The sequence below is a fragment of the Aedes albopictus genome, chromosome 1, assembly GCF_035046485.1.
Source record: "Aedes albopictus strain Foshan chromosome 1, AalbF5, whole genome shotgun sequence".
NCBI classification, from domain to species: Eukaryota; Metazoa; Arthropoda; class Insecta; order Diptera; family Culicidae; genus Aedes; species Aedes albopictus.
In genome coordinates, this window is record NC_085136.1 from 115,186,812 (window position 1) to 115,257,834 (window position 71,023).

Below are 71,023 nucleotides of genomic sequence, written 5' to 3' on the forward strand. Positions count from 1 at the left end.
GGTGGTAAAGTTCAAGGCGAGAGTTGTGGCGCAAGGACATACGCAACAGTTCGGGATCGATTATGATCAGGTGTTCGCACCGGTTACTCGTCAGACAACGCTGCGGACATTCTTGACAGTAGCTGCGAATCGTGGACTTGTTGTTCGCCATCTTGACGTTAAGACGGCGTACCTTAATGGGACCTTAGAAGAAGAGATTTTTATGCGCCAGCCGCCCGGATTTGCTGTACCAGGACAGGAGGAGCTTGTATGTCGACTTAAGCGGAGCATCTATGGGTTGCGCCAATCGGCGCGATGCTGGAATAGGAGGCTGAACGATGTACTGATCAAGTTGGGATTCAAGGCGTCGGCAGCGGACCAGTGCCTGTATGTGAAGAAAGATGGCGAAGTTACGGTGTTGCTGCTAGTGTATGTCGACGACATGCTGCTGGCATCGTCCGATGAAGCGGAAATGAAGCGGGTCTACCAAGGACTTGCCCGAGAGTTCGAATTAACCAGTCTTGGCGAGATTCGGCACTTCCTTGGACTGGAGGTGCGTCGCGAGGACGGAGCGTACTTCGTTCGGTTGAAGCAGTACATTGAGAAGCTGTTGGACAAGCACGGAATGGATCAAGCCAAGACAGCAAAGTCTCCCATGGACCCGGGATATTTGAAGTCGCAGGAAACAAGCAAGTTGCTCGAGGATTCAACGGTATACAGAAGCTTGGTTGGCGGATTGCTTTATCTGTCAGTCATTGCCCGACCGGACATAGCAGCTGCGACGGCGATTCTCGGCCGCAAGTTCGCCGCGCCGTCCGAAGCAGATTGGACCGCTGCTAAGCGCGTACTGCGCTATCTTAAAGCCACGAAGGACAGTTACCTACAGTTGGGCGGAAATAGTAATCAACCGTTGATCGGGTATTCAGACTCCGATTGGGCTGGAGATCCCCAGAGCCGGCGATCAACATCCGGTTCGGTATTCTACTTTGGAGGAGGAGCGATATCCTGGACGAGTCGGCGACAGTCGTGCGTAACACTCTCGTCAATGGAGGCGGAGTATGTCGCACTCTCCGAGGCCTGCCAAGAGACCATCTGGTTGCGGCAGCTTCTGCGGGATTTCGGGGAGATTCAGAACCAGCCAACGACCATGAACGAGGACAACCAGGGGTGCCTGGCGTTCGTGAAAACAGAGAAGTCGAACCGTCGATCAAAACATATCGACACCAAAGAGAAATTCATTCACGAACTAGCCGAGAAGAACGAGATCAAGTTGGTGTACTGTTCAACGGACGCTATGGTTGCAGACATCTTAACGAAGCCTCTGGGACCTCAGAAACACAAGCAGTTCTTCGAGATGCTCGGGATGGTGGACGACGGGTGAAGCGGATACCCGATGAGGAGGAGTGTCGAAATGTGCATCGTCTACCACTACACACATCCCAAGCGATAGTGCGCACCTACGTGTGCACCCCTACCTTGCGCCTACCGCAAGTGGAGAGAGAAGACAAAGACTTCATTTTTCAGTCCAAAACTAGCGCTTCACGCAATCACATGTATTTTTCCCTTTCGCTCGATTAAACGATTGTTGAACGTAGTTCTCGCGTGTAAATCATTTCTGCTGCTTCCACTCCGAATCCCATACGCTGTTTCCCTGACTTTGCCGTCAGTTTAAACATGAACCCAGCGCTTAACTCCTCCATGATCGGATCAATTACCCTAAATGACATTAAATACTGTCAAATGCAAAACAAGACTTGGCTGAAATGGACCGATAGGTCTGCGCCAAAGCGAGAAAGAAAGAAAGAAAGAGAAAGACGTAGCGGATACGAATTCGGCACTTAGGTCAAACGAATTCCTACATAAAAAACAGGTATTTTCATAGATTTTACAGCATGATTTCACTAATTAATGATTATTTACTTTTCCAGCAAGTGTTTCCAACGGCCCGGCCAATCAGGCAGACAGGCAAAACCCCTCAAACCACCTACCAGGCTAAACGAAATGCAGTTTTGTTTTGCATTAGGAATGTTTGCGTTTACCGTTCCGGCTGGACAGCACTCTGGTGAACACGGACATGCGCTTGGAATGAGGCGACATTTCGTTCATCTTCAGGGCCAAAAATCCTCCCAAAGACTGACTGACGGCGCTGGATAACTACCCAAGCAACCAAAAGTTCGGATTTCACTTGAAGATCGGACTCAGAAGTTCACATTTAGTTCAATTCTGGCTTCGTCGAACTTCATTCTCCAAAAAGTTACACATGTATTGTTTATGAACTTGGAAGTACTTGTACATGCTTTTGATTTCTCTTCAAAACGACATTAAAATTGAAAAGATGTTCAGAAAGAACTTACTTTGAACTTTAGAGCAGAGTTCAATTAATTTTTAATCGAACTCAGGTTGAATTTTTGCGTGCCCCTAAAGTTCAAATTTGGTTCAATTAGACATATAACACCAACTTGAAATGTTCCGTTTTGAACTTGTTTCGAACTTGTTTTGAACTTACTGCCTAAAGTTCGTATAAATATTAACAGTACCAAAAGTGAACTTCTCTTGAACTTCGGAGACAGCGAATCTCGGGAGATGTTCTCATTCAATCAAATCACTCGGAAATCGAGCTCATCGGCCACATCTCGCGTGAATTTTGCAAATACACTTTGTTTCACTATTATATTTCATCAGTACCTACCTGCAATTAACGAAAGGAATCCGTAATGTGTAGCTAAAAGACTGCTCCCGTCTCGGCTCCCTCAGGGTACAACAATTTCGCAGGAGTTTATTTCCCGGCTGCGAGAACACTTCCAGCTTTGCTTCTTGACGATCTCTTTCTCACTTCTAGCGTCCGCGCGATGATCATCAATGCAATCACGGTGATTGAAAACTGATAAACTGATGCCAATGACCGAACTTGGCACTAATTTATTGCTTTGCACTTTTACAATTGCCGACCAAAACAAACTGAAAATGTCAAACTGTGCAAGTTCACAAGAAGTTCCATGGAAACTTCTTTTGAACTTTGTCGTTAATTCGGGTTCAGAAAAGTTCACGCAGACAACTTCAAGTTCAGAAACAGTTCACATTCGAACCTGTTTGAGCTTTAATAAATGAAATCAGCACATTGACTAAAATCCATCAGTGCTCAACAACGCATACATGGAGCATTGGTAAGGCGTCGGCTTTCAACGAGGAAAACACGAGTTCGAGTCTCTTAGTAAGTAAAATACATAAAAATGTAACTCAAGAAATTGATCAATAAGGATTCCACAAGTACTAATATCTCTTTAATAATTAATTACTTTTGAGGGAAAATTTCATTTTTTTTAAATTTCATCGAAATTTATTTTTGAGCTGAATAGCATTCCGTACAGCGGCACAAGTATACTTTTTGTGAACTCAAGTTCGGTTAATTACTTAAAAAGTAGGCTGTATAGAATGCTATTCGTACTCCTTCGAATAGCTGATTAAGCTCGAACATACCGTTTTATCCGAACTTTTGGTTGCTTGGGTAATGCCGCTGTTATCAGCATGTCCGCCACAAGCAAACCGAGCTGGAAATCGAGGACGAAGTGGACATCCTGATGCGACATCGTCGCGGCACAGATAATGGAGGCACAATCAGGCTGGATCTCCCGCGAGGACAAGAAGGAAACCGTGGCTGGACAGTTCGACAGTGATCTCTACATCATCAATGGGCTGACACTGGAGCATCTCTCGCGGGACGGCTTGCAGAAAACCGAGCAGAAAACTAAGCCCTGATGGAATCGCTGACCAAGGGTGGTGATCCTTCTGAGGGACGCGCTGCAACCACCGCCTAGTAATAGCATTACGTGAGAGGAGCACATTTGACCGAGCAGGAATAGTATTTTAATTTTTGACGTGCCTTAGTTTATAAGGAATCGAGTAAGAATGTTAGTGCTACCGTTGGTAAATAATGAAATAGAAGTTAAAAAATGAAGATTGCTTAGTCTCTGACCTGTAATCCTATGATCACATAACACCATACTAATAGAACTAAGAATCTAACATATTAGGTACTTAGAACTAAAGGTACAATCGCGAATGCTACTACTGGTGATTAGACACCACATATGAGATTAAAATTTTCTTAATTTTTTGATGGATACATACATGGATACAGACATGGCTGGGTCAGGTTGGGTAGAAAATAACCAAGTATACGATTTGCAAGGATCTCTTATAAACTACTCAAGTAACCATGCTGCTCAAGTAGTAATGCATGCATAAACACGGTGCATATGAAGCAACCATTATGCCTGGAACAAATAGCGTCCGTTCCGTGGAGGTTTATACATACTATGGGAAATATGTCAAACAATTGTCACGCACATGCAAACGTATGCATTCAGGCTTACTCTGCGTGGCGTGTGAGGTGAGACGAGTCGAATGAGGTGACAAAAGTCGACTCGCCCCATTTGATTTACATTAGTCGTCTCACGTCACGTGAAACGAACCCGTCCGTCTCACCTCACACGCCGCGCAGAATAAGCCTGATTGTGTGGGGCACTTGACCCTGTAATACCGTAATACTACGACACTGACCCATCATGTTGCCAATATATTTTTCTGAATGGGAGCTCAAGGGACGTGGTGGACGTAGAAAGTAAACTCACAAGACCGTTTGGTTCCATCTATTTCTGGAAAATTTATTTCTACTAAGTAACAGTTTAATTAGCGATTCGTAGTTTGTTCGGCACTAAGCTCGGTTCTTAAGTCTGGTTCGTTTCGACGTAGGAAGGAAAAAAACTTGCATATGTATTCACTAGACAGATTCGTCTGATCTTGTCTCAGGATATACAGTACACAAAATACGATTTAAGTACATAATACATAGCTTCCCACCTCCAGGACGTACTCAAGATAGGCAGCTCCGATCAGAGCTGCTTCCGTTGTCTACAAGGTGTACATCAGCGTGTTTAATACGTCGGACACGACCCCTTAGATAGATTTATTGGTTGATACTCCACCGGTGGCGCAAAGCTGGAACCCATTTCGGTGGCGCAGGACTTTCGGGTCAACATCTAGTTCTTAATTAGCGCCCGAATCTCCGCTTGTGGAGAATAATTGTGCTTTACTCCCCTGATCGGCTCCGTCTCGTTTTCGTTTGAACTTGTCGGACCCAGATCACCAAATTCCGATGGCAATTTCCCGTGAAACGTTCGTAGAACTTGGATCCCGTAATCTCGAGCGTTTTTTGCCGAACACCGACCGCTTCCTCCCAAACTTCGCGTTGCATCCCGGTTGTGCTGTCTATCCAGATGGTTATTATCCGGTGCACGGTGAACGCCGAATCATTGACCTGAGTAATGCATAATCTTGTCGGCGTCAAGATTTGGCAAAATTTGTACGCCACTTCGTGATCAATAAAATTGCTAGGCCTGGCTAGGCTAGGCTGCTAGGCCGTTCCACTGACGGTCATCACCGTACTCAGGTCAAGTCCCTGCACCACCAACCGATCAAACCAGGTCCAAAAACATTGACCTACATCACTTGCTGGACGTAGAATATTTAGTAGAATCTGCTTTTGAGAAAAAGTACGTTGAAATTTCGTCTTAAAATTGCAGTCACGATCATCAACTCTCACCTTTTTTAGCAAGTTCAGACAACGCTGGTATTCGAACCACCGACGAACTGACGTGACTCTGGATCTCAGCACATGACCGAAGAAATAAAACGATCAATTCAAAAGCCAGTGATCGCAAATGTCAAACTGAAAGTGACATTTTACAAAATGACGACGCCTATGCAATGCAGGCGTCGTCTTGTCCGAATAATTTGTAAACAAGAACACGTGATAGCTGGTCATATGAGTATGCGGCTTGGTCGACACTCGCAGAATGTAACATTTTATGTTTTACTAATGCATTTGAGTATAAAAATAGAGAAAATTATGTGCAGTCGTAGTTAAATGATACCATTATTAGTAGCTGTTACCATCTGCATGCTATATTCTTCTCATCCACCAGATTCAACGGACGTCGGCACGACAACGTACGTTGCGAACGTTTCTGCTGCTCTTGTTGCCGCTTCGATATCGAGTGCTCGGCCGTCCACTATTTCATGTTTTGTACAGATAAATCCCACAAAATTGAGCCCTTATTCGTTCAAGGAATAGAAAATATTGCTTCAGGAATAATTACTTTGGATATTATCGGGGAGATTATGATGAAATGATAATGTTGGTATTGATATAAAATTAGCAGAATAGCAACAAAACGGCGAAGGCCAGCGCTCACGAGGGCGACGCCGACGACGCCACGGAATGTAAACATGCACTCTTAAACAAATCCAAAAAAAGAATCAAATTCTGTGTGATTATTTAGTGTTCAGCACTTACAAAAAAGCTACATTTAGATTAGAATTAATTGATTTTGCTTTTTTTCAACAAACATGAGGAGTTTTTGTAATTATAGTCATTTTAAAGAGTATCGTTCGGCGTAGGAAAATGTCCCCAATCCAACACACGTATGTGCAGTTTTATTTTAGAGTGCTCGATGTTGTTCAGTCAAAATACTTCTGAACGAAAATCAATAGATGGCGATAGTGTTTCAACGGTTTTTAATTTAAACTTTTGGACGCGCATTTCACGACACATTGCACTAGCCACCACGTCAGTTTGTCGGTGGTAAACACTTTTGAATCGTGTTTACATGATTTTGTTAGTTAGGACGTTTTGACAGCGTACTTACGTCAGTTGGGAGTTACGTGCGTTACATAAGTCATTGCATCGACAAAGCGACACATATGTAAAGTGCTCACTCTGTTACTTAGGTCAGTTTATTTTTTTCAATTTAAAAAAAATCTATCTACTATTGAATAGTGATTTTGCTACACAGCATAAAGCAGGTTATAAGGTATTAAAATATCCAAAAACCTCATTTTTGTTTATTTTGTTACTTAGGGCGTATTGAAAATTTGCTCTTGATTTAAGAACCCCCAAATTAAAAGGTTAATCAAAACCTACGTTCAGAAAGCACATCGTGGTAGCTTATCGTCGATTATTTTTACATGCTTTCCAAAATCAGCAGATTTCAAAATTTTGAACCACCTTAATATAGTAAAATCAAAATATATGATAAGTTCCATATCAGAAATAAATAGATTTAGGGAACTAAAATCATCATGACCTGTGAATTTTAGCAATTTCGGTTAACATTTGAGGTTTTGTCCGACTTTTGTAAGGAGGCCCGCCACTGTGAACTGAAGTGGAGCTGCGCGTAACTGCCCGGCGCGCAAATTGCGCAACGAAAGAAAAACTATACAAAAGATTCGCAATACCCAAACTATTATTTTGCATGGTTTAAATACTAGTTTGATCACACTGATTCCATGGTGTATTGGTGGAGCAGATGGAAAAAGCACATGGACTTTCCATCAGGAACCCGGAGGATAACAGCTGGAATCTGGGTCATACAGCAAAAAAGTAACTTCAGTTGAAGCAAAAGAAATGAGAAAAGAACAGGAGATAAACAAAATATTTTTTCTTTTTTCTTCGTCTCACTTTTGACAACTCCCACTCCAGAGACCTACCTAGTACGGAATTTTGATGTTGGCCGTATATCAGCCGAATAATGCGCCAAAAGTGGCTTTTGAGAGGATATAGAACCAATAAGCTCTGTTAGACAGGTTCTATATTCGACTATAGAACCGATTTAATGCCATTTTTACAGCTTAATGGTTACTTGGGAAGTTGCAATAGTGTAGCGCTGCAATTGGTTAAGGCTTTTTACGGCATCATCAGCATCGGCAGCCATGTTGGATAGGAGCCTCAAAATTTCAAAGTGATAATTCTCTGCCACCAAAGCGAATATTCGTATGAAAATATATCATCCTATATGCTCACTCGCAGTGATTGCAATGATACTTTTTCTGCTGCGTTGCTGCAGAATTGACAGTTTTTTATCACTTAAAAAATGCGAGGCAAACAATCATTGAAAAGCAAAAAGTCAATGATTCGTTTGAAAACTTAGTGATGCAGTAAGACACCTTAATTTCCCATACTAATTTAATTCAGCACTTGAACTGTTTCAATTCACCACTGACTGTGGCAATATGGTGTTTGGTGGCGTTAGTTTTGTCATCGTGTATTGGTTTGCAACCTTACTCAAGTAAGGAATCAAATCCTTACACAACTTTCCGAATGGATTTTGTTCTAGCCTGGATGTCTGTTCACTGTGGTTTAATCTTAGTATGCTGGGCAATGAGAGTATATTACAGGTGGGGAAGAAGAAGAGATGGCTATGTATTATTGCGAATATTTTGTATAGTTTTTCTTTCGTTGCGCAATTTGCGCACCGGTCAGTTACGCGCAGCTCCACTCCAGTTGCGCGCAGCCAATCAGGAGCAAGGAAGCAGACGATGTCGTTGCGCGCCAAAGCTACTCGCAGCACGTTTCTATTAAATAAATTAAATTAAATAGTCGAGTCAAGTACAAGACACTGAAGACGACCTTACAGTTGAGGTCGAAATACGTATCTGTCAAAGGATGCAAATTCTTAGTGGAATTCAAAGGAACCGTACTTAACCCGGTTTTCTTTTATTTACAGATATTCCCCTAACAAGCCCAGGTTAAGGGGGAAATCAATTTGGATTTTCTAACACATGCTTGCAAAATTTTCTCACATGTGTGAGTTTTCATTTGAAGATGAAGAAATATTCGGATTTTCACTACCACCTGATATCGAGTTATTCTAAAATTTGCTTCATCGCTGGCTCAGGACACTTACCTTTTCATTGAGACCAAAAAACACATCATTTTCACAATATTTCACTGCAAAACTGCTATTTTATAAATTGCGCGCTATCTTTCCGAATTCCCCCCCCGACGCACACCAGCTCGCACCATGTCACTAGCACTATCTTACCGGGAACAGTCTCATTTTTTTTATTGCTTCTCGAAGCGTATTTACTTCCATAACCGTAGTGTAAAATGTTTCACCGGCTTCACAAATGGAATAATATTCACTATATCACGAAAAAGTCCGCGGCGATAGCCACACAATCGCGAAAACTGCACAAAATCGTTTTTCACTTTCCAGCCGGCGCGGTATTTACTTCCATGTAGTGCACATACTTGGTGTGGCATATATTGATTTGCTGTTTCTTTTATTCTCCCATTGCCTATGCGCGCATATTTCTTGCGTCATATGCACAGCGTGATGAACAAGTTGAAGATGGGAAAAGAGACAAATGTAATGCACTAACGAACCTGCCTCATCTGCTCATCCGTGTGCAGAAGTGTTTGTTTACTCTCTGTAGAGCCAGTTGGTGCTTTCACCAATACATACAAATTGTGAGTTGAACCTTAATCATCATCACGTTTCTATTGTCTGCGACCAAAACAAACATCGACGCTCGCCCACCGGCTGATTGTTGTTGTTGATAACTTGCGTGGAAAGGTAACCCTGATAAAAAGTATCATAAAAATACGATAAATTTTATTGTTACAACACCATTTTTTCGACAATTATTCACCATTAAACATATTGTAATTGGCACAGCATATTCACCATCACCCCTATTGTACTATACCATTCGGCGAATGGTAAATGGCACTTTTACAATAAAAAATGGTGGTTGTTATGTATCTTAACCATAAAATTTTGAGAAAATTTTCATACATTTTTACGCGAAAAACAATAGAATGTATTGTGTTTTTATGAGACATTTTTAGGGCAATTTTCAAAAGAAAACAATATATCTTATTGTATTTTCATTGTTTTTACAATACAAATACAATTAATTGAATGGCGTCAAATGAATCGTTGTTACTATAAAAATACAATAATATTTGTGTAAGCAGTTTTCGCTTTTGAAAATCCATAGAATTTATATTTCCCGCTAACATTTATATCCAGCATTTTGAGCACTAACGGCCGCCAGAATGATATGCACATTTTATGATAAGAGTCAAACACTCTGATGCCTGTCTGATATGTGTTGCTTGGCAGCTGTTGATCTCTATCTATCATCAATCTTTTGAAATAACTGCCAAATATCACAAGTCAGACCTCAGGTCGTATGATCCATATCATAAATCGTTCACAATACATATGGCCATTAGTATATGTAAATGCTGAAGAAAAATGTTACCGAGAAATGTGAATTCTTTGATTTTTCAAAGGCGAAATATGTTTACATAACAACAAATATTATTGCATGTTTATTTTAACATCGGTTCAATTGACCCCATTAAAAAAATTGTATTTGTATTGTTATCAATGGTAGTTTACTATTTACTAGATTCCTTTAATTTATTGGAAAACATTAGTAAAATCATTATTCATCTTTTTCTTGTCGTAACGTCCTTACTTGGCTAAAACCTACTTTTCAGCTAGTTTTCTATAAGTACATGTAAAGTAATTATTGCTCTAAGTACACCGTATATCTGCATGCAATAAGGCTTCAGCATCGTGGTTACATTGGTAATTTCTCAGTTATTCATTGAGAGCTCCCTCTGCCAACACGGCTTGACGTCTGTCAGTCGTTGAAGTTTTAGCGAATAACATTCGATAACCGAAACATCTACTGTACTCAAATTTAAAACGAAAACTATAAAAAAAATATGTCAAGTGATTTTGTATTTGATTATACAAACATGATCCAAGCAACAATAATATTTATTGTTATTTGTTTGTTACGAATTGTTTTTAAGTGTAATTGAGAAATAAACTCTTTTTTAATAAAAAGTCCATGAGAACTTTGTAGGCACTTTTGCAACTATATGAAAATAACTTAAATTAATTTTTACTGATAGTAACTTTAAATTATTATAGAACTATTGAAAAACAATCGAATCAATTAGTCACTATTAAAGCTAATGTTCACTTATTGTACGAACCTTGGTACGAACTATATGGGCTTGATTTCTATTGTTGAAAGTAACAATATATCTACTATGTGTTTTATTGTGAACAATAAAACCAGTCATATGTTAATAATATTTACCATGTAATGAATGGTAACTTTTTATCCGGGAAGTTAACTCATTATGGTCCCTTTCGAGATTGTTTGAATGAAATGGAAATAAAACAATATTTTCTGGAATTGTTACTGATTCGATTGGTTGTGCCATTATTTGTTGCATTCAATCTTGTACTGATCGCACGCGGTTGATACCGGTTGGGTATGTTTGAAGTAATGCAAATATGGATACTGTCCATGATGTGAGATTCACCCTTGCGCACAACTGACTGACAGACCGCTAAAAGTGTGAAACTAATGTCGAATTCGTTTTTGAACCTGGGTTGGAACTGGATCGGCGGAAAATGTGTAAACAAACAACGTCAAACAAACTTTAGTACAAGCGAAACCGAAGTCGGGTTGGGGTTGAAACTGTGATCTGATCCAGTTCCAACCCAGGTTGGAACTGAATCAAAAACGAAAACGACATAAAATTTCTCTTGCTAAGCACGCTTAGATCAGTTTACCCATAAGTAGGTAATTTATTTACGAAAATTTGAGTTTTGTATGCATTACGCATATTATGGGTAAAATATACCAACAAAAATCGGTAAACTTTACTCATATTACAAGTAAAGTAACGTTACCCAAATATGGGTAATGCATTTTACCCATATTTGGATGAAAAAATAAAGCTTCAACATTCCTCGGTGATCAAAATCCCTGGCCAAGTTCGCAGGGGTTGACGGTATTAAAGTGAAGGAGTTTCATTTTGATTATTGTAATGTAGTGTTCTTTAGTGAAACATATCACCTTTTTAACACTTTAATGCGCCTCCAACGGTTCATCACGAACCGGCTGCTGCAGATGGAGTATAGCTGATCATATGTATCAGACATGCTCGATAAACACGGAGGAACCGCCGGGGCTCAGTAGAGTCTATTCCCAAGCAATAGTTCCAAGTCGGTTGGATTTTAGAAAGGTTTTGATGATCGTTACAAATCCTAATAAAAGTATTATAGGATTTGTGACAGGTTTTGGAACCTTTTACAGCCTTTGTTTACCTTTGTTTACCTTTGTTTGGGCTCTATTTCCCACGTTTCTCGGTTGACTTTGATTAGTAATTTATTAATGTCATAGTCGCTTTTCCGAATTTTTACAATGTTAGTTGGTCATATTTTCTTGAAATAGAGCAATTAAAATCGACCGAAGAAATTATAGTGGGAAGGAGATTTGCAGCACTTAATTGTGCTGATAGATTCAAAGCTAACGTGCGAACACTCAAACGCATTGTTGACGTCAATGCGTTCGACGTGACATTTTGGACAAAAACTGACTGCTTTTATTGACTGAACAACGTTACTTGTGTATGACTAGGTTGACATTTCAAGGCTACGCGTGAGAAAATGTTTATCTAGGTAGGACCGATTGAACGAATTTGAATATTTTTATAGTATTTGTAGAGGGATGAAAGTTGACATGAAATCTCTATTATTTTAAATTTTATGGCAATCAACTGACCAACTTGGCGTATTTTTGTTTATCTCTTAGATGGTATTATGACACCAACAGAAAAATATCGGAAGTTCAGTTACATGTTTCTGTGGGTTTTGGACACAAGACACAAGAGATGAACACAGAGAAGTAGAAAACGATTAGCGAAATCAATCAAACAATTTGACACAGGATCGACTATATTTTAACATACCGTGCCATGCCCTAATACCGTGACCTTAAGGACGCTCTTCACTTCAAAGAGCCTTGTAAAAATCAATAATCCACGTTTCTTGATTTTTCAAACGCTATATTATTGCTTATTGTGTGTATTATGTATAATAAATATGATTAATGGTATTCCCAATGTTTAATCCATTGTTAAAATCAAAATTGTAAAACATAGCATTGTTCCTAATACCGTGTATGCGACCCGCATACATTGCTGGTCCTTTGAATCATCACTATATCAATCATACTAAGTTCATACTTAAAAGAACCTGTGCATCAAACGTTGCCTAGAGGTTTGTGCAAATGATTCATAAAGTAAAAAGTATCAATAATATTTTCAGTTTGCAAGTTTTAGTCGAAACACGGTATTTGGAACACAAAAGGAACCATGCCCTAATATCGTGTATTGGTACTTTGCACTCACATTCTGTAAATATTTTTAATTGCTTATTTTTGTAAATATGTGCCAAATTTATCACGCCTAACTTAAGAAGGTTTAATATGCTAATGATTGAACTAGTTACTCAGTTAAAAAAATAATACACTTAGCAAAATATTTGAGTTTTTTGTCAAATACACGGTATTAGGAGGCACACGGTATTAGGGCATGGCACGGTACAGGGTTCGATTGATTCGATGAAAAAAAAAAACATACGACGACTGATTTAACGAGAAGTAAAACATATTGAACCATAGAGCTTGCTGACGTTTATTCACCTCTCTCTTTCAAGCTTGCAGGCGGGATAGGATTTGTTTTCATCGGGAAACCTTTCCTGATGACAACAAATCCTATTCCGCCTGCATGTTTGAAAGAGAAAGGTGAATAAACGTCAGCAAGCTCTATACCACAAAAACAAACAAGAAGACAAACACAAACCGTGTGACCATAACACTGCAAATCCTGACTGACTGACCAATTGAAAACTTTCCAATCTTCTACCGTAGCTTTCTGAGTCAGTTGCAACAGTGTCTTAATGGATATCATTTTCCGCGTACGGCTGGCAAACTGCTTCTGAAAGATTACGTACTCTTTCCTATCTTCGGGTCTAGTGTAGAGGTTTCAACTCTATTCAGAGTGCAGCTAGAAACCTAGCAAAAAAAAAAAAAAACATTCCTCGGTGATCAAAATGGCGAGCAGATGAAAACAAGATTAAGTCATAGTTGGAAATCCAAAAAAAAAAGGTTTTAAAGTAACAACAGTTGATCTAAAAGGTAAGATAAGCAAAATAATTAAACATTCGTTGATTAGATTAAACTAAATTGTTCATAATATTTTTTATTTTATTTGGTTGAAGGTCGATCCAGAAAATTTCAACTGAAGCTGCGTAATGCATAAATAAAAAACGAGGCGAACCGCCTGCAGGCCCGGATAACTACAAAGGGCATGGAATGGAAGCAAATGTTACTCTAAAGGTATCCGAGTTCCGGCCGAAACTCATTCTGCCAAGGAAAGTTCCGGATGTGACGGATCAAGGATCGGAGATACATATAACATTAGCATTATCAAGGTGAGTTTGAAAATATCGGTGAGTGATTCTTCTAACCATCATAAAAATATGCTGATTCCTTTGTAGGTAATTCGTCGAATGAGCGGAAGTTAGTCTATGGCGGAAGTCTGTTCCGACGGCTTCATCACTATCTGCTCCGAGGAAACGCAGTCGATCGCTTGGAACTTCAATGATATGCCTACCTATCCTTGCTCCGAATCGGGGAGTTATCAATCAGCAGGACTCCAGCTAAGAAGAATAGGATAATCTTGGAATGAAAGGGTATTTTGTCTAATAATACATTAGTAAAGACCCCGTAACGTGGGTAGATCATCTTAGAATGGTGCGTTGCGGTGTAAGATCTACCAAATCAAATTTTGATCTTGATATTTACCGTATTTTTAAATATTCCTAGATCAAAGTTTGATGCTCTTTTCCTTGTGTTTTGTAGTATTTGTGTTTCAATGTACTGCTAATTAACATTTTATTTCAGCAGGATTCAGGTAAATGTATCGTACGATATAAATAATATTTTTAAAATATGCAACTGTGGCGAGCGTATCACTAATATGTAGCTTGTTTGACGTACGACGTTAATATTATTTTATATTTCAGATTATCAACCGAAGAATCTAGTAATTCAACCAAATGCGAACAAGATGACGAGGATGAATTGGGCAAGACAACTGATTCGAAGCAGTCTAACAATGGTGTGCCTGAACGTTAACCAAGCGCATCCTTCGGAGTTTACCCTTCCACTTACAACACCCAAATTCCCGTGACACCTAGGCCTGAGAGATCGTAGAGTTGTCTACATTTTTCATAGGTGTCCAAAACTAATCATCCTTTCCCATTCCTCAGCAGTCGCAAGGACGTGGCCAGGACAGTGCTCGACCATTGGAGGATTGCGTCAGTCTTGTCTAAGAGTCAGAGATTAGTCCCAAATCTTTGTGCTTTGGTTCAGACGGGAAGGAGGCAACCCTCATAACAGCGGTCTAGGACTGTACCACCTACGAATTTGTGCGACTCGCTTAATGCTAATGCTAATGCTAATGCTAATGCTAATGCTAATACATTAGTAAAGTTAAATTGTACAATTTTTACACTAAGTGACTGTATCTATATATATATATAAATGAGTTTGATGTACTTTTGAGGCAACAAAACTCACGAACGGGTTAACCGATCAGCATGACTCTTGCACGGTTCGATTCGTATTCATGGTGGCTGTGTTTATATGTATAAAAAGTTATGAAAATAAACTAGAAAAGTAAGAAAATTGATAAAATACTGATTTTCGTGAGCTGGGAAGGAAATCAACCCAATCGAAATAAAACCAATCTAGAGTGCGGTGTTATTTTGAACTCAACAGTTGTCAAACCTCCACAAGACGGCAAGACAAAGTTTGCCGGGCCAGCTAGTGATTAATAAATTATTGTTTCATTGAGTTTTATTATGTTTGTATTTATTTTAATGAGCATTTTTGAATTTTCTTTTCTCTATAGCCGACCAAAAACAGCGTAAAATTACTCATTTTTGAGTAATTTCAATTACTCATAATTCCACAAAAACCTTTTACTCAAATATGGGTACAGCCCCGTTACTCATAAAATGAGGTTGTGCACTTTTCGGAGATTATGAGTAAACTTTACTCATATTTGGGTAAACTGACCTTAGCGTGAGCGCAATACTCCTCACCAATTTGATCAACGTAAAACGATATTGTACTTTGCAATCATAGATGGATTTTAGGGAATATCTGGTGTCGCACTTTATTGTACACTGAAATATTTTTATGAAGCATTGAGTTATGATGTACTTTAACGCGACTTAAAATAAATCCCTATTTTTTATTATTTTACTCAATTTCTCATTCTTCTAGGTCCAAGGGGTTGGTCACTCGGCACATTGTGCCCGGCACACATGCCGGCACATCTCGGCACACATGGGCACAACAATAAAATCCAATGTTGCTCTATAGAATCAACCTGTCAAAATACTCACGATTGAAAAACTCAGTTTATTTACATTTTTATCAAGTATGCTGGGTCGGATTTTGTTTGTAAACACCAATCAGATCAACAACATTCGCCAAAAATTGGCAGGGATGTTCATTAGCGGAAAAAACATTCAAAGAAAAAATCCCACTGGGCACGTGCGGCACACTTCGGCACACACTGAAAATTATCCGGCACAGTTTTGGCACACATTGGCACACGCTCAAAAATAATGGCACAAACGAAGTGTGCTGAATGGCCAACCCCTTGTCTAGGTCTATTATTAAACATACAACCTAGAAATAGTTTTGCGATCATTATTTTTTTTAAAGAATTCGAAGTTTATTCAGATTTTATTTTTTAATATATTTTTTTATTATATTTATTTACTCGTGTTTTGGGAGAATATCTTTAGAGTGTACAACCGCAACAACAACAGGTTGACCGCGGTTGACTCTGTTGTTTACCAACAAATGTTTGACTCGGTGATTATTATTTTGATTGCTGCGAATACGGATTCAGAGAAAGTTCAGCGCAAATAGTGAGGATTTTTGGAGTTCAATACTGTAAGTTGTATATATTAATTCGTTAGAAAGCTTTCCATTTATCGAAAACAACGAATCCCACTTGCAGGATACGGAATGGAGGCGGATGAGGAAGCAAGTGTGCATACGAGTGCGGCAGCATCCTTAGCAGGGAGCGATGAGGAAGATTTTTTGGTGGAGGCCCTCGATGAAGCTTTTGCTTGAAATTTTGCTATAACTAATTCTTATGGATGACATAAGAAAACCTTATAAAAATTGATCGTGCTTGCTATGACAAATTTCATAAGATAGACTTATGAAAAATACAAAAAAATCCTAAAATGATGCAGACTGGATTCGATCCATGAACGTCGGGATTGCCGAGCCCGTGTTTTATTCGCACGGCTACCGACGCTTGAGAATACCATGTTGCTAAACATGAATAAAAGCCAAACTGTGAGGCGATTTTACGTCATAGAGTGACCTTATGAAATTCATCCGAATCATTATGAATTATTTAAAGGCCGTTTCATAAGTTGGGCCTTATGGAAGACTTAAGGTTATTTGGCTGATTGTACGAAAAAGAAAACTTCACCCCCAACACGTCCAAGAGCCGCAAGAAACGGAAAATAGAAATCAGTCTAGGAGAGCCAAGTGACACCCAACTGCAACTCCAGGGATTATTTTTCAAGCGACGATTTGTTGGAGAGACTTCTTGAAGCCAATTTTCTTCCGCAACTATTACCGGTAACTCCGTGGACGAAATATTACGCGAGATGTGGAAGATAGTGCAGCCAGTATTGTGGATTTACCGGCTACTTGTATTCTACCGGTCGCTTCAGTTTGGCCTCCAAAGTAGCCGTTTTACAAAAAGAGTAACTTAAAAATGATTTTGAACATTTTTATTGTATGCGCTATTCCTCGTTGCCACTAGTTACTCAGCGACATTCATTTTTTGACAATTAAGTTGATTTTTATATGAAAACGGCTACTTTGTAACGGTTACTTAAGTAACCGGTAGAATACAAGTAGCCGGTAAATCCACAATATTGTGTCGTGAAATAGTGTTCGTTGACAACAATGGTTGTTGAAAATAGTGGAATGATTTTCTTCAGTGCTAAGTGAGTCCCGAGTTCTCCACTGCGTACATTGTAACATTTGACGTATTTACGCACTTTCATGAAGAAGATAACTGACAACTGGTTAGATAGTGGATGAGAAGAAATCATGATGTAGTGATTAGCTAAAACTATTGATTTGTATACTCGTTCGGTTTCCTGATATGTGTACTTCAGTGAGCCAGTTAATTATTACAATGTGTGCTTAGTAGAGTAATATTAACAGTAAGTGAAAATCCAAACTTATAAGCACATATCGATTCTTTATTCTTTTCTCAGAGTATTTCCTATGATGAATTGCATCAATTGAGGTTAGGAGAGTCACATCTTGAGAGTTTCTTAATGAGACTAAAATGTAAGATTTATATTTCTTTTGTTATATCTATAAATAAAACTTGAATTGATTGCAGTCTTGAAGCTGCCTAAACAAAGAGCTGCTGTCAAGAAGTTTCATTCATCTCGAGAATTTGTGCGCCTAACAAAGGTGTTCAGACACCAACATGGGCTGCCGAAAATGATCCAGGTTTTCACGACATGCACAAGTTCGTCATTTTGCAGGATCAAGCTCAAAAGCGACGTGTTACTATTGACAAAGTCGATAGTAAGCTGTTAGTTTCGTGGAAACATAAGGAGATAACGGTACTCAAGTGCAGTCACGAGCAAATCTCTTTGGGGCCTGGTAGACAAGCAGCTCATACGTTTCCACAACGCAGATCGTTCTGGTGCACCGAACAACCAAACTGTGGCAAATCTTGCGAAGGAGTTACAAGAAATACACGGAATCCATTTTTCCGGACATTCAAGTGCCTGGCGACTTTGGGCAAACTATGTTCAATCAACTGCATATCATGAACGGGAGCGACGAATGTCTGAAATGCCTCCGAACTTCCTGCTCAAATTTTTCCGTGTTCTGCACCAATTTCGGAAGCTGTTCGCATGGAAACAACGCGCAATGGACTATCCGTGGCAACTACCATCAACGATGGATATCAAATGGAGCTGGCTGAATTGGAGACTGAAGCAGAACAACTGATTGAACTCGGTCAACGACTGAAGCGTCGTATTCAAGGATTGAGGGATCGTTCAACAATAAATGCGAGTCTCGTATCTGCGATGTCCGAATCAGTACGACCAGAAGAAAACGAGTTGAGTCACACATTGGCGGATCGAATTGTTGATTTACAAGACGTTGATCATATGTAAGAAATAAATGAGCGATTTTTTATTGTATCAGGAAACGAAATAAAACATACATTTATTATCTCAATCGGGTCCACTCAATAAAGATTTAATTCAGGTTTTCGATCGTTTTTGATAGCCCCACCTCAGGATTAAATGTTCCTCCTGCAAGATACCCACAGTGCCGAAAAATTTTCGTGCAATCATAAGAAGAAAATGCTGAAAAAGTTGATATCGCTACATGAGAAAGATTTTCCTTATTATTTTCTTTATAGGCACGTTTCATGATTCGTTTAGTTATCCCGAACACCAACTCAATGGGGTTAAAAAAGGGACAATAAGGTGGAAGGAAAACGGGTAGTATTCCAATAGACCTTAAGTATAATACGATGTTTTGGTCACAGTGGATACGTGCACCATCTAGTATCCACACGGAATTTGCCCCTGGATATTGAAGCACTTGCTTGCTTTGAAGAGCAAAGGAACGACAGCATTCGAAAAATAATTTTCTGGTGAACGTCCCTTCCGTCTCGAAACTGTCTAACATTCCATTCTGCCCCAAAAAACAAAGAAACGATACTCTAGGTCGTTGAACAAACTCTCCTCGAAATACCAGTCGTTCCCCTTTCACTCCATAGCCTCGATTGCGCAACATGTCCCGGTTATCTATGGACACTTTATCTAAGAAAACCAAGTTGTATAAATCCCAGTCAACCGCATTTAGTTCTGAACAAAACCAGAATATTTCATCTTCCCTGATTTGAATAGCACGGCGCTCGAGGGTTTTCCATGTGAGTCCTTCTGCATGCAATATTCTGCATATACTTGCAGCACTTATGCTCATATGAAACTTTCGATAACAAAGCTCCACAATCCAACGAAGATGTTCTGATCGAAATTTTTTGTATATCTGCTGCCGCTGCCGCTCGGATACTAAGCCATCTCTCTCGTAAGATGTAATCCAGCACGAAATAGTCGTTTTGTTTTTTTGTAGATGATGGAGAGCTGTGTTTTTGTGATTTTCAGAAAGTAATAGCCATATAGGCAGTGGTATTTCGTATTTGACAGGCTCGACGTCGTCGTACGTTCTCCAGAATAATATTCGACATGATGAATTTGAACGACTGAAACAGTTACATTGTTGTAAATACGACGACAAAATGATAGGAATTGATGCAGGAACCGAAACTTACCTAAATGAGCATGGAATTGAAATAAGTAGTTGATTAAATCGACGGATTAGTATTTAAAACCTTAAAGATTTTCAACGATAGCTGAACCAAAACAAATTTTGTTAACTTTTGTTTTATGCTCAGGTTGCGAACTGTCATCTGGTTTTAACAAGTTCATCTGTCATTTTCAAGTTCCGCACTTCTGAAGTGCGGAGTCCACTAAGGTGGGAACTGCGCAATAAGAGCAACGTCATATGTTTACATCCAAAAATGATGTTTACATAGGTTACTAGCCTGCCTTGTGATATTTATGCCGTGCGGCTTCCTTTTGAGCAATGTTATCTTTCATACACTACTTGAGGGGATTAACCGAATTGGCCATTATTTCAAGTTATACAATAGCAAAAGTTTTCAATAAACCGATAATTGCCTCCATTATCAACTACAACCTGGTGCTTATCAGGTTTGATTGGGGGTTGATAAAGGGCCAGCCGTTTGCCTTAGAAAAATACCCGGTCAGCATCTCATCATTTTGGGAAACTTTAGAACCAAGGGAAGGGAAATTAAGGGAAGCCACTCAGCGTGGATGGTTCGGATTAACTGACATGCCAAAGCATTGCGGATTTACCGGCTACTTGTATTCTACCGGTTACTTAAGTAGCCGTTACAAAGTAGCCGTTTTCATATAAAAATCAACTTCATTGTCAAAAAATGAATGTCACTGAATAGCTAGTGCCAACGAAGAATAGCACATACAATAAAAATGTTTAAAAACATTTTTAAGCTACTCTTTTAAAAAAACGGCTACTTTGGAGGCCATACTGAAGCGAGCGGTAGAATACAAGTAGCCGGTAAATCCACAATATTAAATTCTACGGCCGCGCAAAGGTCGTCAGATGCTTTGGTCAATTTACGTTTAACGAAGTCGTCGTTCGATCGCGCTTCACTGAGATCGGGGATAAGAAAAGCTCGTCATTCCGGGTAGAGGGTAAGCACGGATTCAGCCATATCTCACTCGATCTCGGTCGTAATAAGTAGAATGGCCTGAGATCCAGGCACAAGTAAATGTCAGACACAGGCAAAAATTATCCATGTACAGCAAAAACTGAGACTGAGAAAAAGTTCGGCATCGTAATAACAAAAGCACTTCTGTGTAATCTCGATCCTTGTTACTCTCAACTGTGGATGGTACTGTAATTTATGCATCTTATAACACTAGTTTACAAAATAAAACGAAAGTCGTGAACTTCTGTCAACGACCAAAATTTTTGGTGCACAATTTAGTGCTGATTTGTGTTTCCAATGGTGATCGTTTTCGAAGTAGGTTCTAAATTCTGGAGTGCTAATTTTCGGAACGAGTTTCCCCCGATAGGGCATCCAATTTGGCTGCGATTGTGCGGGAAAATTCGAACCAAATCGACAATTACAGGTTCTATCGAACCACACTGGACGAGAACACTGTAACTATTGAGTCCCTGAAGAAGGTCCCAAACGGACCGAAACGTCGGACAAAATAACATAAATAGTGTTTTATTTTTGTCAAGACTGACAAGCCACCACGAAACAGTTTGAAACTGACTGCTAAAACCATAATTAGAAATTTTTATTTAATTTATTTTCGCAAGTTAACGAGTGAATCGCAACGAAAAAAAAAAACTTGATGAATTATTGAGTTTTGTATTGCTTCTACGACAGCTTTTGAGCCTATTTTGGCTCAAATTTCTCATATCTCCAATTTATCGAACAAGTACCTTTTCAAAAATTACACGATATTCCAGCAAAAAAAAAAACGTGCGTGGAATTCTGTCAGTTGACGCCGCTGCTGCGATCAGCTGTTCCGACACGTCTCGTAAAATGGCTTATAGGCTAATTGGTGAGATAAGGAGAAAAACGTTTGTTTACATAAAAAAGGTAATTTAATCTCATTTTACTCATTTTTAGTTCTAGACGTGTCTATTTTCCATTTGCAATGGTTTCCATTATCATCATTATTGATGCCCACGCCTACAGATACCGGATTGGCCAGCTAACAAAAAATCCGGAAGATCGCCCGCCGGAGGCATAGCAAGAGCTCCTTAAGGAGAAACATCAAGAAATCCCATTGCAATTTTTCATACAAACATTAGAGGCACAAATCTGACGAACAAAGCATCGAGCCAAGCCGCACTTATTTTTCCCGGCTTTGCTCACTTCCAAAAAGAGACAGCTTTTAGAAATCGAGAGCATATGTTTACGAATTTTCAAGATTGGTGCTCTAGAAAACGTGAGTAAGGGGCCAAGTCGGCCATTGTGGCAGCCATGTTTGTATTCTCTGAAGTTTCTCCTTAAATTTATCACATAAATTGTTCGTAAGTACCTACCGGATCTAAGCGCATCTGAAAGAGAATTAAATTTTCTTTCCAAAAAGTGCTCGTTTGTTTCTCTACGATGCGGAATTCGATATGAAAAAGTGAAAAAAGTGCACTTTGTCTATGCTGCGCCATGTGAAATTTTGGCGGAGTCACGTTTTTCATAGGGTTCCCATTCCTGCCACCAGATGCGGAGAGATCGTTAGCTTCCGTTGGATTTACCTATTTATTTCGAACTTCTTTTTTGGTTTACGCAAAATTGGGATTACTAACAACGCCTGGTAGTTTTTGGTACCAAAAAAATCCTAAACAACAATTTGGGAGCCATTTGTAGTCTCAAAATTGGCTAAATTTGATCGCGTGAAGAAAGTTAGCTCAAACTTATTGTAAAACTATAGATTTGATCAATATTTTAATAATCAAATTATGAGTTGATATGAGCTGAATTACACAGTTTATATGATGGGTTAAGCCCTAATCCACTCTAAAATCTCGTTTCCGGCTTTTTGTCGAAGTCAAAAGAAGAAAAGTACGCTAAACGGGCAGTGGCAGGAATATTGCCATCAGCGCTGGTAATAGAGCTAATAAACTATAGAGGAAGAATGTCGCTGGCGTCGCCGCCGCAACATCTCTTGCTGGCGGAGATAGGCAGGGATATAAGTGTCAAAGCGAAAAAGTATGCAGTTTGACAGATAGATACCCGACATGTTCCCGAGCGAGAACAAAGGGAACACCAGCGACATTCGTCCTCTATAGTTTATTAACTCTATTGCGCTGGTGGCCTGAACGGGCAGTGGCAACTATATTGCCACCTCAAAAAATCGTTTTTGGGCTTAACGGGCAGTGGCTACTATATTGCCACCTAGATTTTTGAGAGTTTCTTTCAAACAAAAAATGTTTTGTACATGTTATCATGTATATAATTATTTCCATAATAGTATGCGTTGACAACTCTTTTAGTTTTCTCGGCCTTATAAAGGGTTAATTGACCTGCATTCGGACGCGACCGGCACTGGTATTGCTTATTGAAATGTATTGGGATTCCAGCATTTACACAATGAGGAGAAAGCTAGTCCCAAGCATCATCTGTTGGTTCTTTGTGTAAATGCAGTTGTCCTTGCAATAACAGAGGAGCAACCGCGAGCGGTCAATCATGCTCATGCTCATGCTCGTAGGGTTTTCAGCAAAGTTGTAAAGTATTGTTCCAACTATTTTTAACGGTATTTTTGAAACATTTCGGAGCAATTTTCTGGATAGGGGAGACTGAGGAGACTTGATCCCTGGGGAGACTTGTTCCCCCCATATTTTCTCGGAATCAAAAACAATTTTCTTCTAGCATATTTTTCCCAAAACAACATCTGGACAGACGACAATGTTTTAGCTTCAATTGATTTTAATTGTGTATTGCATAATTTTTTAATGGCTGATGGTTTGTTTTCAGTCCTTCAGAAATCTTTTAGGGTATTCCGAAAAATCTCAATAACTTTGTGAAAATTGAACCAAATCGTGTCAAAATTTCACAACACATAGTATATATAGAATACTATCAAACGTATTTATCCAAATGAGGGTGTTATATAAATATTTCAATAAATGTAGCATATTGTATACAACAGTGGCATGGGGAGACTTAATCCCTCGAGGATTACACACACATTATACATGTGAAAAATAAAATTCGATTTGGAAGCCTCTATTTACTCGGAATTCTAGTATATTCAACGATAAAACGTGTCAGATAATTATTATTTTATTACACACCATTAAAAGGGGGATCAAGTCTCCCCATTTTCAAAATATAGCACATCCTTAAAAATTTAAGGAAATCTTATAATTTCCAATACACCGTTTTCATCAAAAATGCAAGAAAACTTGAATAGAAAATGAATAGCATGCTTCTGGAGTTATTTTCCTTTTAAATTAACCATGTGCTCAAAAGGGGATCAATTGTGACCCATTTTTGAAAAATACATCATAAGACATGCCTCCATAAAAACACAGCTTTGAAAACTTTAACAATAATTGAAAGTCCTTCCGTTGTGTATAATCTTGCAACAGATGTTTACCTGCCATTCTGTACGAAAAATGGATCTAGTTTTGTGTTTTTTCTTAAAGTTACAGGCAAATTAAGAAAAAGGGATCAAGTCTCCCCAGTCTCCCCTAATGGAATACATTTTATGAAAATGTTCGAAAAAACACAAAATCGATTTGATACACCTCCAAACCTTTATTAATTTAGCTCATTTTTGGAAAAGACTTAATTTTGCATATGGATTCAGAATTTGTTGTGACACGGATAGGTCAAAAAAAGTGAACAAGTCTATTCTACAGGAATCCTAAATAATCCTCGCGAAGAAACCCATGAAGAGCTTCTTCAGGCATCCTGGAAGAAATTGCTAGAGGAACCGAAAAAGCAACTTCTGGAAGAATCCCAGGGAGAATGTCTGAAGAGCCCCAGAAGATATTCCTAGAGGTAACCCCATCACAAGCAAATCATAACAAGGGAACCCCACTAGCAAATCATATACCTATTACTACACTTCTCAACGCACGCAAAAACCGACATTTTGAACTCAACCACGCTACGCACAATCACCTTGATTCAGTAGAATTTCTCTTACACGTAGTTACGAATCGCAATCTTATCGAGATTCCACAATATTTCTCACAATACAACTGGAAGTTTACCCATACCTCAATCGAAATATCTTCTCCCGGATTTCATTAATCAGGTTTACCCAGAAACCTACCCAAAAATTATGAGTTGGCACATTCACCACTAGTGCGCGAACCATGCATTTCAATTTCAATCACACTGCCCGAGAATTCTTCATTACACCAACAGCTAGCCATGCAAATAATTGACACTTTACAGATCATTTTGACAGGCCACACACCTGCACGAGAAATCAGTGGGATCATATATTCTACTTTATCGATAGTGTTGCCGTCCTGTTCATGTTCATGTTACATCTGTCAAAATGACCTGAGATTTGTCAGTCATTTTGAGGTTAGGTTCGTTGGTCTAATAAAGAATGCTAACGAAAAGTCCGAACCTGAGCAAGCGAACGAAATTTCACAAGTCCAAATCGCAAACAACAAGGCCACGAAACTTCATAGACTTAGAAAAAATATCATGAGAACCACCGTATACAGTGCCCTAATCAATCGCTCAACTGTTATCCGATTGAAAAATAGAGTTAATAAATAAAGATTATTAGCTCTATTGATTGAAACATCTTTTAATCTGTATCCTTGATGGCTTATCTGTCTTGTTGAGCATTTTTTATTCGATAAAGGGCCCTAGCTGTTGTTTTTTTTTGTCTAATCAATTCTAATCATTCATTTGTCTAATCAACAGGCTACACATGAGTCCCAATAATTTTACTTGTTATCAAATAAAAAATCGCAAAACAAGACAGATAAGCCATCACATAAAAATACGATACTCTTCTCGGAATAGACACGGTGAGCAATCTCACCACTTTCCTGATGATGATGAAGCAACATGCATCGGTTTCGACCAGTCTAAGTGACATTATTAAAAAAAAATATGTATCTTCAGCATACCTTTGCACAGGTCCCCGATCGAGCAAAGATTTTATCTGTCATCGAGTTCACCAAATGCATCCCAACAATCCATTAAAAATCACGGTGTACGATATTTAAAAGGTGATACATTCCGGAAATTTTTTTGATGACGTAATTCAAATCGTTCATAGAACACAATGATCTAGTACTCCACACCAGTTTGATCAACGTAAAACGATAAGAACGACGTCATATGTTTACATCCAAAATTGATATTTACATAGGTTACTAGCCTGCCTTGTGATCTTTAGTCGTGCTAAGAATATGAAAACTTTGCTATGTACCACAGACAAACAGACGTAACACTCTGATAATTCCCATCGTACACCGATTTATCGGTCTTTTTCAAAATATGATAGTTGGCCAACTGCCCACCCGTGGCGCTCGCATCGTTTTTGTTCGAGTTTGACATTTGCTCACTACCGCCACCCAGTTGATGGTCGGCCAAACTTAGTCCTTTTAGCATTGGGCGAATATGTTTTCGTGACTATGATTTGAATCGAAAAATGTTCGAAGTGTTACGTCTGTTTGTCTGTGTATGTACGTTTAGTCTATGTTAATCGTAGTGTGGCCAGCAAAAAAAGAACACCCGTAGAATGCCGGCAGGGTACCCGGGTACCCACGAAACTGAAATGATCATATCTCCGTCAATTGTCCAACGATTTTTTTTTGGCTCATTCAAATCACAAACTCATTATCTATCGATATAGTATTTGGTTAGACCGGTCCGCTCACCGTGGGTGCTGGGAAATCCGGATTTCCGGGCTTATGTTTTTATACAAAACAATGCTTGGAATATTCGGTAGGTTAGTGGCAATATCGGTATCAATGATCCTAAAATTGCTTCAGCATATTGTATCTGACCAGCCTGCGATCATAAAACGTGTTGAATTTATAGCTGCGATTTCGGATCAGGCTTCCCGTGGGGCTATGGCTGGCAATGGCCACTATACGGTATCCTAGGCTCAACAATGTGGGATTTAATGTGGTATAAAGCCATACTCCCGAAAATCCGGATTTCTCGAAAAATACAGTCATCAGATCGGCGCAACCACATATTTTCAGAATAGATAATGAGTTTCTGAGTTAAATGAGCCAAAAAAAATGAAATCGGTGAAAAATTGACGGAAATATGATCATTTCAGCTTCGTGGGTACCCGGGTACCCTGCCGGCATTCCACGTAATAAAAAAAATCAGCGTCCGCTCCCCCCGACCCTCCTCACTTGGAAATTCGGTCAATTCCGTTAATAGATATATATTCATGCGTTCTAAGATCTGGCAGAGTTTCAACTTCCTACTCTCAATAATCATAAAAATATCGAAAATTGAAATCGAAAAAGGTACCCGGGTACCCTGCTGGCCACATAAGGGTTAAAGACAAAAAAATCAACTTATGTGGAGCTTACCTGGTGTGATGGTTAGAACACTTGACTGTCACGCCGAGGACCTGGGATCGAATCCCACTCCCGACAAACTCGCCAGATAAAAAAAATCAAATAATGAGAAAAATGCGAAAAAGTACGTTTTTCCATCCCTAAATCCCATACAAATTTTAATTGCAATGCGTTTGCCCAGTTGTTTTGGATGCTATAAGGAATCGAAAAAGCTTTGTTCCAAAAAATCGACTTAGTTGACCCAGTCTAATGTACATACACCTTCAACCACCTATTGTAGGTATATAAGACACTGTATATGAAGTCATCATCAAACATCTTTGGAGCACTATAAAAACGGCACCCCTCGAGTGCTAATATTTACAGTCCATTTCGACCTGGCAACGGGTCAACCAGTGAATAAAAAATAGTGAATTTCTCGTTAGCTTGAAAGATCACCCCTTCCCATTATCTTTCCGAGGATAGACTAATCTCAACCAACCCCTGACTATTTCCCTTGAAATAACCCGGCGCCTCAACAATATCTTTATTCCATTATCACTAATATATGGTACGATTTATGGTTCAGAAGAATCTACATCGTTGGAGTGAACAGCCGTGTTCCGCATAACAACGCATAAACGGTACTTGGAGCTTGGATCTGACAATCTTGGTACGTATAATGGTGTGTAACGTCATACAAAAAAGTTATGTTATTCTTTGAAGTTATCTAAAACAGAAAAATGGAAACAAATGAATAACCCAGATGATGCCTTTGACTTTCATGTAGCAAACGTGCAGCTACATTAAGCTGAGAATGACTGGGTTCGATTTCCGATCGGTTTATTGTACTGTGAAATTTTAAACACTGAAGTGTTTGTAAAGCAGTTAAAAGTTTTACCTTCTATTCACGGCATTTCTGGAGGATTTGCAGAAATATTATTGCTTTGGCCGCATATTCAGCCAAATTACTTGGAACACTCCATTTATATTCAGAATCCTCTCAGGGCCGCCAATGATTAGACTAGATTACAACATTTTTGAACCCGATAAGCTGATGATCATTCAGTTTCTGAAGGGATGTACTACGGTGCATAAGCTAAAGGTGCTGGCAGCCAAATCGTACGTTAAACATGTGTGGGACATCTCCTTTCTACGAAAAAATTGTGGATTGTTACGATATTAAGGCCAGTGCAGTGGAATAATATGAAGTGCTAAGCAGTGGTGCTTTTTCAACTGAAAGATTTCGATTAAAGTTTTCCATCGCTCTTCGCTATTTTGGTGTGATCCCTTCAGTATTATCACCTGCATCTCTGGTGTTTACCATCTGCCGTCGCACCACTATGTCGCTAAACACGAAAGTTGTCACTCGATCGGGATCTACGTCGTCTCTGAATACTGTAGGATCGCAAACCAAACGCTCCCGTGAAGATGTGTCAAATCATGATGACGAGGAGATCGCCAGTTTAAGTGAGTTGTGGACGAAAATGCAAAGTATGCTATCCAGCACCAGTGAAAGGATCGAAGCGAAAATAGATAGCGGTAATGCTGCTCTGGAGATGCGTATATTGAAGGTTGAAAGTCATCTGTCTGCAGTTCGAGATGAGTTTTCTGGAAGAGTCATCAAACTTGAGGAGGAGGTGGCAGCTACACGTTATGAGATGGACTACATCGCCGAAGCTGTTCATCGGGCTGACAAAAATCGAGAACTGATTATTTCTGGGGTTCCCTACCTGAACCATGAGAACCTGGCTGATATTTTCTGCAAAATTGCTTTATGTATCGGGTACTCGGAGATAAACATTCCTCTCGTTCACCTTCAACGCTTATCTCGCCCCCCCCTCGCTCCTGGACTGACACCACTCATTCTCTGTGAATTTGCTCTTCGCAATCAACGGAACGAATTCTACCGTAAATACCTCTCGGAGCGCTCACTTTCCCTTCGTCACATTGGTTTGGAGAGTGAGAACCGTGTCTCTGTGAATGAAAACCTCACGGCCAACAACGCTAGGCGGATCAGGAGTGAAGCCATCAAGTTGAAGAAAGCGAGACGCTTGGAAACTGTAACAACACGTGATGGGATCGTGTACGTGAAGCCCAAAGGATCAGAGAAAGCCACGGCAATGCATTCGTTGCCGCAGGTCACGTTGTTCTGTAAAAAACCCTATCCAGTAAAGATTCTCAGTTTCCTTCCCATTATTTATCTCCATGTCTCCGATTCCTGGCCCCCTTGAATCCAGCCTCTCCTAAAAGTTATCTTCAAAATTAGTAAAAAACAAAACCTATCCTTGCAAACACCCGTATTCCTAGCCAAAAATACTCCTATGATTCCGTTTCCTCAAAATATCCGTGTTTTCTTGCTTTCTGAAAGTTAGCTGTTGGACTCCACGAAGCGTTTATACTGCTGCTGCTGCTGATGGTTGGATGCCGCTACTGGTTGGTTACTGCTGTTGTTGATGTTGCTGTTCATCCATGTTGTTGCTGCTGTTGCAGGGGATTCATTGTATTCATTGCGTTTTTGAAATATCAGTTGAAATATCATTTATAAAAATCACAATTCTAAGGAAAAAAATGATTAGGTGAGCAATTTTATATGGTCTTGAATTATGAAATACTGTACGTAACGGTTTGGCTGCGAGCCAAAAAGGAAATTAGTAGACACAGAAATACAGGGGATAGATAAAATGATCGGGACAGGCAAAATTATCACTTTTCAAAAAATGTAGCTAATTGGACATTTTTTGAAAAGTGAAAATTTTTCGAAAAGCGCATCAAATATTCTCAAATTTTCACTGTAAGTTGATCAACTATTTGTGTATCAGTGGACAAAATTTGGAAAAGATCGGGCTATTCTGCACGAAGTTATAAGCATTTTAGAAAAAAGGTGGAACTATCCGATAGCCAACTTTGAGCTGTTATATCTCCGGATTCAATGAACCGAATGCAATGAAATTTTGTCCATTTATGACTTATACAGGGTGTTAGGTTCCTGAGTGCAAACTTTTTAATGGGTGATAGAGGACCATAAATGGTGAAAAAAATTGTTCTACGTATATGGTCAAATCTCAACCGTTACGTAGTTATTGAACTTCCCATGTTTTTTACTCTTATTGCTTTAACTGGCTATAACTTGAAAATGGTCAAACTTATCGCAATTTGTTGGTTCTTATTCGAAAGCTTATTAAATTTTCAATCACATGGCATCTTTGAATCGGTTGGTTTAGTTAAATTACTAAGTTTTCTAGAGCAAATAGCTCAAAAGTTGTGTGTTTCAATTTGTTTTGGTCAATTATCTTTGAAAAATGCGTAATAAATTAAAATTTCTTCTTGGGCAAAGTTGTGGCGCCTGTTTCACTCTACAATTCGTTCTTTGACATCAAACTTCTATCTCTGATCGTTTTCTTGCAATTTCGATTTAAACATCGCATTTCAGATCATAAATTTGCAACTGTCAAGGTAAGCACTTTTTTGCGCACTGTGCCGCACATTTAAATCGAAATTGCAAGCAAGCAATAAGAGCTAGAAGTTTGGTGTCTAAGAATGAACTGTAGAGTGGAACAGGGGCCACAATTTTGCCGAAGAAAGAATTTTAGTTAATTACGCATGTTTCAAAGATAATTGACAAAGACAAATTCAAACACACTACTTTTGAGCTATTTGCTCTAAAAAACTTAGTTATTCAACTAAACCAATCGATTCAAAGAAGTCATTTGATAGAAAATTCAATAATCTTTCGAATGTGGGTAAAAGAATAGCGATAAGCTTGGCCGTTTTAAAGTTATAGCCAGTTAAGGCAATCATAATCAAAAACATGGAAAGTTCAATAACTACGTAACGGTTGAGATTGTTGGAATACACAGAGGCCAACACTGTCCTCAAAGGACCACTGAGCTACCCAGGGGCACCGACAAATCACCGGGGGAACTTTCGGTACGCGTAACGGCGGAGAACACGGGAGCACAAAGCAAGATACGTTTGCTTGTCGCGGCGGTCGGTTTATTTTTAACTAACAATATATGTACAAACAATAACAATCAACATACATACATTTAGCAGGGTCGGCGCAGGGCAATGATGATAAACATCGCACAACATATATTAGGCTGGCCCAAATATTCTAACACTCCTCCTCGATGTTGGTCATCACAATCACAAAGTCCGTTCACAAAAGTTACTATTTCACAAAGTCTTCACAAAGTTCACATTGGACACCACAGCCTACACAAAGTTCCTCCTCCTGCACCGAACACTTCTGCTTCGTCAAGTATTACCACAAAGACCTATCACAAAGCCACAAAGTTCCACTTAGTATCGGAGTCCCTCGTCAAAACAGTCATAAAAATCTTCTTCTTGGTCGAACTCCTCTTCAACGGGATGCCCAGCTGCATTTCTCCGGCGGTTGCCGATCTCCGCTCCTCCAGCTATCTTCAGGGCATACAGCTCACCACTAAGCTCCGCGACGGCTTCAATCTTCCCGCTGGAACTCACAATCTTGCACTTCGACTCCACAAAGTTCACTCTCAGTGCCTTCTGTGCCAGCTTACGGACCGAGAGCAATCCGCAGTCTAGTCCCGGGATGTACAGCACGTTCTCCACTTTCACGGTGTTAATTCTTCCGTCTCCATCGACGCACTCCAGGAAGCCTTCCCCGACACCGGCGGACCTGATCACTGAGCCGTCCGCCAAGTTCACTTCGACCTTCACTTTTTCATCGATCTTCTCGAAGAACTTCCGGTCACTGGTCATGTGGCTCGAGCAGCCACTGTCCACATACCAGCAGTTCCGCTTTCGCTGACCTCCCACGCCGAAACAAATTCCATGGTTCTTCTTCGCCACCGTCTTCTTCACTTCCGGATCTCTTCTTACTTCTTCACGAAGCATTGGGCACTCTCTCCGGAAGTGGCCCGGTTTCCGGCAGTTATAGCACACACGCTGTCGCACTCGTCCGTTTCGTCTGCTTCCGTTCACTTTCAGCGCCCGGTCGTGGCGCTCCTCGGACGTTCCTTGCCGCTTCTCCACCCGTCGGTGGTACTCGTCCATCAGCCGCTGCTTCACAAATTCTAGCGACTGGTCGGCGTCCGGACGGCTCTCCAAGGCCGTCACCAGTCCGTTGTAGGATTCCGGCAGACTCCGGTACACCATTGCCACTTGCAGCGAACTCTCGAGTTTCTGTCCCGCGCACGACAGTCGATCGAATAACTCTTCGATCTGGAACAGGTGCTTCTCCATGTCCGCACCATCTTCGTAGTTGAAACTACATAGTCTCTTCAGCAGGGACACTCGCGACGTCACCGTAGCCTTTTCGTGGTACTTCTTCAGCTTTTCCCACACTTCGACAGCTGATTTTCCGTCTTTCACCAGTGGCAACTGATTGTCTTCCACATTTAACACGATCAAGGCTTTTGCCTTCTGGTCATCTTTTGACCACGCCGCAGTCACCGGCACCGGTTTTGCTTCCGAAACCGCATGCCACAGATCGACACTAATTAACAGCATCTCCATTTTCACCTTCCACGTCTGGTAATTTTTATTATCCAGACGGGAAATAAAAACTTTTTCAGCCATCTCGAAATTTTTCGTTTTCTGTTGGCGCACACTGTACGCACGAAGGCACAACCAACACTCGAAAAACGTACCCGCCGTATCAACACACACGAAGGCGGTACACCGGCAGAGTCTCTTCGCTATCGAACACCACGGCTACGGCAACAGTTCGTTTGATTCGCGGGTCAAAATGGCACAATCTTCTTTCTTCTCGGCTGCGGGACATAAAATGGTGCACCACAAAGTCTAACCGGCACTGTCTTCTCCGTTCTGGGCGCCACTTACTCCAATCAAACGGGCGATATTCCTGCCGACCACTTTTTCCACACAAAGTCTGTCCCGGTCACTGTCAGCTGTTCTTCCACACAGCAGCTGATGGAACACAAGCCGAATCGAGTAGGTAATTAATTTTACTCCCCCACCGACCGGCACCACACAGAAGCAATTATCCGCGGGATGATTTTGCACTTCGCGACTGTCCAAGCACTATTTTCGGTTACACCGCCAGAACTGGGCCCATAGCCTGTTGGAATACACAGAGGCCAACACTGTCCTCAAAGGACCACTGAGCTACCCAGGGGCACCGACAAATCACCGGGGGAACTTTCGGTACGCGTAACGGCGGAGAACACGGGAGCACAAAGCAAGATACGTTTGCTTGTCGCGGCGGTCGGTTTATTTTTAACTAACAATATATGTACAAACAATAACAATCAACATACATACATTTAGCAGGGTCGGCGCAGGGCAATGATGATAAACATCGCACAACATATATTAGGCTGGCCCAAATATTCTAACAGAGATTTGATCATATGCGTAGAACAATTTTTTTCACCATTTATGGTCCTCTATCATCCTTCAAAAAGTTTGCACTCATGAACCTAACACCCTGTATAATGGGCTCTGAAAAATGTTTGACTTAACTTGAAATTATTAACGAGAGAAAAAGTTATTGCGGTTTCATTAACGTTACAATTTTTTAGTAAATTGGTCTATTTTTAATATGCATCCCATTACTTTTTCAATGAATTGCCGCCCATGCTGTTACTTTCTTTCGAAACATATCTGTATTCAAGACAATCAGAGGGTATTTGAATAAACTGTAATTAGTATCTTGAATTTTAAAACGATGTTGAAATTTAAGAAAATTTGGTGTTTTATTAGAAAAATGATCTAATCGTTATAATTTTCTTCCGTGCTAAAATTTTTAAGTTATGTCAAAAGTTTTTCAAAGCTTATTATATAAGTCATAAATGGACAAAATTCCATTGCATTCGGTTCATTGAAACCAGAGATATAACAGCTCAAAGTTGGCTATCGGATAATTATAGCTTTTTTAGAATCTTTATAACTTTGTGCAGAATAGTTCGATCTTTTTCAAAATTTGTCCACTGATACACAAATAGTTGATCAACTTACAGTGAGAATTTGAGAATATTTGATGCATTTTTCGAAAAGTTACAGCTATTTGAAATTTTTTTGAGTAGGGAAAATTTTGCCTGTCCCGATCATTTTGTCTATCCCCTGTATGTGGGTTCTATTTAGGTTTAGGTGTAGGTTCTCTTTAACTGCTGGGTTCTCGTTGCTTGCTCGTCTGTTAGGTAGGTTTCTTCTGAAGCCAATTCAATCGTTTGATAATGGATAATGGCCCTATGTCCAGGAACAATACCACTGACGGTTTATTTATTTCTAGAGCTGTGCTTAATTCAATTTTATTGAATGGAAAGCTGAACGTTTGCCATATCAATGAACAAAGTCGTTGTGCACGACAATTTGCAAAATTTGAAGAGTTGAAAATACTATATTCAAGAGTAAAATAGATATTGCTTGCTTTACTGAGACGTGGCTGGACGGTTCCATTTCCGATACAATGATAGAGGTCAACGGTTTCACCGCAGTTTCACTGCGTTTCACTCTAATAAGAAATGACCGAAATCGACATGGTGGTGGAATTTCTGTTTATATTAGAAAAGGATTACCGTTTCGCTTGCTTTGCAAACTTTGCAAATCGTCACATGAAGGTGGGTTAACCGAGTTTTTTGATATTCGAGCTTTTAGTGGGAGGTGATCGAATGCTTATGGCCGTATACTATAATCCCCCGAATATCGATTGGTCAGATCTCCTACGTGCTCATTTCAATGAATTTTCTTTAAATTATGCTTCTACGCACTTTAAAGGGCGAACACGATGAAATTGACACACAGAAAATATTGTATAACTTTTAATTGGGTTCGTCAAAATGGCTAATTTTTTGATCATGAATAGTATATTATGTGTAACTAATACCATAGAATTTTCATTAAAATCGGTTGAGCATTGGCGCATATATTGTCGATATCATAAAATGAGATTTTAGAAAATTTGTGCACCCATTCCAAAAAATTACTTAGGCTATAACTTTTTTGTTACCTCATCAAAACGTTTGAAAATTTCAGTCGATATTCTTAACATAGTATCAATTAAGTGGTAAAAATTTGATCGAAATCGGTTCAGCACTTTTTCTAGTAAATATCCAAAGCTCGAATCGCTTCAAGGTAAATTTTATGTACTTTTTGACCATTTTTAGTTCCGCGTGCACTATTTTGACTGTAGAACTGTCCCGATTTTTATAAAACTTTGACAGTGTAAAATTGTTGTGTTAAACTGTTTACAGTGAAAATTTCAGCCATTTTTGTTGAGTACTTTCAAAGTAAGAGCAGTTTGAATTTCACTATACCAAAAACCACATCTGCTTATTGTGACATAGTGCGACATACAGGGGGTGGCCAAAATGTTTGGGATAGGCAACTTTTTTTCTTTCACAAAAATGTTCAACATGGTGTAACTTTTTAAAGAGTGTATCGAATATTCTCAAATTTTGACTGTTTATTAACCTATTATATGTGCATCAGTGGTACAAAGTTGAGCTCGATTGGTTAATCTTTCGCGAAGTTATAACTGATCTGGTAAAACACTATTTTTAAGACTATCAATTTTTGAACTGTCATATCTCGGAGACTAGTGAACCAAATTGAATAAAATTTTGAGCGATTATCAACAATATAATAATGCTTGAAAATTCATCAGAACATAGTTACTTTTTAAACGTTGAAAAAAGTTATGATGGTTTGACATTTTCACCCATTTAGAGGAAAATGAGTCAAATTTACTATACTGCACAAAAATTACTAAATGTTTTCTTCTTTATATCCAAATATGCTCTTATATATCTTTTTATAGATATCTTATGAACAAAAGTAGAAAATCTTTGGATATCAACAACAAAATTTTATGACATTGATGTAAGAAAAGTCAATTTTTTCGAAAAAGATCCAAAAAGTGTCAATCCATCATAACTTTTTTCAACGTTCAAAAAGTACCCATGTTTTAAATGATTTTCAAGCATTAATATATTGTGGATAAAAGTTCAAAATTTCATTCAATTCGATTCACTGGTCTCCGAGATATGACAGCTCAAAAATCAGTAGTCTAAAAAATAGTGTTTTACCAGATCGGTTATAACTTCGCGAAAGATTAATCAATCGAGCTGAAATTTGTACCAATGGTGCACATATAATAGGTTGACAAACAGTCAGAATTTGAGAATATTTGAAGCACTCTATGAAAAGTTATAGCATGTTGAACTTTTTTGTGAGAGAAAAAAAGTTGCCTATCCCAAACATTTTGGCCATCCCCTGTATATGGCTATAACTTTTTAACGGTATGATCAAATTGAATGAAATTTTGACAAGCTACTTCTACATATAAACTTTACGTACATAAAAATTTTCATCGAAATCGGTTCAGTATTTTTGGCACCAGCGTTGAAACGGCAAAAAAGTGATATTTTCCAAAATGTTTGTTTGTACAAGATTCTCAAGTGGCAATTTCATTGTTTCAACGATATCTCCGCCAATACTCAACCGATTTTAATGAAAATTTTATGGTATTAGCTACACATAATATACTATTCATGGTAAAAAAATAGCTATTTTGGCGAACGCAATCAAAAGTTATACAATATTTTCTGTGTGGCAATTTCATCGTGTTCGCCCTTTATTGGCGATTTCAATACAGATCCTCTTAATAAAACTCGTAAATTAAAAATGGTTCAGAGATACTATATCAAGTATGTCTTACAGCATTATCAATTCAGAACCAACTTTCTTTTACAATACAGGCTCTTCTGTGCTTGATCTTCTAATTACGGACTCGGCGGAAAAAGTTTTAAAATTTAGTCAAATATCGATGTCTGGAATTTCTAAACATGATCTTATATTTGCATCACACGAAATTAAGGCAAACGGATATTGGTTTCGTGACTACAACAGTTTTGATGCCGCTGCTTTACAGGAGGAATTTTATAGAATCAATTGGAATGAATATTTTAGTGTAGGGGGCCGTCCATATACCACGTGGACAGAAAATTCATGGTTTTTGACCCCCTCCCCCCTCCCCGTGGACAAGCATGGTCTTTTCATTGACCCCTACCCCCCTCCACCATGTCCACGTGGACATCCGAAAAAAAGTTTTTTTTCATATGTCTAAAATGAATGGAAAAAGTAATTTTGAAAAGTTTTTTTTTAAACTACAAGTTTTCAACATTGTTTTTAATTCAGCTTAATGTTTGTGAGAGTGTGGGTTCGATTCCTGCTTCAGTAGGTGTATTTCGTATGATGTCCATCGCCTAATGTTAGTGATTGTTCAATGTTCAGTCTGGACAGCTTCTGGTTGAAGACGGTGTTTTTTAGAATGTTTGTTCAATCTATGTATTTTGAAACTTCGAAGTAGTTTAAGGACAAGGTATTTGGAGTACATAGACAAAATTTTCTCGAGCTAAAATCTAGAGAACCGTCAAACCTTTCTGGCTGAAAATGTAACTTGATGCTTGCTTCCGCACAGAAAACATTGAGTTACATTTTCAGTTAGATTCGTTTGACGGTTCTCTAGATTTGTGCTCGAGAAGATTTGAGCTCATTTCATTTATTTAGTTAACATCAAATTCATGATAATACTGAATCAACAATTTGCCGCCATAATACTCGATTTGTAGCTGCAGCTCTCCAACGTCGGTCACGCCCAACACTCGCCAGATCACGCTCCACCTGGTCCGCCCATCGTGCTCTCTGCGCTCCACGCCTTCTTGTACCAACCGGATGGTTAGCAAACACCAACTTTGCAGGGTTGTTGTCCGGCATTCTTGCAACATGTTCTGCCCATCGTATCCTTCCGGCTTTGGCCACTTTCTGGATGCTGGGTTCGCCGTAAAGTGCAGCGAGCTCGTGGTTCATCCTTCTCCGCCACACACCGTTCTCCTGTACGCCGCCGAAGATCGTCCTTAGCACCCGTCGCTCGAAAACTCCGAGTGCTTACAGGTCCTCCTCGAGCATCGTCCATGTCTCGTGTCCGTAGAGAACCACCGGTCTTATTAACGTCTTGTACATGGTACATTTGGTGCGGGGGTGAATCTTTTTTGACCGCAGTTTCTTCTGGAGCCCATAGTAGGCACGACTTCCACTGATGATGCGCCTTCGTATTTCACGGCTCACGTTATGTTCAGCCGTTAGCAAGGAACCGAGGTAGACGAATTCTTCTACCACCTCGAAAGTATCCCCGTCTATCGTAACATTGCTGCCAATAATGCTTGTCCTGTCTCGCTCAGTCCCACCTACCAGCATGTACTTTGTCTTAGCCGCATTCACCACCAGTCCGACCTTTGCTGCTTCACGTTTCAGGCGGGTGTACTGTTCTGCCACCGTTCCAAATTTTCTAGCAATAATATCCATGTCATCCGCAAAACAGACAAATTGGCTGGATTTCGTGAAGATCGTACCCCGGCTGTTGAGCCCGGCTCGTCGCATAACACCTTCCAGGGCGATGTTGAATAGTAGGCAGGAAAGTCCATCACCTTGTCGTAGTCCCCGTCGAGATTCAAATGAACTAGATAGTTCACCCGAAATCCTAACGCTGTTCTGCACACCGTCCATCGTTGCTCTTATCAGTCTAGTCAGCTTCCCGGGAAAGCTGTTCTCGTCCATAATTTTCCATAGCTCTGTGCGGTCGATACTGTCGTATGCCGCTTTGAAGTCGATGAACAGGTGATGCGTTGGGACCTGGTATTCACGGCATTTCTGGAGGATTTGCCGTACGGTGAAGATCTGGTCCGTTGTCGACCGGCCGTCAATGAAACCGGCTTGGTAACTTCCCACAAACTCATTTACTTTAGGGGAAAGACGACGGAAGATGATCTGGGATAGCACTTTGTAGGCGGCATTCAAAATGGTGATCGCTCGAAAGTTCTCACACATTAACTTGTCGCCTTTCTTGTGGATGGGACAGATTATCCCTTCCTTCCACTCCTCCGGTAGCTGTTCGGTTTCCCAGATCTTGACTACTAACTGGTGCAGACAGGTGGCCAACTTTTCCGGGCCCATCTTGATGAGTTCTGCTGCGATACCGTCCTTACCACCCGCTTTGTTGTTTTTTAGCTGGTGGATGGCCTCCTTAACTTCCCTCAGTGTGGGAGTTGGTTCGTTCCCGTCCTCTGCTGCACCAACATAGTCATTTCCTCCGCTGCCTTGGTCCTCCGTGCCTACATTCTCTTCGCCATTCAGGTGCTCGTCGAAGTGCTGCTTCCACCTTTCGATCACCTCACGTTTGTCCGTCAGAAGGCTCCCGTCCTTATCCCTGCAGATTTCGGCTTGCGACACGTAGCCTTTGCGGGATGCGTTGAGCTTCTGGTAGAACTTGCGTGTTTCCTGTGAACGGCACAGCAGTTCCATTTCCTCGCACTTCGCTTCTTCCAGGCGGCGCTTTTTCTCCCGGAAGAGACGGGTCTGCTGCTTCCGCTTCTGTCTGTATCGCTCCACATTCTGTCGGGTTCCATGCTGCAGCATTACCGCCCACGCTGCATCCTTCTCCTCCAGAACCGCTCTGCACTCCTCGTCGAACCAATCGTTTCGTCGACTCCGTTCTACGTACCCGATAGTGCTCTCGGCGGCGTTGTTGATGGCTGCTTTGATTGTACTCCAGCAGTCCTCTAGAGGGGCCTCATCGAGCACACCCTCGTCCGGCAACGCTGCCTCGAGATTCTGCGCGTATGCTGAGGCGACTTCGGTTGCTTCAGTCGCTCTAGATCGTACCGGGGCGGCCGCCGGTAATGTACGTTGTTAATAACGGAGAGTTTTGGGCGCAGTTTAACCATCACCAGGTAGTGATCAGAGCCGATATTAGCGCCACGATAGGTCCTGACGTCGATAATGTCGGAGAAGTGCCGTCCATCAATCAGAACGTGGTCGATTTGCGATTCCGTTTGTTGTGGTGATCTCCAGGTGTAACGATACGGGAGGCTGTGCTGGAAGAAAGTGCTACGAATGGCCATGTTCTTGGAGGCGGCGAAATCGATGAGGCGTAGGCCATTTTCGTTCGTCAGCTGGTGGGCGCTGAACTTTCCAATCGTCGGTCTGAATTCCTCCTCCTGGCCTACCTGAGCGTTTAGATCTCCTATGATGATCTTGACGTCGTGGTTTGGGCAGCGGTCGTACTCGCGTTCGAGCTGCGCGTAAAATGCGTCTTTGTCATCATCAGTGCTTCCGGAGTGAGGGCTGTGCACGTTTATTATGCTAATGTTGAAGAATCGGCCCTTGATCCTCAACCTGCACATTCTTTCGTCGATCGGCCACCAACCGATCACGTGCCTCTGCATATCACCCATCACTATAAAAGCTGTTCCCAGCTCACGTGTGTTGCCGCAACTCTGGTAGATGGTATGATTACCTCTAAACGTTCGCACCATGGATGCTGTCCAACACATCTCCTGCAGCGCTACGATGCCGAACCCGCGGTCCTTCAGTAGATCGGCGAGTATGCGGGTGCTCCCGATGAAGTTGAGAGATCTGCAGTTCCACGTACCGAGCTTCCAATCGCAAGTCCCTTTTCGTCGCCATTGGTATCGGTTCGCATTCTTCTTTTGTTGATTTTCCGGTGCTAGTCTTTTTTACGGCTGGCTCGCAGGGCCTGACACCAACCCACTAACCCAGGGAGCTGGGCTTACCTTCCCAGAAGCTACGGGTTCTGCATTGGCATTTCCTCCAACTACAGTGCTAAATAGCTAGGCTCGAGCGCCAGTCTTCGCCGGGGGTGATGTTTTTAATGGGCGCCCAGGAGATAATAGATTTGAGCTGTGTACTCCAAATACTTTGTCGTTAAAACTAGATATGAAACTTCGAGAAATCCATGCAGAACCTCAATGAAAATTTTCTGACTGAAACACCAACATTTGCATGGTCTACACTCCATTTTAAATCTCCAGAATATTCCTCGATGAAGAAAACTAAGTAATTAGAATTGCTGATAATTTAAAACAAATTAGTCTGTAAATCAATACCATGATTTTTTATTTCCTTGAAGAAGTAACGAAGTAACTTACAACTGAAAGACAATGTATAATAAAATAAAATGTATGAAAGAACTGTTTAAGAGAATTTCATCAATAACACTAGTTTACAGCATTTTTGAACTCGGTAAGCTGATGATTGTTTTTGGTGTAGAATCATGCCCTGAGTTCGAAAACGCAAAGGAAAAAAATTACAGTAGAGCGGAAATTTTTTCGACTTTCCATACAAGGTTGATGATTTGAAATCGATTTTTGTTCTATTTTCAAGCAACGTCGCTCACTTCACACATCTCATTCTCCGTAATCAATACTCCGATTGAGCTGAATTTTTTACTGTAACTCGCCTACATATAATATGTCAAATAAACGTTGAGAAAGAATTTTTAAATTATTTTTTTCTTATTGAAAAAAATACATTTCTTCATATAATTTTGAAAATTTTGCTAAAATTTAAGGAGATTGTCCCCAAAACTCGACAACATCTTGAATTTCATCAATCTGACGCAAAACCTGTATTCAGATGATCGAATGGTATTATATTCAGCTTTTAATTTATGGAAAAAGATTTAAACTTTGTTGAACAAAACGCAAGATATTTGAATTTTATTAAATTCCATATTTTAAAAAGTTGTAAAACTCGATTTTGAGCTAAAACTCAAAAACTGTTCTACTTTAAATTTTTTGAAGCACGGTTTCGAAATCAGCGCTAAATTATGCTTCAAAAATTTTGGTCGTTGACAGAAGTTCACGACTTTCGTTTTATTTTGTAAACTAGTGTAATGCGACATAGCTTGTTTCGTTTATAGATTCTTGTTTCCTAATTTATATGTCAATGTTGTCCACGTGGACATTTGACGAACCCCCACCCCCTCTCCGTGGACAAGCGTGGACTTTTCGCTTACCCCCTCCCCCCTCCAAGCTGTCCACGTGGTATATGGACGGCCCCTAGATGATCCTGATGTTATAACAAGCATACTGAATCTCAACCTGTGCATGCTTCATGAATATTTTTTCCATTGAAGTTCCGGCGCTTTCGAAAGAATCCGTGGTTCAACAGCAGTATAGAATAGGCAATTCTGAATTATTGTTCGGTTCATCTGTTTGCGGATGATGTCCAAATATATATTTGTATCGATGATAATACGGATTTGACAACCATAGCGAGCATGATGAATCATGATCTCTGCTAGAGTGACTGGAAGGGAGAGTGGCGTCATGTTCCCATTTTGACAGGTCTCCTGCTCGTTTGGAACAGGAATTTGTATGGATTTGACAGATGACCGCTGTTCCAATTTTGACATTGACGCCACTCTAAGTTAAAGCCACTCTTGCATGCTTGTAAATTGGTCGAAAGATAATTTGTTGCCCATTAACCCTAACAAAACAAAAGCCATAATAATTTCCAAAAGAAAACAAACGATTACACCACCTAGAATTTTAATCGATGGAATTGAAGTTATGTTTGTACAACGGGTAAACAATTTGGGTGTTATATTTACAAATAACTTAGAATGGGATGATCACATAAATCATCAGTGCTCAAAAGTGTATGGTTCATTAAAACGTTTGAACTTGACCACTAGAAGTTGTAGTACCGAAACAAAATTACAACTTTTCAAAACACTATTGGGGAGCGTCCATAAATTACGTCACGCAAAAATTGCCCATTTTCAACCCCCCCTCCCCCCTAAGTCACACTTTTTGTATGAGACCTCTGAAATTTTTGTATAGGTTGTCACACCTTACGGAACCCCCCCTCCCCCCTAAAAGCGTGACGTAATTTATGGACGTTCCCTTGTGTCGTATACACGCGTCCGTTATTCGGAAACTTCAACAGAATGAGGAAAGCTGTCTTCCGAACGCTTTTCCAAAACTTCTCACCGTCTTGCTCTCACATACACTAATCATATTCTAACCGGCACCCGAACTCCCAATCTTCAATGAGAGTATAATGGAGGTGTGGAAGAGATGCTTGGTGTGCGTGAGATCCGTGTTTGGTGCAAAACATGTCACTACTACAAGCAAAGCGAGCTCCCATAAGAACGCGTGTCAAATAGTGACGTCACTATTTGTGTTTACATTTTTCTTTGCTTACTAATACATAGCCATCTCTTCTTCTTCCTCACCTGTAATATACTCTCATTGCCCAATCTTTGCTTCTTTACTCACTCTCTCTCTCTCATTCAAGAGCCGCACGCACACTTTTCCCATCATTCAGCTTGAGCCTCGCAGTCAGCCAACCGTTAGCTCTGTCTCCCTTTGGCATCTATATTTTTCTCCCCTTTCATTTATCTAACTCAGAAAGAATGAAGAGCCCAACTTCCAGGGCAATAGGGCACTGCACTGTTTTGATTTTGTATGGGGCTTTGACGTTTCTTGGCCTTGTTGTTTACAAAATTTCTATAAGAGTGAAAGAGAAGGAAAGAATTTCGTGCAGTGCCCTATAGCGAGCGCACGTTGCAACTCGCAACGTTTCATCATCATCATCAATGCATCTCGCAGCCAGTCTAGTACTGCTCGAAAGCACGCTCAACAAAATTCAATCAATCACATGGCACATTCACTACATATTGCTTCCCCACTTTATTTATGGCGATTTTGTCTACACAAACGCCTTATGTGGTACAATTCACAAGCTTAAAATTGCACTTAACGCCTGTGTAAGATATGTGTATAACCTTTCTAGGTACTCTCATGTATCCCATCTACAAAAGAACCTTATAGGCTGCCCCTTCGCTAATTTCTACAAGTATAGATCGTGCTTCAATGTTTTCAGAATAAGAATTACCTCCAGTCCAGGCTTCCTTTTCGAAAAACTGGTTCCATTGAGAGGCACACGTACAGCAAATTACAGAGTTCCACAACATAATTCTATGTATTACAGCCAATCCTTCTTCGTCAGAGGTATTGTTAACTGGAATAGTTTACCAATTTCTGTTAAAACAATCACTTCTAAATCAGGTTCTAGAAGAAATCTCCTACAGCACTTGCAATAGACGGGTAATTTAGTGAGTTGAAGAGAACAATCTTTCATTATGCACATTAGATATCTGTTTATCAATTTATAATCTAAACTGTAACAATAAAAAAGATGTATGTCTTACGTTACAAGGTATTCAATAAATAAATAAATAAAAAATAAATAATGTAGCATCATGCCCTGAGCTCGAAAACCTGAAAGAAAATAATACAGTAGAGCGAAGATTTTTTTTTAAATTTTTTTTATAGACTACGATTGCGATATGAATTTGAATTTTTGTTTTTAATTTTTTGCAAGCAATTTCTTTATACATTTATTTCTCCGTAATTAATCATTCGATTGAGCTGTAATATTTATTGCAACTCGCTAACATATGAGGGGTATTCACTAAACAGATTAAAGAACTAAAATGTTTCATGAAATTGTAAAATTCTTTTGTCTAATATCATGTAACTTATGAGGTTAAAGTATAGCCTAGGATATGCCGAAAAACTTTGCCGAAGATCGCAATATATGTATGTATATATATATATATATATATATATATATATATATATATATATATATATATATATATATATATATATATATATATATATATATATATATATATATATATATATATATATATATATATATATATATATATATATATATATATATATATATATAGATAACACTAACAAATTTGTTTTTTACCGAGATTGGCACCGCCGAGCGCTCAGCAAACTTGTTTTTCAACGAGATCTCAGCAGTCGTGTTGCTTGTTTGCTTAGACTCAGGAAATGTTTAGCCGAAATTCAGCTAACAAACGTTATTTTTACCGAGATTCAGTATATGTAAATATTTGCTGAACTACGGCGGTGCCGGCGTTTGCCGAGCTTATCTTAGTGTACATGTTTTATGACAACTTTTTTCATACAAATTTGTTGTAACAAAATAACACAGCCTGTTATAATTTTGTAATGTCAATCTAGTCGGGTCTATTAACGGCATTTTTGGAGAATCTGCCAAACCGTGAAGATCTATTATTTCTTTGGCCACAAGACATTCGGCCAACTGATTTGGAACCATGCATTTAGTCTAGGTCAGCCCTCCCAGGCCTTATTTCGAGGTACATCAATGATTATTAACTGCGTTCTTTCTTTTCGCAGATCATAAAAAGCATCTTCTCCGTGAATTGTATTCACCATGGCCTTCTTTAACCGGCTATCGTGGAGAAAACTAGATGTTGAAAAGGAGTACAACATAATTCTGTTTGGCGAAACCGGCGCAGGCAAATCAACTCTGATAAACTATCTGACGAATTATTTCCATAACGGTACACTCGAGAATTTGAAAGTTTCCATCCCTTCTAAGTATTATGAGGCAACCGAGGGTCAGACGCACAACGAATACAATGTTCAGGATGCTTCAAAAAGTCAAACTAGAGCCTGTACTGTATACACTTTCAGAAAACAGAACACGGTATACAATTTCATAGACACGCCAGGACTCAGTGATACCGAAGGAGTGGCTCAGGATGAATCCAACATTCAGCAAAGTATGGGTGCTGCTGAGCAGAGCGGAGTGTTGACGGCAATCATCCTCGTTATAAATGGAACGCAGACCCGAGCTACCGTAACACTGTGCCGCACGTTGTGCCTGTTGAGAAGCTCAATACCGGACGTCCTTTTGCAGAACCTCGTCGTAGTTCTAACAAACTGCTCTTCTGCAACTGTCAACTTCGACCTGGCCCGTTTAGAACCATGGACTGTTCCTGAGGCGAACGTTTTCCACATGAACAACTGTGCCTTCAGTAGACCAGTATCACAATGGACAAAAAATGCAGCGATGCAGCAAATTCTGAAAATAGAATGGAAATGCTCAATGGAAGCTATCGAAAAAATGATCCAGAATCTGAAGCAGCTTGGCGGCAAAGCGACCGAGGCTTTCAAACAAATGCGTATTAACAGAGAGAGAATAAAATCGCAGCTACAAAACATATTGCTAGATGTAACGAAATGTCAGGATCTTCAAAACGAACTTGATATGATGAAAACCACACAGCAAAATATAGCCACCGACATTAAAAATTATTCCGACTACAAACGATCAAAGCTAGTGGAATATACGGAATTGGTACCATGTGAAACCGGCACCAGATTCTGCACTAAGTGCTCGACGCCATGCCAAGAAAAATTTCTTGAAAAGGGAGCGACATCTGTGTACAGAGTTGCCACATCAATACCGATTTGTAGAGACGTAGTGTCCCTTTTCGAATATATGCTACTGGACACTTGTCACTGCGGTCATTCAGCGTTCAATCATTACGTTAGCAACGTTAGGCCAGTCAAGAAAACGAAAACCGTCGAGGAAATTCTCGAAGATGTGAAAAACGCCTTTGATCTTAGCACGAAAAAAAATGAGGAAATTCAGTCTGAAATCGGTAACCTGAACACCGACATGGCTGCACTGGAACATGCTCTCGATGCAATGCAAGAGGAAATTCTGAATTGCTGCTATCAACTCAAGAAGCTCTGCTCACAGTTTAACTTCGTGGACGAGCTCCATGGCATCATAGGCATCATGGAGAGAGATACTTGTAGGCTTACTTCCACCATGGTAAGGGCAGAGGCTGAGACAAGAATTAGGAACATCAAACACGTGGTCGATACGCTGTCAAGTGCTGGGAAGAGTGGCTAGAACACAACACAAAATTATAGGTAGCGAAACAATCGTATCAACGCAGAGAACAGACATCCAGGCTAGAATAAATTTCATTCAGAAAGTTGTGTAAGGATTAGAATCTTCACTTGAGTAAGGTTGCAAACCAATACACGATGAAAACACTAACGCCGCCAAACACCATATTGCCACAGTCAGTGGTGAATTGACACATTTCAAGTGGTGAATTAAATTAGTATGGGAAATTAACTGATTGCAGCGCCACGATGTTGCCACTTATGTTGCCGATTTCAAATGACCGTTAAATTCCTTACACAGTTTCGGAACTGGACTTGGATGTCTGTTCTCTGTGGCATGAACATCTAATTCAAGCCTAACTTTACCAAACACCGTATCTAACAAAATCCACGAACGGAGAAAATCGAAGGGGAAGTTCGCTGTTCCCATAGCAACTCATACATTGAGCATTTGAGAAACGTAAAAAATCTGGGTATTTTTCACAAATTATCCCCAGAGGTGAGTGATACAAGTATGTAGCTCTTAACGAAATTCAACGCCACATGTGAAAATCTCTTTTTTGTTTACATATGTTACATACGGTGTTTGGTAAAGTTAGGCTTAAATTATTCCAAAGAGTGTAATCAGTAGGCCGTCCATTATTTTGCAAAAAATGGAAATGTTATAAGTTCGTAAATGGAAAATGATCGTTTCAGCTAAGAAATGATCGTGTCAAAATTTGAAGTCCATATCACAAGGCAGTTAATAATCAGTGTCCCTCAAGGGGCCTAAAGTTGTCAAAAATAGTATGGGATCAAAAAAAAAAAAAAACATGAAATTTTTTTCGACGAAAAAATATGCTATTCTACTTAAACCGCCCAAGTAACCATTAAGCCGTAAAAATGGCATTAAGTCGGCTCTATAGTCGAATGTAGAACCTGGCTAACAGAGCTAATTGGTTCTATATCCTCTTATAGAGCTGCTCAAAAGCCACTTTTGGCGAATTATTCGGCTGATATACGGCCAACTTTAAAATATCGTACCAAGTCTCTGGAGCGAAAGTTGTCAAAAGTGAGACAAAGAAAAAAGAAAAAAAATATTTTGTTTATCTCCTGTTCTTTTCTAACTTCCTTCGCTTCCATTGAAGTTGCTTTTTTGCTACTTCATCCAGATTCTAGCTGTTGTCCTCCGGGTTCCTGATCAAGTCCAAGTCTGTTGCCTTTCTCATCTGCTCCACCAATGCACCATGGGAATGGTGTGATCAAACTAGTATTTAAACCATGAAAAACAAAACAGTTTGGGCATTTCGAGGGTTGAAAATGATATGGGATGAGGATGATTCAGTGGTAAGCTTGGTGGTGACGAACGCAGGAAATGAAGCAGGAGAAGCAATGTTTATATAAATTTTCGGGAAACGTTTCAGAAGAATAGGGAAACGAGCTGGAGTTTGTCTTGATTGAAAAAAATTGAATAATTAACATAACCAGATTCCATTATCTATTTAACAACACCATTCCGATAAACATTCCAACAACAAAAATAATCCCGTTCCGCCAATCCCGTCCGACATGGATTTTTAAAATGTATTGATCATGACCGACTCGAGTCTGTTTTGGTCGAAATCTATTTTGATTGATATAAACGTCATGTGCTCCAAGCCCTGTGACAGCACTGACAAACTTCTTTACAGCTTGTAGGCTTTATATAAGCTTACAGCACAGAGAACAGACATCCAGGCTAGAACAAATTTCATTCGGAAAGTTGTGTAAGGATTTGAATCTTTACTTGAGTAAGGTCGCAAACCAATGCACGATGATAACACTAACTATATTGCCACAGTCAGTGGTGAATTGAAACATTTCAAGTGGTGAATTAAATTAGTATGGGAAATTAACCGACTGCAGCGCCACGCTATTGCCACTTGAGTTGCCGATTTCAAATGGCCGTTAAATTCCTTACACAGATTCGGAACTGGACTTGGATGTCTGTTCTCTGTGCTTACAGGGCTTAATTTAGTTCTTACTGGTTATAGTGCCCATAAGCATTAGGAATGCTTATATAGAGCTATTTAGCACTGAAAAGCTGTTTAATGGCTGTTATAATGCTCAGAACAGTGCTTAGTGGTTACCTGCGGTGATTTTAGGACCCTAAAGGCCCGAAAATGTGCTTAGAGTTTCGATATCTCTTCTCGTTTTTGAGTTATTGAAGAAATTAGGGTAGGTTTCATTCGGGATCTAAAAAAAATGGTCAAAAATGCTGACTTTTCGGTTGTTTTTTGTCAATAACTCAGAAATGGGTAGAGATATCGCAAATCTAAGTACATTTTCGGCCCTTTAGGTTCCTAAAATCTCTGGTTTTAGTAGGAAAGCGTATTTTTTCGTCGAAAAAAATTTAATGTTTTTTTGGTCCCATACTATTTTTGACAACTTTAGGCCCCTTGAGGGACTACTTAGCCTTGTGATACGGACTTCAATTTTTGACACGATCATTTCTTAGATAAAACGATCATTTTCCACTAACGAACTTATATCATTTCTAATTTTTGCAAAATAAGGGACGGCCTAATAATCATTTTTGTACCTATTTTGCTTATCCTTTGACAGATACGCGTATTTCGACTACCACTTGTAATCTTCCTCAGTGTCAGTTATTGCTTATATCGAAGAGCATTATTACTATATTATAATATTTTGCGTAATCCTAAAAGGGATACCTGGGGTCCATTGTGTAGGAGTTCTTCACCTAAAATAAAATAAAATGACAAACTTTTTTTTTCAATTTCCGTTTTCTTTTCTTTTTTTTTTATTGAAACCTTAACTCTACCCACAACTGTACTCGATAAAATCGCTTACAAAACTGACTCCTCCAACGCCATCACACACATGCTCAGCAACCTATCTTTCGTCTTTCTCCCGTTCGTTCGTTTATGCGCTCGGATGACACGCACACAAACGTACCACGCGGATGCTCGTCTCTCTCGTTTTCGGATTCGATGGAAACGTCTTTGCGGCGCGGCTTGCTGTTACCTATGTACCTAATTCCGCTCTCTAGTAAAACACTGATATAAATTCTAACTTTTATTTTTCGTTACAACTGAATCGTTTCAAACAAACTACAAAACCGTTATAATTTATATAATTTATTAAGATTGCTTCCTGCACATTGGACCCCAGGCGCCTTTCAGAGCTCGTCTTTGATGGAACACACTCAGCGATGTGACGAAACTGAGGCCATGAAGGTATCCTTTTTATTTTTTAAACAGGGTTTGAGTTTTTTTTTAATATCACCAAAGCAAAACATAATATCGCATAATTAAATAAAACAAATTTGAACTTCTAGTAACCCTGTTGGCATCAAAAAACACACTACTGATAACTTTATTTGCTGTTTTGTTTTGGTTCTGCGTTCCGTTTCACCTCGTTCCATGGGCAGAATAACATTTAAACCATTTTTAGTTTGAACGATGTGCAGATTAGAGGGGGTCAAATTAAAAAGTGTTCAGATTAGATGCGGTCAAACCAACGGGGGTAGACGGTATAAATTCTAAATTTTATTTTTCGTTACAACTGAATCGTTTCAAACAATTTACAAAATCGTTATATAATCTGATATCGAACAATTTAATTTATTAAGACTGCTTCCTATACATTGGACCCCAGGCGCCTTTCAGAGCTCGTCTTTGATGGAACACAACACACTCAGCGATGTGACGAAACTGAGGCCATGAAGGTATCCCTTTTAGGGTTAAAACAGGGTTTGAGTTTTTTTAATATCACCAAAGCAAAACATAATATCGCATAATTAAATAAAACAGAAGTATGTAACAAAATACTGGTTTTCGTTTATTTTTTTATTTAATATTACATCAAATTCAAAATAAAACTGAAAACATATCTATAATACCACGGATCGTGGCTGCCGTTCTCCATCCTCGGTGACGCCCGATGCTCGCCAAGTCACGCTCCACCAGATCCACCCATCGTGCTCTCTGTGCTCCACGCCTTCTTGTGTCAACCGGATATGCCACGAACACTAATTTTACAGGGTTATTGTCCAGCATCCTTGCAACATGCCCTGCCCATCGCATCCTTCCGACTTTGGCCACCTTCTGGAAACTGGGTTCGCCGTTAATTGCAACGAGCTTGTGGTTCATCCTTCTCCGCCACACACCATTCTCCTGAAATGGGTTTTCGGATGGACATGGAGAAACCGGAAGTAATAAAACGATTACTTGTTTAGAGACAAACAACAAACACAACTTGTATTGACTGAATACGTTTTGGTTATGATAAAATGGAGGGAAACATTTGACAGCTACCACAGTGCCGCCCGTTCGATGGGGCACACCACAGTAGCGGCGGTTGCCTGATGATACATCCGTGCTGCCAGAGGTTGTTCTTCAACATCCCTGCTCAACCGCTGCAACTCGACAGACCAATAGCAGCTCGATGTCTCTGAAAAGCTGGCCCTGGTAGACCCTTGGTCATCATATCGGCTGGCTGATCCGACGAAGGTAGGAACTAAAGTCAAATTCGCCCCTGCTTCACCCGATTCCGCAAGAAGTGGAATTTCACATCCACGTGCTTCAGACGACCGAAAACCTTGGAATTCTCGGTGATCCGCATCGCTGACTGGTTGTCCTCGTAGAACGTAGTTGCCTCCTTCGGTTTCCACCACAGATCTTCCAGCAATCGAATTAACCACATTTCGTGACTAGCCGCTGTGCACAATGCGGTAAGTTCTGCTTCCGTCGATGAAAGGGAGACTGTCTGCTGCTTTCTGGTTATCCAACCAACCGTTGCCCCGAACACTTGTAAAATACAGCCACTGACCGAGCGCCTATCGAACTGATCATTGGCCCAATCAGCATCGGAGTATACTTCCACTGCTGCAGCATCACTTCCTCTGCGTTACATTAATCCCACGGTAACGGTTCCCTTGAGGTATCGTAGGACCCTTCTCAAGTGCACCCAGTGAATCTCATTCGGACAACTCTGGAACTGGCTTAGAAAATTCACTGCCGCTGCCAAATCCGGTCTCGTTGTCGTTGTCGCGTAGGTCAAACAACCCACGAGCTCTCGATACGGCTTGGTGATCCTTTTCTCCTCTACTCCTTTCAGCAACTTCAGACAATGCTCCAGCGGAGTTGAAATCGGCTTGCAATCGCTTATCTCGAATCTTCGCAAAACATCCTCGTGATATTGCTGCTGGCTGATCCGCATGACTCCGCCTTCCAAATCATAGTCGATTCTCATGATGAGAATCTCATCCCCAAGAAACTTTTGATGTCACCCATGTCGGTCATTTCAAATTCTCTAGACGACAAACCTGTTGGAGTAGGCAGTGACCGCCCCCAGTAGTCGAGTAAGTAGTAAACGTTGTAGAATAAGCAGCTGATCGGCGCAGTTGAGTTGTCAACATTGCGATGTTTAATAAGAGAGAGGAAGAAAACACACATCGTTTGCTTGTTGTAACCTGTTCAGTGTTAAGCTGAGCGTCGAAAGTGAGGCATTGAATACACGTGATTGTTATTGTTTTTCTGGTGTTTTATTTCGATTCCAATTCCCGGTGATAGTTCCAACAGGTTATAGGCACCAGTTGCGTAGCGCGAGTGTAAGGAATTGTATTGTTCGTGCAGTTGAAAATCGGAATTTTTGACACGCGAAAATCGAGTTTTCTCCTAAACCGTGTGTCGGACGTACGTCGGGCACAGTGCGCTGGATGGAGGGCCAGGTCCGCTATCCAGCGTACTACGTCCGACGTTAGGTTGCACGTATTGATTTTGAGAAAATTCGATTGTCGGGTGTGGGGAAACTTCGGGTTTCAACCGCGACGACAATAGTAAATCGAAAGGAAACTAGAGAACGTTTGTGTGGAAGAAAATTTTTCGGTAGAATGACCAGTGGTGCCATGTTATGGGTGCCACCACGGCACACGAAATGTGGGAAGCGTTAAAGGGCTATCACGAGCGTGGGTCTTTGACCAATAAAGTGTATGTGTTCCGTAAGTTGTGTTCCTTGAAACTGGCAGAAGGTGGTAACATGGCTCAACATCTGATGAAAGTGGCAGAGTTGGTGCATCGTCTGATTGCTCTGGGGGAAGGACTGCAGGAGCATTGGATTGTGGCCATCATTTTGTCGAGCCTGCCAAGCAGTTACGATGCACTCATAACAGCACTGGAAAGTCATCCGGTGGAAGAGCTTAAGCAGAATTACGTCAAGGGGAAGGTGCTTGATGAGTGGAAGCGGAAGTGTGAAAGTGAGGAACCTGACAAAGCAATGAAAGTGGGCACTCGCGAACATTTCCGTGGATCCCGTGTGAAGAGCGACAACAGCGACCGTAATGACAGTAAGAAGAAGAAATGTTATTTCTGCAAGAAGATGGGACATTTTTGGCGAGATTGCCCAAAATTGACCGTAAGTGACGACAGTGAAGATGATGATGATGAAGAAGAAGCGAAGGTTTCGACGATAATGCCGAAGGCACGGTGGCAGATGCGAGAGGAGAGAAATGTGTGTTTTGTTGCCACTGGAGGACAAAAGCGCAGCCAAGTAGCGGATGGATCCAAGGAAGAGGAATGGTTACTTGACTCCGGCTGCACAATGCATTTGACTGGGAAAGCAGAGCTGTTGGAAGGAATCAAGGCGTGTAAAGAAGACGTTATTTTGGCAAGAGCGATCGGTACCGCAATAGTGAATGTAACTGGGGTGAAAGATGCATGTAAGGCAATTAGGATTGAGAAAGTATTGTAAAAAAAATGTATGACTTAGCTGAGAATCCAGCTATGGAACTTCGTATCATTTGATATGTAACTATCCAGTTTACTCGGTAAAACACTTGATTGAGTGTAACTGACCCTAGAAGCCTGAATGTTCTGTTATTCTGAATCGGCTGTGAAAAGTAGCCATAGGCTTGCTTTACGCCTTATGCTTTTTTACTGTGTTGTTTCAGGGCGCTTTTAGAACCCATTGTGGTACATTTTTGCGTTATAACCCTTATTTTCTTTCTTTTCCCACAGGTAGATGAGGCTATAGGCTTTTATTGCTGCGATGACACAAATGTCCCAAATGGAGGATAACGTGCCTCTGGAGCCGATTTTCTGATACCTGATACCTGAATACCGAAATGTAGAGGTTTTGAACGGGGCGGAAAAATGTGATATTAACGGTTCAAAAGCTGAAACCCTTGAGCCTAAAAAAGCAGTGATAAAGCTTCTTAGAGATTCTAATTTATTCACTCAAATTTAACATATTTTGTACAATTTAAAGTAGAAAAATGATTATGATTTTTCTGTCTCTATTTACCAATGTCTCAAATCTTTTTATCCATGAAGAATCATTCTATTATAATAATAATCGTATAATAATAACATTCAGTTGGACACGGACGCCAACTCATCTGGCAAAGTATCTTTAATAAAATACAATAATAATTAAAAATGGAACAAAAGAAGAAACTTTATTCTTTGCATTCTACTTACTCTTCTCGGGCTTTGACAGCGTATCGACCAAGCGTTTGATGCTTCTAATTCTGTTCTCAGCATCGGTCCTTGCCACGATGGAAGTAACCGTACGGGCATCTCTCTCCATGACGTCCATGATGTTCTGGAGCTCGTGCACAAAGTTGAACTGCGAGCAGAGTTTCTTGAGCTCATGACAACATCCCAGTATTTCGGCTTCTTTTTTATCGAGAGCATGTCTCAGTGCAGCGATGTCGTTGTCCAGGCTACCAATTTTTGACTGTATTTCCTTGTTTTTCCTCACGCTATCATCATAGGCGTTTTTGATATCTTCAAAAATTTCTTCGACAGTTTTTATTTTTGTTACTAACTTAACTTTGCTATCGTAATGATAGAACGGTGTATGGTTGCAGGGACATTTGGGTTTGAAGATATATTGTGCAAGGTTAACTACGTCCCTATAAAACGGTACTGATTTGTACGATGAGGGCGCTGAGGGTATAGCGTTGCATGGCGTCATGCATACCATGCAGAATTTCCTGACAAAAATACTTGGTTCCAATTCCGTATATTCCACTTGCTTTGTTCGCTTGTAGTCGGAATATTTGACGATGTCGTTAGTTACATTTTGCTGTGTCTTTTTCATAATATCTAGTTCGTTTTGAAGATCCTGGAAATTCTTCACCTCCAACAAAATGTTATGTAGCTGCGATTTTATTCTGTTCCTGTTAATACGCATTTGTTTGAAAGCCTCAGTCGCTTTTCCACCAAGCTTCGTCAAGTTCTGTTTCAATTCTTCGATAGTTTCCATTGAGCATTGCCATTCCTGTTCCACAGCTTTCCTCTTACGCTCGTTGTTTATCCATTGTGATACTGGTCTACTGAGGGCAGAGTTATTCATGTGGAAAACATTTGCCTCAGCAATAGTCCAAGGTTCCAAATGCACCAGATCGAAATTGACGGAAGTAGCAGAACAATTTGTTAGAACAACAACGAGATTTTTCTGAAGGACGTCTGGTATTGAGCTTCTCAACAGACAAAACGTATTGCGTAAGTTAACTGTGGCTCGGGCCTGTGTTCCATTTATAACGAGGATGATTGCAGTCAACTCTCCACTCTGCTCCGCAGCTCCCATAATTTGCTGAATATTTAAGTCATCCTGAGCCGCCCCTTTGGTATCACTGAGCCCTGGGGTGTCTATGAAATTGAATGTCGTGTCCTCTTTTCTGAAATTATATACAGTACAGGCTCTAGTTTGACTATGTGAAGAATCCTGAACGTTGTCTTCGTGGTGGTTTAGACCCTCGGTTGCCTTATAATGCTTCGTGGGAATGGCAATTTTCAAATTGTCAAGTGTACCGTTATGGAAATAATTCGTCAGATAGTTTATCAGAGTTGATTTGCCTGAGCCGGTTTCGCCCAACAGAATAATGTTGTTTTTCTTGTGACGAACTTGTTTCCACGACTGCGGAATGGATTCCATGACGAATACGATTTACGGTGAAGATTTTTTTTTAAGATCTGAGAAAAGAGAGAACGCAGTTAATAATCATTGGCAAACTTTAAAAGCAGGATTGGCCCATGCCTTAATCAGACCCAGCTCCCTGGATTGTTTTATGAATTCTGGATATAAATGCATGGTTCTATGTCAATTGGCCAAATAACGTGTTGCCAATGAAAAAACAGATGAGCATGGTTAATAATATTTGGTGTACACGGAGAAATCAAACTACCTAATTTTTGGGTCGATTTTACTCAAAGCTGAGTATATCGAATAAACTAGTTACCCAAAATTAGGTTGTTTTCCCTCTTTACCTCACCGATGTTGTCAAAACCAAACAGAGATGCATCTACCCAACGGGGGTCCTTGAGCCCAATAAGCCAATTTTGGGTAAATGCAGGTTTACTCAAATTTGGGTTGAATGAGGGGGGGTCTTGGGTTGAATTTACCTACTCTTAAGTAAATGTTTTTGCTGGAGGTGAAGGCAATTCACCTAGTGTGAGTTTAATCGATTTACTCAAATTTGGCTTATTGGGCCGAACTATGGGATTGCGTCAAAAGAACTCAATTTTGGGTAGTTTGGCGGTTCCGTGTATAATGGTATCCTTTTTTTGCATTCGTTCAGCGCGTGGTAGGCACGAAAATTCTCTTTGTTCTAAGAAGGCCACAAAACTTCTGTCAATTTCGGTATGGTCTTGCTGAATAACTTTGCTACAGTGACATCTTGGGCATCATCTGGGTTATCCATTTTTTTCCACATTTTAAATAGAAAAACCACACCCAAAATTTACATATATTTTCTTCTATGATGTTACACTATTTAAGGTATCAAAATTTCATTACCGTTTAATTGCTGATAACCAGGCACCAAAATTATCTCTATCAATTATCATTATCAGTCCTATCTTTTGATAGTATCAACTGATACTATCAGTAGGGGCACTGATAGAGATAGTATCAATTTTTTTAAACTGATGGATAGAAGATAAAATAATTATCTCTATCAGCTGATAGAAGGTTACTGATACTATCAGCATTTTTACTATCAAGGATAGACGTGGTCTATCTCTATCATCTATCTTTAGAAAAAAGATACTATCAGAAAAATTCTATCATTATCTCTATCTATCCTATCATTGATAGCAAATCCGGAACATAAATCTTCCGCATAGTGGGAAAAAATTGAATAAAAAAATATTAACTTTAAATGAAATATTGGTTTAAATCAACAATTTTTATCTTCCGGATACCAAAAAACGAGTTCCGCCGCCATTTTGAAATCCAAGATGGCGGCCATCGGATTTCAAAAATGGTTGTAAACCCATGCAATATGGATATTTTTGGAACGGGCTCGAAGAGTAGATGTCAAAAATCGGTATCCGCCGCCATTTTGAAATCCAAGATGGCGGCCATTGGATTTCACAAACTGTTGTAAACCCATGCAATATGGGTATTTTCGGAACGGACTCGAAGAGTAGAAGCCAAAAATCGATGTCCGCCGCCATTTTGAAATCCAAGATGGCGGCCATCGGATTTCAAAAATGGTTGAAAACCCATGCAATATGGGTATTTTCGGAACGGGCTCGAAGAGTAGAAGCCAAAAATCGATGTCCGCCGCCATTTTGAAATCCAAGATGGCGGCCATCGGATTTCAAAAATGGTTGAAAACCCATGCAATATGGGTATTTTCGGAACGGGCTCGAAGAGTAGAAGTCAAAAATCGATGTCCGCCGCCATTTTGAAATCCAAGATGGCGGCCATCGGATTTCAAAAATGATTGTAAACCCATGCAATATGGGTATTTTCGGAACGGGCTCGAAGAGTAGAAGCCAAAAATCGATGTCCGCCGCCATTTTGAAATCCAAGATGGCGGCCATCGGATTTCAAAAATGGTTGTAAACCCATGCAATATGGGTATTTTTGGAACGGGCTCGAAAAGTAGAAGCCAAAAATCGATGTCCGCCGCCATTTTGAAATCCAAGATGGCGGCCATCGGATTTCAAAAATGGTTGTAAACCCATGCAATACAGGTCGGACTCGATTATCCGGGGGTTCTATTAACCGGGGGCCTGATTATCCGGGGCTCGATTATCCGGAAAAAATGGCTCGATTATCCGGGGACCAAATAATTTTTCGTTTTGTTTGCACAATTTTAGATGGAAATATGTCAAAAGGTGTAGCAAATGTCAAATACAACACCAATAAATCAGATTCAGCCTATTTGAGAATTATTTTAATTATGTAGATTTTTCGGCTAAAATTTCATTTTCAACAAACATGATTATAATCATTCCAGCCGTTGAGATTAAGGACTATTACACCATACTAGCTTGCTTCTATGTTCATCGAACTGTTTTTGATTGATAAATCTTAAAAATAAAATAAAAAAGTATGGCTCGATTATCCGGAAATTCGATTATCCGTGGAGAATTTTTTTCGGAGTTACCCGGATAATCGAGTCCGACCTGTATGGGTATTTTCGGAACGGGCTCGAAGAGTAGAAGCCAAAAATCGATGTCCGCCGCCATTTTGAAATCCAAGATGGCGGCCATTGGATTTCGAAAACAATTGTAAACCCATGCAATATGGGTATTTTCGGAACGGGCTCGAAAAGTAGAAGCCAAAAATCGATGTCCGCCGCCATTTTGAAATCCAAGATGGCGGCCATCGGATTTCAAAAATGGTTGTAAACCCATGCAATATGGGTATTTTCGGAACGGGCTCGAAGAGTAGAAGCCAAAAATCGATGTCCGCCGCCATTTTGAAATCCAAGATGGCGGCCATTGGATTTCGAAAACTATTGTAAACCCATGCAATATGGGTATTTTCGGAACGGGCTCGAAGAGTAGAAGCCAAAAATCGATGTCCGCCGCCATTTTGAAATCCAAGATGGCGACCATCGGATTTCAAAAACGGTTGAAAACCCATGCAATATGGGTATTTTCGGAACGGGCTCGAAGAGTAGAAGCCAAAAATCGATGTCCGCCGCCATTTTGAAATCCAAGATGGCGGCCATCGGATTTCAAAAACTGTTGTAAACCCATGCAATATGGGTATTTTTGGAACGGGCTCGAAGAGTAGATGTCGAAAATCGATGTCCGCCGCCATTTTGAAATCCAAGATGGCGGCCATTGGATTTCAAAAACTGTTGTAAACCCAAGCAATATGGGCATTTTTGGAACGGGCTCGAAAAGTAGAAGCCAAAAATCGATGTCCGCCGCCATTTTGAAATCCAAGATGGCGGCCATCGGATTTCAAAAATGGTTGTAAACCCATGCAATATGGGTATTTTCGGAACGGGCTCGAAGAGTAGAAGCCAAAAATCGATGTCCGCCGCCATTTTGAAATCCAAGATGGCGGCCATTGGATTTCGAAAACTATTGTAAACCCATGCAATATGGGTATTTTCGGAACGGGCTCGAAGAGTAGAAGCCAAAAATCGATGTCCGCCGCCATTTTGAAATCCAAGATGGCGGCCATCGGATTTCAAAAACGGTTGAAAACCCATGCAATATGGGTATTTTCGGAACGGGCTCGAAGAGTAGAAGCCAAAAATCGATGTCCGCCGCCATTTTGAAATCCAAGATGGCGGCCATCGGATTTCAAAAACGGTTGAAAACCCATGCAATATGGGTATTTTCGGAACGGGCTCGAAGAGTAGAAGCCAAAAATCGATGTTCGCCGCCATTTTGAAATCCAAGATGGCGGCCATCGGATTTCAAAAACTGTTGTAAACCCATGCAATATGGGTATTTTCGGAACGGGCTCGAAGAGTAGAAGCCAAAAATCGATGTCCGCCGCCATTTTGAAATCCAAGATGGCGGCCATCGGATTTCAAAAACTGTTGTAAACCCAAGCAATATGGGTATTTTCGGAACGGGCCCGAAGAGTAGATGTCGTAAATCGATGTCCGCCGCCATTTTGAAATTCAAGATGGCGGCCATCGGATTTCAAAAAATGTTGTAACCCCATGCAATATGGGTATTTTTGGAACGGGCTCGAAGAGTAGATGTCGAAAATCGATGTCCACCGCCATTTTGAAATCCAAGATGGCGGCCATCGGATTTTGAAAATCGGTAGAAACCCATGCAATATGGGTATTTTCGAAACGGGCTCGAAGAGTTGAAGTCGAAAATCGATGTCCGTCGCCATTTTGAAATCCAACAAGGCGGCCATCGTATTTAAAAAAATGGTTGTAAACCCATGCAATATGGGTATTTTTGGAACGGGCTCGAAGAGTAGATGTCGAAAATCGGTGTACGCCGCCATTTTGAAATCCAAGATGGCGGCCAACGGATTTTGAAAATCAATAGACACCCATGAAATATGGGTATTTTCGGAACGGGCTCGAAGAGTAGAAGTCAAAAATCGATGTTTGGCGCCATTTTGAAATTCAAGATGGCGGCCATCGGATTTCAAAAACGGTTGAAAACCCATGCAATATGGGTATTTTCGTAACGGGCTCGAAGAGTAGAAGCCAAAAATCGATGTTCGCCGCCATTTTGAAATCCAAGATGGCGGCCATCGGATTTCAAAAACTGTTGTAAACCCATGCAATATGGGTATTTTTGGAATGGGCTCGAAGAGTAGATGTCGAAAATTGATGTCCGCCGCCATTTTGAAATCCAAGATGGCGGCCATTGGATTTCAAAAACTGTTGTAAACCCATGCAATATGGGTATTTTCGGAACGGGCTCGAAGAGTAGAAGCCAAAAATCGATGTCCGCCGCCATTTTGAAATCCAAGACCGGGGGCCTGATTATCCGGGGCTCGATTATCCGGAAAAAATGGCTCGATTATCCGGGGACCAAATAATTTTTCGTTTTGTTTGCACAATTTTAGATGGAAATATGTCAAAAGGTGTAGCAAATGTCAAATACAACACCAATAAATCAGATTCAGCCTATTTGAGAATTATTTTAATTATGTAGATTTTTCGGCTAAAATTTCATTTTCAACAAACATGATTATAATCATTCCAGCCGTTGAGATTAAGGACTATTACACCATACTAGCTTGCTTCTATGTTCATCGAACTGTTTTTGATTGATAAATCTTAAAAATAAAATAAAAAAAGTATGGCTCGATTATCCGGAAATTCGATTATCCGTGGAGAATTTTTTTCGGAGTTACCCGGATAATCGAGTCCGACCTGTATGGGTATTTTCGGAACGGGCTCGAAGAGTAGAAGCCAAAAATCGATGTCCGCCGCCATTTTGAAATCCAAGATGGCGGCCATTGGATTTCGAAAACAATTGTAAACCCATGCAATATGGGTATTTTCGGAACGGGCTCGAAAAGTAGAAGCCAAAAATCGATGTCCGCCGCCATTTTGAAATCCAAGATGGCGGCCATCGGATTTCAAAAATGGTTGTAAACCCATGCAATATGGGTATTTTCGGAACGGGCTCGAAGAGTAGAAGCCAAAAATCGATGTCCGCCGCCATTTTGAAATCCAAGATGGCGGCCATTGGATTTCGAAAACTATTGTAAACCCATGCAATATGGGTATTTTCGGAACGGGCTCGAAGAGTAGAAGCCAAAAATCGATGTCCGCCGCCATTTTGAAATCCAAGATGGCGACCATCGGATTTCAAAAACGGTTGAAAACCCATGCAATATGGGTATTTTCGGAACGGGCTCGAAGAGTAGAAGCCAAAAATCGATGTCCGCCGCCATTTTGAAATCCAAGATGGCGGCCATCGGATTTCAAAAACTGTTGTAAACCCATGCAATATGGGTATTTTTGGAACGGGCTCGAAGAGTAGATGTCGAAAATCGATGTCCGCCGCCATTTTGAAATCCAAGATGGCGGCCATTGGATTTCAAAAACTGTTGTAAACCCAAGCAATATGGGCATTTTTGGAACGGGCTCGAAAAGTAGAAGCCAAAAATCGATGTCCGCCGCCATTTTGAAATCCAAGATGGCGGCCATCGGATTTCAAAAATGGTTGTAAACCCATGCAATATGGGTATTTTCGGAACGGGCTCGAAGAGTAGAAGCCAAAAATCGATGTCCGCCGCCATTTTGAAATCCAAGATGGCGGCCATTGGATTTCGAAAACTATTGTAAACCCATGCAATATGGGTATTTTCGGAACGGGCTCGAAGAGTAGAAGCCAAAAATCGATGTCCGCCGCCATTTTGAAATCCAAGATGGCGGCCATCGGATTTCAAAAACGGTTGAAAACCCATGCAATATGGGTATTTTCGGAACGGGCTCGAAGAGTAGAAGCCAAAAATCGATGTCCGCCGCCATTTTGAAATCCAAGATGGCGGCCATCGGATTTCAAAAACGGTTGAAAACCCATGCAATATGGGTATTTTCGGAACGGGCTCGAAGAGTAGAAGCCAAAAATCGATGTTCGCCGCCATTTTGAAATCCAAGATGGCGGCCATCGGATTTCAAAAACTGTTGTAAACCCATGCAATATGGGTATTTTCGGAACGGGCTCGAAGAGTAGAAGCCAAAAATCGATGTCCGCCGCCATTTTGAAATCCAAGATGGCGGCCATCGGATTTCAAAAACTGTTGTAAACCCAAGCAATATGGGTATTTTCGGAACGGGCCCGAAGAGTAGATGTCGTAAATCGATGTCCGCCGCCATTTTGAAATTCAAGATGGCGGCCATCGGATTTCAAAAAATGTTGTAACCCCATGCAATATGGGTATTTTTGGAACGGGCTCGAAGAGTAGATGTCGAAAATCGATGTCCACCGCCATTTTGAAATCCAAGATGGCGGCCATCGGATTTTGAAAATCGGTAGAAACCCATGCAATATGGGTATTTTCGAAACGGGCTCGAAGAGTTGAAGTCGAAAATCGATGTCCGTCGCCATTTTGAAATCCAACAAGGCGGCCATCGTATTTAAAAAAATGGTTGTAAACCCATGCAATATGGGTATTTTTGGAACGGGCTCGAAGAGTAGATGTCGAAAATCGGTGTCCGCCGCCATTTTGAAATCCAAGATGGCGGCCAACGGATTTTGAAAATCAATAGACACCCATGAAATATGGGTATTTTCGGAACGGGCTCGAAGAGTAGAAGTCAAAAATCGATGTTTGGCGCCATTTTGAAATTCAAGATGGCGGCCATCGGATTTCAAAAACGGTTGAAAACCCATGCAATATGGGTATTTTCGGAACGGGCTCGAAGAGTAGAAGCCAAAAATCGATGTTCGCCGCCATTTTGAAATCCAAGATGGCGGCCATCGGATTTCAAAAACTGTTGTAAACCCATGCAATATGGGTATTTTTGGAATGGGCTCGAAGAGTAGATGTCGAAAATTGATGTCCGCCGCCATTTTGAAATCCAAGATGGCGGCCATTGGATTTCAAAAACTGTTGTAAACCCATGCAATATGGGTATTTTCGGAACGGGCTCGAAGAGTAGAAGCCAAAAATCGATGTCCGCCGCCATTTTGAAATCCAAGATGGCGGCCATCGGATTTCAAAAACTGTTGTAAACCCAAGCAATATGGGTATTTTCGGAACGGGCCCGAAGAGTAGATGTCGTAAATCGATGTCCGCCGCCATTTTGAAATTCAAGATGGCGGCCATCGGATTTCAAAAAATGTTGTAACCCCATGCAATATGGGTATTTTTGGAACGGGCTCGAAGAGTAGATGTCGAAAATCGATGTCCACCGCCATTTTGAAATCCAAGATGGCGGCCATCGGATTTTGAAAATCGGTAGAAACCCATGCAATATGGGTATTTTCGAAACGGGCTCGAAGAGTTGAAGTCGAAAATCGATGTCCGTCGCCATTTTGAAATCCAACAAGGCGGCCATCGTATTTAAAAAAATGGTTGTAAACCCATGCAATATGGGTATTTTTGGAACGGGCTCGAAGAGTAGATGTCGAAAATCGGTGTACGCCGCCATTTTGAAATCCAAGATGGCGGCCATCGGATTTTGAAAGTCGATAGAAACCCATGCAATATGGGTATTTTCGGAACGGGTTCGATGAGTAGACGTCGGAAATCGATGTCCGCCGCCATTTTGAAATCCAAAAAAGGGAATTTTGCCGTGAGGTAGTTTATTTATCACTACCTGGAGAACCTGAAAAATTCGAATTTGAATTCTTTTTAATATTCCTTTTCATGCGCTCTTTTTATTGTTGTCGAAGAGTTAAAAACGAAACAGCCTAACTTTTGCAATTTGAGTACGTCCACAAAAAATGGAGTTTCTGGCACGAAATTTCAGTTGGGTGAAAAAAGATTTTTTTTAAATGGAAACAAACGGAAGCAACATCAATAACATCTATTGGCTAGACGCACGCAATCCTGAAGTTAGGTGGAAATAACTTTGATAAATAAAATTGAGTACAGAGGGGATTCGTTGGTTGGGTCACGACTGCACCCCGATTAGCGAATCGTATTCATTGGTTGAGGCAACTGACCAAAATGCTCTAGACACACGCAAGTGACGAGAATTACGTCACGATATACCCACATACTTGCACAACCTCAACCTTTCCAAAAATGCCCAACTTCTCCTAACATCCCCAACATCTAAAAAAAAACCCAACTTGCTGCTTAGATTTTCCAGAGGCATCATTTTCCTGAAGGAACCTAATGATTCCTAAGCTTACTTTATTCTCCCCAATATCTCCCAAAACTCCCAAAGTTCCTTAAAAATCCCCAACTTCTCCTAACATCCCCAGCATCTAAAAAATACCCAACTTGCTGCTTAGATTTCCCAGAGGCATCATTTTCCTGAAGGAACCTGATGATTCCTAAGTTTTCTTTATTCTCCCCAATATCTCTTAACGTTCCTTAAAAATCCTCAACTTCTCTTAAAATGCCCAACTTCTTCTCAAATCCTCAACCTTTCTTAAAATGCCCAACTTCTCCAAAAATGTCCAACTTGCTGCTTGAATTTTCCAGAGGCATCATTTTTCTCGAAAAACCTCATGAGTACTAAGTTTTCTTTATTCTTCCCCAATATCTCCTAAAAACCCCTACGTTCCTTAAAAATCCCCAAATTCTCCTTAAATGCCCAACTTCCTCTCAAACCACCAACTTCTCCTAAAATCCCCAACTTCTAAAAAAATGCCCAACTTCTCGTAAAATGCCCAACTTGCTGCTTAGATTTTCCAGAGACATCATTTTCCTCGAAGAACTTTATGAGTTCTAAGTTTCCTTTATTCTCCCCAATATCTCCTAAAAACTCCAACGTTCTTTAAAAATCCCCAACTTCGCCTAAAATGCTCAACTTGCAGCTTAGACTTCCCAGAGGCATCATTTTCCTCGAAGAACCTAATGATTCCTAAGCTTTCTTTATTCTCCGAAGAACCTCATGAGTTCTAAGTTTCCTTTATCCTCCCCAATACCGCCTAAAAATCCCCAACGTTCCTTTAAAAGCTGAGAAACAGTCTCCTCCCAGTGGGGGTGTTATGCCAGATAGAAGAAGAATGCACTTACATCGTCAAATAAAAAAATCTTTTAAATTGCCGCACGCATAGACCCTCTCATCTGAACAGCACCCCAGCAGAGCTACGAGTGCGAGGGATTTAAATGTATGCTCTTGTAAATAAACTTTCATCGATGCTTTCGCTCCGTCGAAAAATAAGTTTAGTGCACGTCACACTTAGTTTGCTCACACGATTTATTAATACTAAACTCCGCCTCGATTGCTTCCGCAGGCGGAGATGCGACGCGTCAAAGAGCGAACTCGTTTTCCGTTCGCAACGACAGCACCAGCAGCTGGCGTCGTCCTCATGCTGTGGAGCAACAACAAACGAACGCGCGAACTGATAGGGTGATGACGTCTCAGGTGATGACCATTGTTTTGGTATAAAGTTTATGCAATTTGGAGTGTTATTTTCAAAATCATTCTTTGGGTTATCTACAAAAGATAGAGTTTTGCTGTCAAAGAAACATTTTTAGTTTGTGTTTCGTAGAAGAACTTTTTTAACAGAAGTTATTTATTCTTTTAAAATTTTTCAAAAATACCTTAAAAATGACTGATTTTAAAGACACTTTTTGCAAACTTTTTGAAATTTGAACCTTTAAAGTAGTTTTTACCAAATCCCCGTCAAAGAAGCTAAGAAAGATAAGTTCGTTTCGAGCAATTATGCCTAATGTACGACCTTTAATTCCTGAGATATTTGATTTCAAAAATGAGCTAACTTTAAAAAATTTAAATGTGAATAACTCACTTAGCAGCAGTGTACGCAGAATGTTCCCCCGCAAGCGAAAAATAGGCAACAAAGAAGGCACGGCAACAACGCTTTGTTTTTTCGTTAACAGATAATGACAAAATCGCTCCCGAATTTGTTCACAACAAATACTGTAGGAATAATTGTCTCGTTCTATTCACATCGTGATTTTCGCATTGTTTTACAACTGAAACTCGATTCTGAGGTTTGCAAGAGTCTTAATTCATCCCAATGCTTATAAATTCGAAGATGTGGGTCAAAAAATTCAATAGAAAACCAAAATATCGTTACACGCACGGCAATTGATGTTTGTTTTATTGCTCTCATCGCCTGACATGCGTTTGTTGCGGAGCGCCTTTGTTACCAACATGCACCGCTTAGGACCCAGCGTTTGTTTTTAGGCGTGATCCGTTTTTCGTACCCTGCTTAGCAGTGATTTCCCACCCTATGTTCCTTAGGCATTTTTTCATAACTTATGAAGACCTAGCTGCCTCAAAATTTTGTAAAGTCCGGAACCAAACACCCTGTATGAAATCCGATGGCCGCCATCTTGTATTTCAAAATGGCGGCGGACTTCTACTCTTCGAGCCCGTTCCGAAAATACCCATAATGCATGGGTTTACAACAATTATTGAAATCCGATAGCGGACATCGATTTTCGACTTCTACTCTTCGAGCCCGTTCCGAAAATACCCATATTGCATGGCTTTACAACATTTTTTGAAATCCGATGGCCGCCATCTTGGATTTCAAAATGGCGGCGTCCATCGATTTTCGACTTCTACTCTTCGAGCCCGTTCCGAAAATACCCATATTGCATGGGTTTACAACATTTTTTGAAATCCGATGGCCGCCATCTTGGATTTCAAAATGGCGGCGGACATCGATTTTTGGTTTCTACTCTTCGAGCCCGTTCCGAAAATACCCATATTGCATGGGTTTACAACATTTTTTGAAATCCGATGGCCGCCATCTTGGATTTCATAATGGCGGCGGACATCGATTTTTGACTTCTACTCTTCGAGCCCGTTCCGAAAATACCCATATTGCATGGGTTTACAACATTTTTTGAAATCCGATGGCCGCCATCTTGGATTTCAAAATGGCGGCGGACATCGATTTTTGACTTCTACTCTTCGAGCCCGTTCCGAAAATACCTATATTGCATGGGCTTACAACATTTTTTGAAATCCAATGGCCGCCATCTTGGATTTCAAAATGGCGGCGGACATCGATTTTCGACTTCTACTCATCGAGCCTGTTCCGAAAATACCTATATTGCATGGGTTTACAACATTTTTTGAAATCCGATGGCCGCCATCTTGGATTTCAAAATGGCGGCGGACATCGATTTTTGGTTTCTACTCTTCGAGCCTGTTCCGAAAATACCTATATTGCATGGGTTTACAACCATTTTTTGAAATCCGATGGCCGCCATCTTGGATTTCAAAATGGCGGCGGACATCGATTTTTGACTTCTACTCTTCGAGCCCGTTCCGAAAATACCTATATTGCATGGGCTTACAACATTTTTTGAAATCCAATGGCCGCCATCTTGGATTTCAAAATGGCGGCGGACATCGATTTTCGACTTCTACTCATCGAGCCTGTTCCGAAAATACCTATATTGCATGGGTTTACAACATTTTTTGAACTCCGATGGCCGCCATCTTGGATTTCAAAATGGCGGCGGACATCGATTTTTGGTTTCTACTCTTCGAGCCTGTTCCGAAAATACCTATATTGCATGGGTTTACAACCATTTTTTGAAATCCGATGGCCGCCATCTTGGATTTCAAAATGGCGGCGGACATCGATTTTTGACTTCTGCTCTTCGAGCCCATTCCGAAAATACCCATATTGCATGGGTTTCATAATGTCTATTCAGAACATAACTTAATATTTTATGACGGCTTATGATGCGTCTTGCTCATTGTCCAACAATTTTCTTTCTATCAGTCTATCAATTGATAGAGATAGAACTTCTATCTCTATCAATTGATAGAAGTTTTACTGATAGTATCTCTATCACTATTTTTACTGATAGAGATACTATCTCTATTTTTTCTATCCCTGATAGAACCCGTTCTATCAGTGATACTATCACTGATAGAAAAGTATTGATAGTATCAGTAGCTCAAATTGATAGTATCAGTGGTCTATCAGATAATTGATAGTATCACCTTCTATCAGATAATTTCAGTGCCTGCTGATAACCAAAACCCAGACTCCGCAAATATTTTTGCATATCTGGATTCCTTGTAAAATGTCCAATGAGTATGATCTGTTGAACTGTTAGTTTACATTGTAAAAATATGTTTAAAAATGAAATTTGTAGCGTGACGTTACAACGTTGTAACGTCACGCTACTCATTTCCATTTTTATGATACTTTTCCGATGAAAACTAACTGTTCAACAGATCATACATATTGGAAATTTCACAAGGAATCCGAATATGCAATCATATTTGAGGGTTTACGGTCAAATTTACAAGTTATATTGGAAAATCTGACCAAAAAGGCGTCAAAACGTTGTAACGGCACAGTAGAATGTGTCCCATATAGTCATATATTTTGCAGTGTCATCTTTTTCCAAATAATTCATAAAGTTTACTGGAGAGAGTCTTATTTTAAACTCACTGGCCGATTTTTATAATTCTGCTTATCACAGTTTAAACTTTATCATTCTTTGCCGATACAAACTACAGATGAAAAGCAGCAACAAAAATCCCCTTCATAAGTTATGGAAATTGAATTACAAGTTCGAGTTTTGGTTCCGAAACCAGTTTTTTATCTTTTGAGCACATTAGCCAGGTGTGGTAAAAATGGGTAGGAAATAAAAATATTTGTATACCCCTGGGATTGATAAAAAAATCTATGATACCATTGAGAAAAACGTACGTACAGTGTGCTTCTTCTGATCTGTTATAAGTGTGGAGATGAAAATAATAAGGTCTCCGGCTGGCCGTTTCCAATTAATTGCACTGTACCACTGCAGAAAAATCCTGGAAATGAAGAAAAACATGAACCAATTATTTTGCCTCACTGGGAATGCTACTGTTAATTTCAGACCATTCTGCAACGTGTGATGCTAACTGAAACTGGGTATCGACTGCCCTTCTTTTCACTTAAATCACCACATAAAAACCAAAAATTATGTTTACTGGCCTAGGCTGAGGAATACTTATATGTTGTATTGGAATATCTCACCGCTAAATTAAGTAGTGCCCTAATCACATTCGATTGAATCCACCAACCGGTTTGTTTCTCTGCCACGCACCAATCGACCGTTCTTCGTAACAATTTTCACAAAACTGTTATCACGCGCCGTGCCAAGCATGATTGGGAACTATGAAGGTAAGAAACGACAGACCAAAAGGTTAAAGTTCCTCTTCAAAAAACTATGACGATGATGATTTTTTTTTTGTAAAAAGTGAAGGAGGAAAGATTTTTTGATTTTTTGTTTCACTCATGCGCCCATAAAAACCCCCGTTGGAAGAAACAGTGTTCCCCGGCCCATCATCTTTCGTAGTCGCGGATTACACGCTTGAATACGCTTCCCCAGAAATTCCAATGATCAACTTGCATGAAAGGTTGACGTGGAAATACTATGCGTGTGAAAAATAGCTGCAGGGTATATTATGTAGTTTAATAAGTTTTCGAATAGAAAGAAATATGCACAGATCGAACAAAGAGTGTAAATTCTGTGACATATGATGCACATAATTGGAACGTGGGGTATCACAGATGTTTACATGACATATCATGTCTTATAATTCAGCATGACTCTGAGTATTTACATGACATATAACACAAATTTACATGATATATCATGTAAACCATCATAACACCAAGTTTACATGATTAAAATGGAGCTAACATGATGTGTAAATCTCATTATTTTTATCTGTTTTATTCTACTCTATTCCATTCTAGTGCTTGCACAGCCAGTATTGAAAAGCATCCTGGAAAAAACAAAATTACTTCTGGTATTTTCTTGTCAACATTAATATTTGCAGCATAACAGGTATAACATCTTGTACTGACTTTTCGGACCCTCTAAGCAGATTACCCAGGAGTGGATAACTGACACTGAGGAAGATTACAAGTGGTAGTCGAAATACGCGTATCTGTCAAAGGATAAGCAACATAGGGCGGAAATAAAAGGTATTAAACTGATTACACACATTAGAAGGTATAACATAATACTTACCTTACCGATCAGGCTAAGGCCGGGGTGGCCTCTGCTGTACATACAGGGGATACTCAAAATAACTAGGACAGGTAAAATTTTCACTTTTCAAAAAATGTTCAACTCGCTGTAACTTTTCGAAAAAGGTATCAAATATTCTCAAATTTTTACTGTAAGTTCATCAACTAGTTGTGTATCAGTGGTCAAATTTTTGAAAAGATCGGGCTATTCTACACGAAGTTATAAAGGTTCTAGAAAAAGGTATAATTATACGATAGCCAACTTTGAGCTGTTATATCTCCGGATTCAATGAACCGAATGCAATGAAATTTTGATCATTTATGACTTATATAATAAGCTATTAAAAACTTTTGACTAAACTTAAAATTCTTTACACGAACGAAAATTATAATGATTAGAATATTTTTCTAATATAACACCAATTTATCCAAAACTTCATCATAGTTTCAAAATTCGAGATAGTAATTATAGTTCATTTAAATTCCCTCTAATTGACTTGAATATATTTATGTTTGAAAGGAACACTACCAAATAGCCGGCATTAAATTTAAAAATTAATGGGATGCACATGAAAAATAGATGAATTTACTAAAAAATCGTGGAAAAAATAAAATCGCTTTTACTTTTTTTCTTGTTAAAAATTTCAAGTAAAGTCAAATATTTTCGTTATATAAGTCTTGAATGGTCAAAATTTCATTGCATTCGGT

At 40.1% G+C, this 71,023-nt stretch overlaps 1 protein-coding gene and 2 long non-coding RNA genes across 4 annotated transcripts; all 3 read left to right on the forward strand.

Moving 5' to 3' along the window:
* Positions 1-13,524: 13,524 nt before the first annotated feature.
* LOC109428690 (uncharacterized) lies at positions 13,525-14,222 on the forward strand. The gene is made up of 3 exons (XR_002134552.4): positions 13,525-13,836; positions 13,920-14,132; positions 14,199-14,222. It is a non-coding gene; the product is annotated as an uncharacterized LOC109428690 (long non-coding RNA).
* A 1,615-nt stretch (positions 14,223-15,837) lies between these two features.
* Positions 15,838-16,848, forward strand: LOC134285550 (uncharacterized). The gene is made up of 3 exons (XR_009996467.1): positions 15,838-15,993; positions 16,384-16,674; positions 16,742-16,848. It is a non-coding gene; the product is annotated as an uncharacterized LOC134285550 (long non-coding RNA).
* Positions 16,849-27,676: 10,828 nt separating this feature from the next.
* On the forward strand, positions 27,677-50,108 carry LOC109402189 (uncharacterized). Of its 2 annotated transcripts, XM_062845218.1 has the most exons (3): positions 27,677-28,087; positions 45,471-47,021; positions 49,584-50,108. In XM_062845218.1, the coding sequence occupies exon 2, from the start codon at positions 45,508-45,510 to the stop codon at positions 46,999-47,001; it is 1,494 nt and encodes a 497-aa protein (XP_062701202.1). In that variant the 5' UTR covers positions 27,677-28,087; positions 45,471-45,507; the 3' UTR covers positions 47,002-47,021; positions 49,584-50,108. The 2 variants fall into 2 exon arrangements, with proteins under 2 accessions (XP_062701202.1, XP_029710189.2); XM_029854329.2 differs by lacking the exon at positions 49,584-50,108 and having other exon boundaries at positions 27,679-28,087; positions 45,471-47,851.
* The last annotated feature ends 20,915 nt before the right edge of the window (positions 50,109-71,023 follow it).

What these genes read in the sequence shown, in the direction of transcription:
- LOC109402189 (XM_062845218.1), top strand. Translation starts at nt 45,508, where the DNA reads ATGGCCTTCTTTAACCGGCTATCGTGGAGAAAACTAGATGTTGAAAAG.